The sequence below is a fragment of the Vidua chalybeata genome, chromosome 24 (assembly GCF_026979565.1).
Source record: "Vidua chalybeata isolate OUT-0048 chromosome 24, bVidCha1 merged haplotype, whole genome shotgun sequence".
Lineage (NCBI taxonomy): Eukaryota > Metazoa > Chordata > Aves > Passeriformes > Viduidae > Vidua > Vidua chalybeata.
In genome coordinates, this window is record NC_071553.1 from 3,183,302 (window position 1) to 3,245,028 (window position 61,727).

Consider the following 61,727-nt stretch of genomic DNA (forward strand, 5'->3'; position numbering starts at 1 on the left):
TCCCATCCATCCCTGCCCTCTGGCAGTTTGAAGCCATCAGCACACGTTGGACCAAACCCAGATGGAAGCAAATTCCCGCAGCGTGGATCTCCCCAGGCTTTCATCAACCCGCCAGCTCCAGCAGCATGAAAACACCCTCAATAAAACAGCAACTCATCCCTCTTTTGCTCTGGGAAGGAAGAGGGAAAGAAGGAACAGGGATTTCTGAAACTCGGCAGTGTGACGCTGCAGATGAGCTCAGTAAAATGGGAAGTGATTCCCGCAGGCACTGCGGGCACAGTTAAACCTTTGGGGCACTGCAGCGCTGGGAATGGGGCAGGGAAGGCGCTCCTCTCCCCAGGAACGCTTCCAGCTCCTCCCTCGGGGTTTTATGGCAGGCACGTTGTGACAGGGCACTCCAAGGCTAGTGATGGCCCAACTAACAAGCGAAGGCAGCAGAGAGGGTTGTGAGCCAGCTGCCCTGGTGCTCGGGAATTAAACCTCAGCCCTGGGTGTCATTAACTCATCGGAGAAATCACCTACGCAAAGTCCGCGGCGAGCAGCGCATCCCACATCACACAGGCACAGAAAGGGCTGAGTCAGGACCAGGGAGGGAATATCCCCAGAGCAGCTGGAGAATAACGCTGGGAGGAAGGAAGGAGCCTTTGGAGCTCGCTGTGTCCCCACAGCGCCGCGGGGACGATGCTCAGCCCTGCCCGGCACCGCTGTCACCGTCACTGCTGCGGTGACAAAACATCTCCAGGGCGGCAGAAAGCACCAGGCTGCGGCAGACACAGGGCTTGGGGCAGTGACTAACACAGGACACGGTCCTGGAGAGCCCTGGAGCGTGACAGGGACCAGACACTCGGAGGGGACAAGGCACTGACTCACCCCCGGCTGGTTACGCTGGGAAACTCAGCCCTGCTCCGTCCCCTGTGGTGCTGCTGGGAGTAACTGCACTCCTGAGCCTGCCCTCACCCAGCTTAATTAATGCCCAATAATTCATTTCAAATCATTCATTTCATCCTAAAAAAAAAAAAATCCTTCAAGAAACTGCCATCGAGCTGCTCTGATGCGAAGGCGCCCCGCTCTCAAGGGCTGCTCCCAGCTCACATTTAACATCAGGTTTCCAGTAAAGTGTCTGGGGGTGATAAGGCAGTTTCAATAGTGCCTTTCAAGGCACTTTTTGTGCTCTAAGAAGTTCTGATAACACTCAACAGCCCACCTTTGGTTTGACATTCTTTGTCATCGCCCCTATTTCACAGCAGCTTTAGGTAAACCATCATTTCAGATATGAGCCTGATAATGGTTTTTCTCAGGTCCCCAGAGCCAGAGAACATGAGTGAGAGAAATGCTCCTAGAAGTTTTCATCAAGGAAGAACTGAGCCTTAATAACAGCATCCAGCAGCAATATCTGGGCTCAGGAACCCTCCCTGATCTCCTGCAGGAGAAGAGCTGTGAAAACCAACTCAGCCACCTGAAATAAAAATGGTTGTGGGGTGTTACACCTGCCCTGATAATGCTGTAGCTCACCAAAACCCCTGTCAAATTCTGTTTTCAGCAGCAGAAGAAAATGTTTCTGCGTGGTTTTTTTGTTGAGCTGTTTGTCCAACAGTTTTTCTGCACTGGAGTAATTTCTTTGACACCTGAAGTGATGCAATTTTTGAGCCAGCCCTGCCCTCTGCATAGCTGGATGCCAATGAAAATGTGAAATGCAGTTCTCAGCTCCTTAAAAATCAATATTTAATTGTCAAGAAATCCCTGTCCCTCCAATCCAAAGCCAAAACCTCGTCTGAAGGAGTGCTGATCTGGCACTGACCTCCTGAACCAGGCACAGCCTGGACAGCAGCACCCTACAGGTGCCACCCCTGATGTCACCTTTTCCATGAGCTTGGCACTCTCTGTCATGGAAACGCCCTCTGCCAGCCCTGACCATCAGACTGCTCTTCTCTCTCTTAATTAGTGCAGCTCGTTATGGGCAGAAAGCCTGGCCAGGGCCAGCTCCAGCCCTGCCCTCGCCCAGCCCCAGCTCTGCAGTGCTGCTGACAGAAGTAAAAAAAAAAAAAAAAAAAAAAAATTGTTTTTCTCGGTAAACTCGACAAATGAGTCAGAAAACACTCAGAGAGGAGGTTCTGCCAGAGAGGAGAGAGGTACATCGTGTTCCCTCTCCTCAGTCACGTTTTGAGCCTCAACCCCTTGAATAATTCTGAAAATCAAACGCTGGCGCTGCCTCGTAGGGAGCAACAGGCTGAGCGTGGCTTAGGGAAATGAGGATTTATTCAGCCAAGCTCCAAGAGACATCCAGAGCAAAGGTTCAGCTGCTTTCCAGGGTTCCTCCCGAGAGGTTCACACTGCCCAGGGCTCCTTTCCCAGCTCTGGGGGCTCAGGGACCTTTGGAGAGCCTGGGACAGTGTCCCTCACCCCAAAACAATGTCCCTCATCCAGGGCAATGTCCCTCATCCAGGGCAATGTCCCTCATCCAGGGCAGTGTCCCTCACCCCAAAACAATGTCCCTTATCCAGGGCAATGTCCCTCACCCCAAAACAATGTCCCTCACCCCAAAACAATGTCCCTCATCCAGGGCAATGTCCCTCATCCAGGGCAATGTCCCTCACCCCAAAACAATGTCCCTCACCCCAAAACAATGTCCCTCACCCCAAGACAATGTCCCTCACCCCAAAACAATGTCCTTCACTCCAAGAAAATGTCCCTCACCCCAAAACAATGTCCCTCATCCAGGGCAATGTCCCTCACCCCAAAACAATGTCCTTCACCCCAAGACAATGTCCCTCATCCAAGACAATGTCCCTCACCCCAAAACAATGTCCCTCATCCAGGGCAATGTCCCTCATCCAAGACAGTGTCCTTCATCCAGGGCAATGTCCCTCATCCAGGGCAATGTCCCTCATCCAGGGCAATGTCCCTCACCCCAAGACAATGTCCCTCATCCAGGACAATGTCCCTCATCCAGGACAATGTCCCTCACCCCAAGACAATGTCCCTCATCCAAGACAATGTCCCTCATCCAGGGCAATGTCCCTCATCCAGAACAATGTCCCTCATCCAGGACAATGTCCCTCATCCAGTGTCCAACTCCTCCTGATTTAGGGCATCACCCATGGTTGTCCCTCTGGGGCTCTTCCTGCCATCGTCAGACACCAACAGCCCAGGCCAGGGTGTCCCCAGTGCAGCAGGAAGGGGACAGTGCCACGTCCCCCAGGGAGCATCACCCCAGTGCTGGGGTGACCCTGGGCTCCCCCTGTCCTGGCTGGACATCCTTGGTGTCCCAGCAGTGCCACCACCTGTGCCACCTCCTGCCCAGCACAGATGTGACACTTGCCCAGTGACTCACCGAGGGCACTGCCGCTGCTGCTGAGGCAGGATTTCACCCTGAAAGCGGAAAGAAATTGCAAAAAAAAAAAAATTATTAAAAATAAAAGGAAATGTTCTTTTTTTTTTTTTCCCTCCTCTTCTAAGATTCACCTTTGAGGAAGAGGAAAAGCGTGGTGGAGGATCTCGAGCATCAACAGCTGTTCTGCAGAAAATTCATTTAGTCACCAGGGTGGGGGGTGTGGAAGGTTAGATAATTGTTTCCCCTGCTCTGGCAAAACGTGAGCTCATATTTTGGTTATCATAAATGGCATCTTCCCCACAGGGAAATGCATATTTCATGCTTTTAGAGTTAAATAACTCAGCTCAAAAAGCTTTTTTTTTTTTTTTTTCAACTATCCAGCACTTGGGTTTCAGCTGCCACCTCTGTGTCCATGTGAGTCCACCCAAAGTGCCCCTGTGCCCAAAGCCAGGCTGTTCATTCTCCCCGAGGTGCCAAGGACCAGCCCATGGGAGCCCAGCTCACCCCTGCCCAGCTCAGGCACCCACTGGAGAATCAAATTACCCTTGGGAAATTCTCAACCCAAAACTGCAACAGCTCAGGAGTTGCCCAAAAAGGGGAGGGAATCATCCATCACATTCCAAGAGCGGTGCCACCAGCAGCACCAACACCACTGGGACCAGCACTGGGCTCTGGGCCAGGGTCTGCTGGGATTCCCAAACCCATCTCCAGCTCTCTTGTTCCCCAAACCCAGCTCTCCTATTCCTCCCATCCTTATTCCTGGAGAACTAAAAGCTGCTGTGACAGCAGAAGTCACACGGGGCACTTCACAGAAATGCAGAATCACCCAGGCTGGAGGAGGCTTTCGAGATCATCTAGTCCAACAGTCAACCCCAGCACCCCCATAACCACCCCTAAAGCATATTCCCAAAAGTGTCTTTTGATGGAAAACCAGGTTTGGCAGCGTGGAGCAGCCAATGGACCCGACAGTCCCACACAGCCCCCGGGTTTGCCCCGAGGGTGAAATGTGCTGACAGTGCAGGGAATAAATGACACCTAATAAAGGAGAAACTGAGAGCTGGCTGCTATCAGCTCCGTTTTTGAACAATCCAGGGAGCAAATGAATCACTCCAATAGCCAGCCAGGTTCAGCTTTCACCAAAACTGAAAGCTGTGTTTCAGTAAATTCGCTGTTGGCTCTGTACGCAAGCGGCTCGCGGCGCCGGGTTTCGGTTCTGGGTTAATATTGCCCCTCTCAATTTCACAACCCCGAGCAGCCAAGGCTGGTTTTGGGATGGATGCACGTGAGCCTGGGGAGTTCTGCTCCAGCTCTGGCCCCAGGGCACAGAGATGGCAGTCAGGGACAAGCAGGGAAGGCTGGCACGTCACAGCCGCTGGGCTCCACCGAATTATATAACTCTCTTCCTGCCCGATTTGATAAAAAAAAACAGAAAAGTTGGGCACTGTTTGTTTGCCTCTAGGTGTAAATTCCTGGAAAATCATGTTCTGGCACAAGGTTGATTTTTCCAGAAGATTCTCCAATTCCCCTGGATAGCTCTGCCTGATCCTGGCACACATGGGGAGACCAGCTTGGCCTTCTGTCCCCTGACCTCGGAGGACACTGAAAGCTCTGGAAAATCCAGAGCATTTCCTCCCTGCACAACCCCTTTTAGCCATCAATATAAATCCGGGGCACTGTGAGGATTTTGGCTCTTCATTTGACTTTGTATTTTCAGCAGACACTGCTGGACACTGCTGAGGAGTGGGGATGAAGTTCCCTCCTTTCCCAACAGCAGAGGAACTTTGCTTCAGATCTTGTTCTTTCTTCTTTTTTTTTTTTTTTTTTTTTTTGTCTTCTTATTTTTAAACAGTGAGAGGGGTTTTCCACCATTCAACTTCATCTTCCACTTCCTAGTTACAGTCCTCAAAAGCCACAGGGAGAGCAATAACCAAACAGAGACAAAAATGCCTGATGCTGTTAAATGGAGTAAATCTTCCTCAGGCTTCCCCAGAAAGATAAATCCCAGGGAAAATGTTGAAGAAGCTCGAGGAGAGAAGCTCTGAGCAGGAGTGGAGCTGACACCAGAGCTCCCATGGGGAGCAGCAGGATTTCAGTTGAACTTTTACAGCTTCTGCCCCCATGGCAGGGGCTTGGAAATAAATGAACTTCACAGTCCTTTCCAACTCACAGCACTCCAGGATTCCATGATTTTCTTTGGGTCTCCATATTAAGATATCTGTCAGGAGAAGGAGGTTGGGTCACCTGTTCCCTCTGTAAAAAAAAAAAAAAGACAAAACAGAAGGGGGATTTGAACGCTTTAAAAGCCTCTGAAACCTCCAAAAAGCTCATCTGGTGGATCTTTTTTTAATCAAAAAACCACACCAAAGCTTTTGGAGAAGAAAGACACAGGGGGAGCACATGGAAAATCCCCTGGCAGCTCTGGGGATGCTGCAGCATCCCTCGAGCTCCGAGATTGAGCCACCATCCCCACCCCGGCCAGAGCTGATCCGCACTTTGTGGGGTGACAGAGAAAACCCAGGATTTCCAAACCTTCTCCGTGATCACCACACAAAAACCACCCCAAAACCCCACGGTGGGGGTTGCCAGGCCAGTGTTGGCTGCAGGGCCTGGTGCTGCTGTGGAAAGTGAGTGAAGCTGGCTCTGAAATTCACCCTGGAGCTTCCGAGCAGCAGCTTGGGCTGATCTGATTTCTCAAACCGTGATAAAGAGTTTCTGTCTTATGACCCCTCAGCGCTATAAATAGGCTGGGCTTGTGTTATTGGTCAGAGTTTTGGTGATAAATCGTGACAAAGTCAATATTCTCCAGAAGATCCACACGTTCCTCCCCTCGCCCCCACCCAAGTAATACCAGAACTAGAAAAAAGAAACTCAAAGCAGCACTTGTGCAATGAGCTGCTCAGGGCAGGAGTTGCTCGAAATTGCTTCTGTAGAAGGATCAAAAAAAGGCAGTGCAAGTGATGTTTGAGCCAATGGATTATATATTAAGTTTGTTTTGGTTTGGTTGGTTTGTTTGTTTGTTTGTTTTTGCATACTTTTACACTTTTTAGTTGTCTGTAAAGAAACTCATTTGAAACCTCACTTGGAGCACACAGTCCCCACTCCTCAGACTCCAGTGCCAAGATCCTGTTGGTTTCTCTAAGGACAGTGCTTTGAGCATCATAAAATTCCTGTCGGCAGCTGATTTCAGGGGAAATAAAAGAGAGAAAAATGTAACAACACCTCTGTTTTCTTTGTGGAGTAGGAAAAGCCCCATGGGGATGATGGCAGCATCACTGACCTCACCCATGATTCCTCACACACCTCAGAGAAGGGCTCAAAGTGGCAAAACCCATGGAAAATAGGGAATAAAGCACAGCTCACTCCTCCAGGTTGGCAGAGGGCACCCTGGAATTCCAGGGGGGATATTAAATTTGGATATTATTCAATCTCTGCCTTAGGCTGCAACAGAATTGCAAATACTGGGAGGTTTATGTGTGCGATTAAAAAGTACAAATATTTCTCAGTTAAGTTTATCACCAAAACTGCATCTGCAGAGGGGAGAAAGTCTCCATCACTTGACTCTTTCATGTGGCAATTCCAGACACTTCCAGCTTAATTTAGATCACGTGGAAGTTCTGGACCTTCTAAGAACTTCTTATGTAACGTTCTCTCTGTGTCACATTAGAAGTCACATCAAAGTCCAGTGATACTAATTCATGATTAATAACCCATTTCTGGACAAGATAAACCAGTGACATTGGTTAAATTTCCAAAGAGCAATTTGGGATTTACCTGTTGAGGTCGACGTGAGTCACGAGGTCTGACCAGGTTTCCACATTTGACATATCCAACGTCACGCCTCGCCAGCAGGAAAAAAATCTTGAAAAAAACACAAAGCAGAGCACTTGGTGCTTCACCAGGAACTGTTAGTCATCAGCACTGGGCTGCTGAAAGAGCAGTGCCATCGCTTCAAACACGGGGTGAAGGAAAGGCCACCATGTCCCTGCTTCCCCCACGAGCGTCACCAGCAGCGGATCGTCCAGATCTGCAGGGATGAGAAATGAGGAATTTCTGAAAAGGAAAGAAAGAGCAACGCCACTGTGACAGCCTTGAAATGGAGGGGATACTCCAAGTTATGCCTAGAATAGACAGTGCAGAAAATCACAGAATGACAAATCACTGAGGCTCTGAGATCATTGAGTCCAACCTGTGACTCATCCCTGCCTTGTCACCAGACCAGAGCACGGAATGCCACGTCCAGGCATTCCTTGGACACCTCCAGGGATGGTGAAACCCCTTCAGGGATGGTGAAAGCCCTCCAGGGATGGTGAAACCCCTCCAGGGATGGTGAAACCCCTCCAGGGATGGTGCTACACCACGTCCTTCTGTCTAAAAGCAATGGAGAAACCAAGAGGGCAAAAAACAGGTAAAAATTTGTGGCATCAAACCTTGTCAAGATAAGAAAAGGCCCTTCAATTCTCAGGGTGAGGAGGAGCCACCCTGCTCCAGTGGTGGACCCTGAGGACATCAGACCCCAAACCCTGCCCAGACCATGTCTGGGACCAACCTTTCCTCTTGGCACATGGTGGGAGAACGCGTTTGCCCACGGGCCTGTGTTCCAGTGCAGAAGCAGCGTTTGCTGCCCCGCTGTTTCTTGTGAACCTGCCGCTGGCAGAGGTTTGGGGGAGGTGGGGTAAAAGCACACGAATGGCTTTTGAGGAACGCGCTCTCCTTCCTGAAGCGATTCTCTTGGCAAAGAAGAAAGCTGTTTCCTAAAGGTTCAGCGCTACACCCACGGCCCCCGGACACTCTTTAGGAAAAGGTGTTTTCTTCATTCATGAAGCTCGCTGTAGTAGTGCAGCCACCGCCTTTCCACAGCGCTCAGCAGGGCTGAGTCACAGCGAAACTGCACCGTCAAGATCTCTGACGAGGCAGAGGAAACGCAGGTAAACACAGCAGAGAATCGCCCTGCGCACGCCAGAGTTTCCTCTGCGGAACGGGCACGGCTGCCTGACGCTGCTGCCAGCCCCAAAACACAGCCCAGGCTTCCACAACGGGCTGGAGGGAATTGCACAAGAGCCAGAGCACGCTCGGGATGTCAGATGTGACTTCATGGAGAGCCAGGGTGGCTCGAAACAAGAGAAGTTTGGAAATGAGAGCTCAGCTGCTGGGCAGGGCGGAAGGAGGCTCCCAATGCCGTGGGGCTGCTCCATCTCCTGTTGCTGCCTAGGCTGGATGTTAAGAAAAAGGTTTTATTGAAAGAGTGATAAAGTTCTGGAATGGTCTGCCCGGGGAGGTGGTGGAGTCACCACCCCTGGGTGTGTTTAACAAAGCCTGGATGTGGCACTGGGTGCCAGGGTTTAGTTGAGGTGTTGGGGCTGGGCTGGACTCGATTATTTTAAAGGTCCCTTCCAACCTGGTGATTCTTCTCTTCTCTTCTCTTCTCTTCTCTTCTCTTCTCTTCTCTTCTCTTCTCTTCTCTTCTCTTCTCTTCTCTTCTCTTCTCTTCTCTAAGTCCCTCTGCCATGTACCCCATAAAAGCACCGGCTCCTAAACCCACAGCTGAGGCTGAGCAGCCCTTCCACTGCAGGGGAGAGCCTGGGGCTGCATCCTTCCCCGAAGGGATTGGGATTAGCTCCAGGATTTGAGGATCCAGGAGTACATGAACCAACCTCACACATCAGCTTCCATGCCCTGGTGAAGCCTCAGCAGCCTTCCAGGTCTTGGCACTGAAGATGCATTGACCCCTGGCAGGTTCAAATTAATGCAAAAGAAGCAAAAAAAGTGTGTGGGATCCCAGGGAAAGGTGGGATCCTGCCTGTGGGAACTGAGTTTAAGACTAATTTGGTCCGAGCTTTCAGCCCTTCTCCTTTCAGATGGATTCTGCTGACAGTCAAGGGAAAAAGCCCCACAGCTGATTTAGAGCAGGGGAACAAAAATGGGTCACCAAAAACATGACCCAGGCCATGACTCAGCTGCACTGATTCCCCAGGAGCAGCTTCCCCATCACCGCTGGAAGAGGCAACATCAACAGAAAAAAGGAAAACAAATCACAAAATCCCACACTTTCCCTGCCTCAGGCTCTCCAGTTGCTGATGTTTCCTCCCCTTTGCTCTTATGGTGCATGCCAACCATCCCTCTCTCCTGCTCCTAAAAATAAAGTGGGAAAACTCTCAGTATGCAGGAACAAACAACACTTTGCATTTTTCCAGTGTTTTTCCAGCAAAAAATTCCCCTCTCAGAGGTTCACAAATTCAACTTCAAAGAAGATCAGTGTGATGAAGGAGATGAGAATTTAAGGGATTTGTTCCTTCATGGAGGAAGGCTTCCCTACTGGGAAGAATGAACTCTTTTAAAATAACTTGAGGGATTTCAAAGAAAATCCCCTGATTTCCAAAAAGCCAAATTTATCTCTGCTCTCACTTTCTTGGATGCCAAATTCCTGAATAAATAAGTGAAATCTTTATCCCAAGGAAGCAGGGGGCTTGGGCTAAAATAGATATAGAAAGAGAGGAGAAAAGAGAGGGAAACGGAAAATGGGGAAACGTCACAGGAATTCTCTGTGGCTCCAAAGGGACAATTTTATCACAGCTGGGACAATAAGTCCCAGCTAAGACAGGACATGCTGCTGCTTGGATGGGGCTGCTGTCCATTTATAGGAAACAAAATAAGATTTAAAAGCCTGGAAAATGAATTTTTATCACCCGCTCATGCATTTTAACACCAGGCATCGAAGTAGTGGCACAAATCCTGATCCTGCCCTGGAGGATCCACAAGGGACCAGAGCAGGGCTGGGATCCTCTCCTGGGATCCACTTGGCATCCAGCTGATATTTGGGAGCACAAACTGAGCTTGCTGAGCAGTGAAAATTCACATTGGCTTCAGCTGGCATGTGCAGTAACTGGAAAAAAAAAAAAAAAAAAAAAAAAAAGAAAAAACCCAATGAATGAAAAATGAAGACTTCAGGTGATGATGTGTGTTTGCAGATTAGAATGCCAAAGGAAGAGACAGAGAATTTGTACAATTCATGAAAAGCAATTCTGCTGAGTGATGCTCTCTGCAGGTTTGATACTGAGATTTAAAGGTAGCAACACTTTTTTTTTCCCCCCCCTAACAATACAACATTGATCTAAAAATAAAAAATGGAACTGTGAGAATAAATCCACATCACGCAGCACCTTGGCTTCTTTGTGTGTCTCTGCAGCTTTCCTCCTCAGCCACAGATAAATTTACAAGAAACAAGCAATGTAAAAAAAAAATGCAGAGTCTAAGCACAAAAAAATTGATGGGGTGTGAGGAGAGGACAGGAAACCCAAGTTGACGGGAAACCCAAGTGACATTTGGGCTTAATACTGACTTAAAACCCCAATATTGCTCGTCAGGAAATGGGGAGAGGAAATGGAGTGATGTATAAATTAGGGGCTCCATCAAGGTGAAAGCTGCAGATCTGCTTTGGACCCTCCCGTGGGATCCACCCGAGAGCTGCAGCACAGGGGAGCAGCCCTGCCCCACAGCATGAGGACCTGCCCCAGGGGCACAGCCGTGCCCATCCTGCTCCTGCTGCTGCTGGGCACCGCGCCCGCCCGCGCCCAGCCCTCCTGCCTGCACTTCCCCGAGCTCCTGCCCGCCAAGCTCAAAGAGCTGAGGATCAAGTTTGAGGAAATTAAGGATTATTTTGTAAGTATCGTTGTTTTGTCTTCTGGTTTTTACCTTTCCTGCAAGGCTCTGGGATCTGGAGGAGGGGGAAGAGTTTCCTCAAAGCAGAAATGATTTGGCTGTGTTGCGTTAAGGGCAGCTCAGTTTCGTTGCTCACTGAGAGAAAATCTGTCAGGCTTTTCTTCCTATTTTTTTTCATTAACAATGAACTCGAGGTTTCATAATGAACCTCTGCAAACCTTTCTAGCCAAGCTTCCCCCGAAATATTGCAAACCAAGTTAATCACTGAATTAATAGGAAGGAAATAGTTTTTTCTTCAGGGCAACCAGGTCCAGCCCTGCTGAAGTCAGTGCCAGGTGAAAAGGGAAATCTATTGCTGCAGATTTTTTTTTCTTTGAAAGATCCACAAAACCTGCACAAGATGTTTTATCAGGGGAGCAGCACAACCCCTGCACTGGTGCCTGTGCAGGGTCCCTGCCCTGCATCTCAGGAGCCTCAGGGCTGCTGAGCAGACAGCACACGATGCCCTCAGAGCATCTGCCGTGGCTGACAGAGGTGCTTGCTCACAGCCCTGTTGCTGTTTTAGCCCATGTCAATGTGTTTTAGCAATAAAACAAGGTAATTCTCCAGCTCAAATCTCAAGCTAATGTCACGGCTCGTGTTTGTCATCAAACGAACACAGGCAAGATTTTAGATGTTCAGCTGGCTGGGAATCTCCCAGATAATGCTGGGGAGGAATAATTTTAACCTCTCAGGACAGCTTTTAAGGCTTTGGGTGGTGCCAGCCCACCCCACTGCAGCCGGTGCCACAGAGGCACCACAAGAACAAACCCCCCTTTTCCCCATCAACAGGAGGCTCACAGGGGTGCCCAAAGCAGGGGGATTGAACCCTCCTGCCCTGGCAGAGAGGCTGGGCTGGCTCCCAGGGGCTGCCAGGGCTCTGACACCTCTGGAGAGCTTTGCTGTGTGCAGCAGCACCCTCAGACAGCACCGCCCCGCGCAGCTGAGGAGAGAGAGCGGCTCCAGCTCAGCCCGGGGAGTTTCACATTGACAAATTCAGTGGCACCAAAGGCTGTGATTTCATTTTCTTGCTGGCCTGACCCGACAGTCCTTGTGCTGCCAGGCTGAGGAGCAGAGTGACCCCTCTGCCTGGTGTCACTGTGCTCTGCTCACACGAGCACTGGGTGCCCTCTGCCTCTGCTGCAGGGAAACCCTAAATGCAAACAAGGGAAGGATCATTTGTCAGGGCAAATGGGAAGAGTTGACCGCCTGCCTGAAAAAGCTCATTTTTCCATTCCACCCTCCGCTAGCAATCCAAAGATGACGACCTCAGCATCCAACTGCTCAGCTCTGACCTGCTGGAGGAAATCAAGGTAAGAATCTCATTCCCTTGCGTGTGGCTGTGGCGGGGCTGGCACGAGGTTGCCCCGTGGCCAGCGTGGCTCCCAGCCCAGCTCTGGTTTGTAGAAGCCCAGCCCCGGTGCTGGTGGCCATCCCCAAGCAGGCTTCCCCCTCGTGTCCCCCAGGGGAGGCTCGGCTGCCAGTCGGTGTCGGAGATGATGGGCTTCTACATGGAGGAGGTGCTGCCCCGCGCCATGAGGACCAGCGCTGAGCACCAGCACAGCATGGGCGACCTGGGCAACCTCCTGCTGAGCCTGAGAGCCATGATGAGGCGCTGTGTGAGTGGCGTTCAGCGGCTCGGGGACGCTGCCCGGGAGCAGGGCAGGTCTGGGGGGTGGGATGGGGTGGGGGAGCAGGGGTCCAGGCAGGCAGGGTTTGTGGGGTCCGGGGATCCAGGATGGGGTTTGTGCTCACAGCAGCTCAGGGATGATGGTGCAGGAGTGCTTGGTGCAGCCAGCCCTGCAAACCAGAGCCTGGCAGGAGAGACAAAGGGCGGGCAGGAGGGGATCTGTCCCTTACCTGGATGCGGGAGCTGCTGGAATCACACCTGGCGTGGCCGCGAGCCCACCACTGGGGTCAGGTGCGACCATCCCTGTCCCACACAGGGAGCTGCTGTCCCCAGGGACTGGCAGCAGGGACACGGGGCTGGGGACAGGCTGGGAGCCCGGGCTGGGCTCACTGCGGGCTCCTTCCAGCAGGGCACGGTGCAAACCGGCTGGAATTGCTGCGGGGGCACGGGGAAGGTGGGGAGCAGCAGTGACGAGGGACAGGAGGGGGGGACAGCCACCCCCAGAGCCCTGGGGAGGACTCCCCGGGGCTGAGGCCGTGCCGGTGTCCCTCTGCAGCACAGATTCTTCACCTGTGAGGAGAGGAGCAGGAGCATGGAGCACATCAAGGAGACCTTCAGCAGGGTAAGGCCATGCCCGGGCTGGGCTGGGCTGGGAGGAACCTGCTGCCACGGCAGGGCAGGCAGCTTCGAGGGGAGAACAGAGTCCAGAAAAGGCTTTAATCACACAAATTCTTGCAGCAGAGGAATCCAGAGAGCGATGATTGAAGGGTGGGAATTCTGGAATTCCCAGGGGATTGGGCAGAGGAGCTGGAGGTGGCCGTGGGAGGAGAATTTGTGCAGGCATTGTACATCACATGTCTGTGACAGCCACACTAAACACACCTGGCTTTCTCCTGCAGATGGACAAGAACGGAATCTACAAGGCCATGGGAGAGTTTGACATCTTCATCAACTACATTGAAAAATACTTAACAATGAAGAGAAGGAACTGAGAGCACCCCTGAGTCTGCACACCCCTGAGTCTGATTTTCCACACGTGTTTAAAAATCACTTTGGGCTGCAAGAGCTCAAATTAAGTTATCTCAAGGTTCAGGTTAAGGGTTACAATAACTTCCAGCTTAATATTGTATTTAAGAGCTGGTTTTTTTTAAGAGTTGAATTTATTATTTATTACTTCTAATACCTCAGTGTTGATGTTTACAGTATGTTTTGAAGAAAGGAGTGATGAGCTTGTAAATTACTATTTATTGGTTAATATTTTAATATTGTTTATTGTAGTGCTATTTTATTCATAGCTTCAAAACGTCCAAAGCAGTGTTTTTCTGGAGGGCAGACAATAAGCTGAGCTTATCCTGAGTGAATTAGGAGCAAGGCCAGCTCTGAGTTCAACAAATTTAATTTTAGGCAAATGACCCTCTCCTCATATACTATATCTCTATTTATTTATGCAATCAGGTGGTTTTATGTTTAGGAGGAGAAAAAGCCACAGCAACAGCTTGGCTGACTCCACTTTAGACTTCAGCCTGGAGATTAGTCCAGACTAAATTTTAAAAAATTAGGAATAGGAATTAAATGTTTGGTTCTAATAGAACTTGACTTAAATATTGCTCAGTATCTGCCCTCCAGAGCTGCTGGATCAGCCACCCTGCACTTTCCAAAGTTAACCTTACTATTTCCCAGTCTCTGACTGGGTTTTACTCACTGTTTTACTGCTGTTCATTTTCTTTTAGAAGTTAGAGGGTGTTTAATTAACCACCATTTTAAGGTGGCTTGGGTAATTTGCATTCAAATCCGTGGGGCTGCTCCCAGCACTGCCAGTGGTGGGATTGGATTTTTAATCCCCATGAGCAGTGGGAGCAGCTTCAGTGCCCCCAGAAGTGGCTGATTTTAGGGCTCAGCTTCCTCCTCACCCCAGTGGACCCTGAGCCAGAGGAAAATGCCACAACCCCAAGAGAGGCTTTTACTTCTAATATTTAGAAGTTTAAGGGCCCCCAGCTGATGAAACACTGCCGGTTTGGTGTTTGCTGTGCAAGTCCCAGCTGAGGAGAGGTTATTTATGCCGGATTTATTCTTTGTGGATGTTTCTGGTGGCAGCAGGGGATTCCTGCTGGCAGCCTGCCCACAAGGGAATTGGATATTCCAGAGCAGGGCAGGAATGCTGCTCCATGGGTCGCTCCTCCTGCTGAAAGCTCAGGCTCAAGGGCAGCCAAAGACTGTAAAACTTAAATTAAGCTTCTTACAAAGCACATTAAGCTCCCGCTGAGCCAATTCTGAGCTTGTTTATCCCTCCAAACACCTTCGATGCTGTGGGAGAAGCAAGGACAGCCCTGGAGGCAAGGACAACATCAGCACGGCTTCTGTCACTGGGTGAACTTTCACCTATTTATCTGAAATGATATGACGAGAAATCCTTTATTTTTGCTAATAAAGAGTCCCTGATGAATGCAGCCTCTGTCCTGTTCTTGCGGGCTGTTAGCAGGGCTGTAAATCAGCTCCAGCCGTGGATGCTGTGCCCGGTGTCCCCGGGCTGGGAGAGAGCCCAGCGGGCACAGAGCCAGCTGGGAAGGACCCCCAGGGACACCCCGCTCGTGTTGACGACCAGGGAAGCCAGAAAACCTGAGCTCGTCACATTTAAAAGCGAATTTCTCACCGAGTACCTGGCACTGATCCCTCAGAGCAGGGGAGGAGCAGGGATCATGCACACCGTGTGCTCCAGCAGCGTTTTGCCATTGCTGGAGCTCTGTCCACAGCAGGGCCAGGGTGCACTGCTTAAAAGTAACAGGGAGAACACCCAGACGGCAGCCTGGAGAGCTGGCAGAGCCAGGGCACCATCACAAGTCATGCAGGTGACCTAATTCCAGCCAGAATCCTGGCAGCAGCATCACCCAGTGTCCCTCCAGGCTGCACCCTGACCTGTGCTGGCTGTGGGCAGCGGCTCTGCAGATCCCCCAGGTCCCAGCATCAGCCCAAAATATCAGTCTTTGGGGGAAAAAACCACCACAACCCCCAGCCTTTTGCTCCTCCTGCCTCCCCAAAAGCTGCTGTGAGCCCCGGCAGGGCTCCTTAGCCCCAGTGCTGATGTAGTTCCTGCCAATCTCAGTGGCAGTCTGGGTGTTACAGTAAGAGCACGAAGCCGTGGCAGAGATCAAAGGTGGTGGTTTCTGGTTTTGTTATCCCACAGAAGTTGGGTTTCCTTGCTGGGTATCCTCCCCCTGAGAGCGCTGCCTGCTCAGCAGCCCCAGTCCTGAGAACCTAAATCACCTCCAGACCTGCTCCTGCCCTGCCCCAGGGCTGAGCTTTCCCCCAGTCCAAATTCTGCATCTCCACCTGGTGCTGCCTCGGAGCTTTATGCTGCCTGGGGGGAGCTGCTGCTTCTGCTTTTGCTTTTTCTCTCTTTAGAAACTTTCCTTAAAGCCATAAGCAGCCGGTGCTGTACTTGCTGTCAGGGAAGTAATTAACTTTCTTCATCATCTCCTGTTGGCCAACATGAGGAGGGCAAATCCCAGCTGAACACCAGAGTGGAAGTGTCTCCTGAACACAGCAGGACAGACAGACAGACAGACACCTCCTGTCATGTGCTGGGACTGAGGAACCAAACCTCACTGGTCTCTTTCTTGGGGCAGGAAAAAATTTGTCTCTTGTCACGAGGAAGATGAGCACCTCCTCCATGACCCTTCAGCCTCCCAGGGTGCCACAAAGACCAGGGACAAGCACAAAAGGGGTAAAATTAAAAGAAATAAACTCTGCTGTAGCTCCATTTGCATTGCAGAAGCTTTCAGAACTTTCCTCATTTTGTTGTGGTTGCAGTTAACACTTGTTATTTAACTCGAACTGGCTGCACCACTCAGGCCCACGCAACTCCTGCCTCTCTGTGTCCTAGATTTTGGCAGCACGTGACTGAAATTGGGGCTTTTGCCGTGAAAGAGGCCAGGGGGAGCAACAAAAACAGGGCTGAGAAGCCCAGCTGGGCACGTAGATCACGGAGGGGAGCGGAGGGCACAGCCCTGACTTTGCAGAGCTGCCAATTCCTTCGCTCAAGAGGTGAGAGGCTGAGTCATCACCAGAGCTGGGGATTGCTAAAGGTGCCACAGCTAAAGATGCCTCAGCTGCAGTGATGCTCACCTCCACCCCCAGGGCCAGCATCACCTCCACCCCCAGGGCCAGCATCACCTCCACCCCCAGGGCCAGCATCACCTCCACCCCCAGGGCCAGCAGCCCTCGGGGCCAGCAGCCCGGAGCGGGGCTCTGCAGCCACCCAGCTGCTGCTCCAGGGCCATGGAGAGGGGCAGCTGGAGCTGAGCAGCCCTGGGACTGCACCCAGAGCTCCCCGGGGGCTGCACCCCCAGTTCCCCATCACCAAAACCCCCGGGATCCCCCGCCGGCAGTGGGGGTTCATCCCAGCAGGAGCATCCCAGGGAGGAAAGGGATTCAGCCCTGCCACACCAACGTGGCAGAAGCCTGGCCCCATCCCAGAGCCTGTTCAGAGCAGAAAGAGAGCGGATGAATGGTGGCTACGGGGCAAGCAAAGCCACACAGCCCTGGGGGCTGGCTCGCACACGGGGCAGGGGCTCTGCGGGGCCGTTCCCACCAGGTTCCCAGCAAGGTGCAGGTTCTCAGCAGGTTCTCAGCAGGTTCTCATCAGGTTCTCAGCAACGTGCAGGTCCTCACCAGGTCCTCACCAGGTTCTCAGCAAGGTGCAGGTTCTCAGCAGGTCCTCACCAGGTTCTCAGCAAGGTGCCAGGTTCTCAGCAGGTTCTCAGAAGGTTCTCAGAAAGGTGCCAGGTTCCCAGCAGGTTCTCACCAGGTTCCCTGTAGTTCCCATCAGGTTCTCTGCAGGTTCTCACCAGGTTCTCAGCAGATTCCCTGCAGGTTTGCAGCAGGTTCCCAGCAGGTTCTCAGCAAGGCACCAGGTTCCCAGAAGGTTCTCAGCACATTCCCTGCAGGTTCTCAGCAGGTTCCCAGCAGATTCCCTGCAGGTTCCCAGCAGGTTCCCAGCAAGCCACCAGGTTCTCTCCAGGTTCTCAGCAGGTTCTCAACAGATTCCCAGCAGGTTCTCAGCAGGTTCTCAGCAGGTTCTCAGTGGGTTCTCAGCAGGTTCTCAGCAGGTTCTCAGTGGGTTCTCAGCAGGTTCTCACCAGGTTCTCAGTGGGTTCTCAGCAGGTTCCCTTCAGGTTCTCACCAGGTTCTCACCAGGTTCTCAGTGGGTTCTCAGCAGGTTCTCAGTGGGTTCTCAGCAGGTTCTCAGCAGGTTCTCACCAGGTTCTCAGTGGGTTCTCAGCAGGTTCCCTGCAGGTTCTCAGCAGGTTCTCAGCAGGTTCTCACCAGGTTCTCAGCAGGTTCTCAGTGGGTTCTCAGCAAGGTGCAGGTTCTCAGCAGGTTCTCAGCAGGTTCTCAGCAGGTTCTCAGTGGGTTCTCAGCAGGTTCCCTTCAGGTTCTCAGCAGGTTCTCAGCAGGTTCTCAGCAGGTTCTCAGTGGGTTCGCACCAGGTTCTCAGCAGGTTCCCACCAGGTTCCCAGCAAGGTGCCAGGTTTTGGCAAAGCTCCATTCACACGGGGCCGGGCCGTGCTGCGGCCGAGCCCCCGGCAGCCCTGGCAGCCCCGGAGCTGGGGTTTCACAGTGACTCAGGGCTGAGAGAAGAGGAGCCCGGGCAGGCTGGGAGAGCAGCACCCACGGGAGCAGGCACCGCTGGCTGTCCCTCTGTGCTGAATCGCTGTGTCCTCACACAGCCTGGGGCTCTGCAGAGGACTCAGATCCAACACTGAACCCCAGGGAGGCTCCTGATCACAGAATGGATCGGGTTGGAAGGGACTTTATTGATCATATTGTTCCCATCTCGTGCCGTGGGCCGGGACACCTTCCACTACCCCAGATTGTTCCAAGCCACATCCAACCTGGCCTGGAATGTTTCCAGAGACAGGGCAGCCACCACCTCTCCCAGCAGCCTATTTCAGTGGTTTACCACCTTCCTTTTGAAAAGTTTCTCCCTTGTATCTAGTCTAAATCTATCCTATTTTAATTAAAAACCATTCCCCCCAGTCATGTCACAGCAAGCTCCTCTGAGATGTTCATCCCCAGCTTGATTAAAAGCCCCCTTCAGGTGCCCAAAGCCCACACAGCAGCAGTGACAAGGCGAGGGCACCCTGTGACATTTCTGAGTGCCATCCCAGCCAGCAGTGCATTCATGTGTGGCATTAATTAACGTGTGACACACACTGATGTGGGACACAGGGACTCTGGGGCTGTTGGGTGGTGGTGCAGGGCGAGGAAGGGAATGGAACTGCTCCCCATCCCTGCCAGACCTTCAGGGGCTTCAATCAGAGACTCCTCTGGGCTTTCCAATGGAAAAGGAGCTGGAGATCCCAGCCCACGGTGCAGGGAGAACACCTCAGCTGCTCAGGGGTGGCAGTTCAGAGGTTTAACACCAGCAGTTCTCATTTTCTGCCTTGTGACCTGGTGCCTTTGGCCTCTTGACAGGGTCTCTCCACCATTTCATCACACCCTGAAGCAACCAAACCATCTCCTTTGCTCCAGAGCTGGACTACAAAGTTCCTTTCCTGGCAGCAGCACCAAATTTACTTTTTTTCTGAGCTGAAACTTGGTTTCCTGACTCTTTTGCAATGCTGAGCCCAGCTGCTGTGACTGGCACATCTCACACACCCTCTCCACAACCTGCTGGGGCTGATTTTCAGAGCACTGAGGAACAGCTTTGCCTTTCCTGGTTGGAAAAAGAGCTGCAAAAGCCTAGAGCAGGATTGCTGTGGGCCTGTTACACTCTGGTGGTGCAATTTCTGAAGAGAACCTTACTCTGAGCAAAAATCACATCTCCTTCTGCTTTGCAGCCAGATTTCCATCACCACCTGTCCTTTTCCAGCCAGCCCTCAGCAGGATCCCTGCAGCCCCAGGTCTGAGCAAGCTGATGCCAGTGGAGCTCTCAGAAATCCAGCATTTTCTGAGCATTAAGCAATTTAGCCATGTGCAGGCCAAGCCTCACACCAGGAAACCCTGACAGTCCCCTGATGTGCCTGGTCTGATCCTTAGAAAAACACAACCATCAGCTGATTTTGCACAGAATTTTTACCTTTTTGAGTTGTCCAGCTCACCAGGAGGCATTCCCAGGGTCCAAACCAACCAAGCCAAAGCCTCCTTGGCCAACAGAAGGAGGCAGGTGGCTGCAGAGCAGCTCTGCAAGTCCTGAGAGCCCAGGCATGGGAAAACAAAAAACAACCACTCTCAGTGGTAAATTAGGGCAACAAACAGTGAATAATCCCCATCATCACAAACCAAAGGGCAGCAGTGAAACAGCAACCAGCTGAGGGCTCCTCGGTGCCATTGCACAACGCTCCTTCCTCCTGCACATCCACACGAGCCACAGGACGTTTTGTCCTCCTGGGGCTGTCCAGAGTTGACCAACACCATGGGAGCACAGCAAAGCACGGCTGGGGGAAGGGGCTTCACCTCCATCCTTGCAAGAGCAGCAGACACTTCTCGTGTTGACAGATAAGAGCAGAGATCTTCGTGATTCATCCCTCCCCAGTGATCGACCTGGAGCAGAGCCAGACTTTTGATCAAAATCACCTCAAAAGCAAGAAATATATTTTTTAAAATTTTTCTTTCCTTAGCAGGAAGCTTGCTGCTAAAAATAAAGCAGGTGGGGTGAGGAGAGAGGGGTTATTTTGCTACTAACTACTAAAAAATTCAAATGTTGCGCTGAATCTTTCACAAATTCCTTTGGAGTCAGCAGGTCACAGGTCCCCCCAGGTTTCCATGCTCTGCTCCCACTGCAGCAAATAATTGTGGCCACCACCTCCCACAGGTCCCAGCACCTCAATCCAAGGTTTTCTATCCTGGCTGCCCTTGGGTTGTTTTTCCCAAAGGTGATGGAACCCCAGAATGATTCTGGAAGGGACCTTGAATCTCATCTCCTTCCAGCCGTGATGTGTGAATCCATCTCACCTTCCCCAACACAAAACTGGATTCCTTCCTGCTGCTTTTCCCATCCTTACCTGATCCCAGAGTCACAGAGCCGCCAGAATTCTGGCACCTCTCCTCTGCCCTCTCTGCTGCTCTCCAGCCAATTTATTTACAGCACCTTGTGGGCAGATCTGCCCCAAAATTCGGGTTTCAAATCTAAAAGCAGCAAAACACGGCCCCGTGTGAGCAAGTTCGTTCTCACCCCCACCCACACTGCCCCAACTATTCCTTTTAGTATCAACAGCTTCACAGAAAACAGCCCTGGGTTTCATCCACCCAGGCACTGAAAGCAGTGACAGAAAGAAAGAGCCTGGGTGCTGCAGCCAGGCCAAAGCCCCAGAGAGGGACAGTTCTGCTGGGGAGGGAGGGAAAGTGGAGGGTGGAGGGGGTGACACCATGGGCAGCCTTCTTCTCCAGGGGCTGGGATGTTCAGGAAAGCCTGGGAAGTTTCAGGGCCACCCTGGGAAGCATCAGGACCACCCTGGGAGACCTGCTGTCCCCTGCCGGCTCCAATCCCCGTGCCCAGCTGAAGGAATGGAGGGGGGGAATCAGCCAGGGGTGCCCGCTCTGCTCTCCCCTCCCCAAACACGCACAGAAAACATCTCAAGCCGCAGATCTTCCCACCGGGGTTGAGGTTTGTGTCAGTGAGCACCGTAATTTCCAGAACAGGATCTCTGTAACAAAAGAAACCTGAACCTCATCCCGCCCGAGGCAAGCTCGGGGTTCATTGCCGGGGTTTACGTTTGTTTGGAGAATCTTTTGGTTTTTTTCCAAAACGTGGAACCTGCGCAAGGCCGCGAGAGCTCGGGGGATGGAAACTCTGCCCGTGCCTCACACCTCTGCGTGTCTCACACCTCTGTGTGCAGCATCCACATTTCCTCTCCTGAGGACAGCGGGCATCGAGCACAGCCCCGGGCAGTGCCAGGGAGCAGCTCCCTCTGGGGAGCCCAAGGCTGGAGGAGGCGGCTGGAGCTCCTCTGGCCGTTCCCAGCTCCCATCTCGCAGGATCTTTGTGGGATTTGACCCCCTGCAGCCCCTCTTCTGCTTAGGAACACAGGCACAGCCTGGTTTGGGTGGGAAGGGTCTTTAAAGACACCCAGTGCCACCCCTGCCATGGCAGGGACACTTCCCATTGTCCCAGGCTGCTCCAAACCCCGTCCAGCCTGGCCTTGGGCACTGCCAGGGATCCAGGGGCAGCCACAGCTGCTCTGGGCACCCTGTGCCAGGTCATCCCCACCCTCAGAGGAAAGGATTTCTGCCCGGCATCCCGTCTAACCCTGCTCTTTTCCAGAACGGAGCCGCGGCTCCTGCTCTGCTACACAGCAGGAGAGGAGAGGAGAGGAGAGGAGAGGAGAGGAGAGGAGAGGAGAGGAGAGGAGAGGAGAGGAGAGGAGAGGAGAGGAGAGGAGAGGAGAGGAGAGGAGAGGAGAGGAGAGGAGAGGAGAGGAGAGGAGAGGAGAGGAGAGGAGAGGAGAGGAGAGGAGAGGAGAGGAGAGGAGAGGAGAGGAGAGGAGAGGAGAGGAGAGAGGAGAGGAGAGGAGAGGAGAGGAGAGGAGAGGAGAGGAGAGGAGAGGAGAGGAGAGGAGAGGAGAGGAGAGGAGAGGAGAGGAGAGGAGAGGAGAGGAGAGGAGAGGAGAGGAGAGGAGAGGAGAGGAGAGGAGAGGAGAGGAGAGGAGAGGAGAGGAGAGGAGAGGAGAGGAGAGGAGAGGAGAGGAGAGGAGAGGAGAGGAGAGGAGAGGAGAGGAGAGGAGAGGAGAGGAGAGGAGAGGAGAGGAGAGGAGAGGAGGGCACGAGAGGATCTCACCACTTCCTCCTCTCCTGCAGCAGCAGCAGCGCCCGCAGCCCTGGCCCCGGCGGTGACAGCGGGGAGCGAGGACGGCCCCACAGCCCGACACCGGCGGGCAGCGTCTGTCTGCCTGTCTCTCTGTCTGTCTGTCTGCCTCTCTGTCTGTCTGCCTGCCTGTCTGTCTGTCTGCCTGTCTCTCTGTCTGTCTGTCTGCCTCTCTGTCTGTCTGCCTGCCTGTCTGTCTGTCTGCCTGCCTGTCTGTCTCTCTGCCTGTCTGTCTGTCCCCTGCTGGCACCTGGGCACGGCACCGGCAGCCCTGTGTGCCACAGCATCATCCACATCATCCACATCACCCACAGCATCCTACAGCATCCTACAGCATCCTACAGCATCCTACAGCATCCTACAGCATCCACATCACCCCACAGCATCCACAGCATCACCCACAGCATCCACAGCACCCACAGCATGATCCACAGCACCCCACATCAATCCATAGCATCACCCACAGCACCCACAGCATCCTATAGCACCCCACATCATCCACAGCATCACCCACAGCATCCACAGCACCCCACATCACCCCACAACACCCCACATCACCCACAGCATCATCCACAGCACCCACAGCATTATCCACATCACCCCACAGCACCCAGAGCCCCAGAGCCCCAGGCCAGGGGGACACACGTGCTGGGGAGGGAAGTCTCTGTGCAGGCACCAGAGCTCGAGCAGCTGTCCCCAAGCAAAGGGATGTTGTGTCCCCAGGAACATCCAGGGGAGCTCAGCCTTTCTGGTGGAAAAAAGAGCAATTTTAGGACACAGGGAGAGCAGCTGGAGCACTGGGGGGTTCTTGAGTGCCACAGAAGCAACAGGAGAGACTGGGTGACTCTTTAAGTGTCTTTAATCCAAAGGACTGAAGAGCAGACTGGGAAGATTAGTATAAGCCAACAGACAAAAATAATTAAAAAAAATTAAAAAAAAAAAAGGGGGGGATAAAAACCAGTTTTCAAAACAAATTAAAATTCCGTACAGTGTCTAAAAAGATCACCTAAAAACTAAACATTGCCTTAAAAAATTGTTTTTCTCCATTCAAACACATTTAACGAAGCGAAACATCGTGACAAATAATAATAATAACAATAATAATAATAATAATCCATGGACTAAAGACTTCAGAGCAGCTGCAGGAGCCACACTGGGGGGACAGCAGCACCCCCAGCCCCGGCCAGGGAGGGGTCAGTGCTGCCATCCTGGCTCAAGCTGTGCCACCTCCACCCCTGCCCTGCCACCCCCTGTCCCCAGGGACCCCCCAGGGCAGCACCTCGCTGGGGACGGGGTGGGGGGGACACATCCCTGCAGAGCTGGGGGGACAGGACAGCCCCCTGCCCCCCCCTGCCCCCCCTGAGGTCAGAGCTGCATTCCAGGCCACGCAGGGGGAGCCAGAGCAGCTGCAGGCCCACGGACAGACACACACCCCACACGGACAGACAGACGGTGCTGCCAGGCAGACCCCCAGGGAGGGCTGGGGCGCTGCTTTTTGGCTCCTGGGCTTGATTTGGTGGCCACAGGGACCCCCCCCCCAGGGCAGCAGGACAGGGGGGAGGGCAGCTCTCCTTCCCTGGAGCCCGTCTCTAGCCAGCATCCACACAGGGAACACGCTGTCTGGGTTTCAGCTCTACAGTAGTTTTTAAAAAATATTTATATGTTATATACCCTAAAAAGGTCACCACAGGAGTTTCCATGTCTTTGGAAGGAAGGAAGAGGAAAAGAAAAAAAAATATATATATATAAATCAAAACTGTTTCACAAAAGAAAAATAAAAATCCAATTATTGGCGGCGTTCACCTACAGGACAAAAAAATCCCTGGCTGCAGGTGTGGATCTGAGGGGGGATCTCAGCACCTGCTCCAGAAAGGTCAGAAACACAGGTGAGTAGCTAAAAATAACTAGTCTGGTATAAATGTCTGAATTCCATGCGCTCGATAGAACAGTCTTGTTTCTTTTTGTCTTTTTTTTTCTTAAAAAATATATATATATATATAGTTATTGCTTTCTGGAGGGCCGGCGGGCGGGGCCCTCAGTGGGGCAGCGCGGCGGGCTCGGGGGGGTTGGCTTTCTTCCTCCTCTTCATCAGCAGAGGGTTCGAGGAATCCTCGATTTTCTTGATCTTGATTTGTTCGTAGTCCACTCGCATGGTGGCCAGGGCACTGGTCATCTCCTCCTGCGGGTGAAACACCAACTTTAAGGGATTTAGAGATTTTAGAGGAGCTAAGATTTTAGTTAGAGGTAAGCCTTACTAGAGTTAATTAAAATAAATGAGTAGGCCTTGACGAAGTTAAGAGTTAGTAATTAACTAATAATTGATTGCTTGTCAGCACAATGTTTTTAATGAGGAATTAAATTAAATTTTAATGAGGAATTAAAATGGGTTTGTAATGAGGAATACAGAAACTGACAAACAGCTTTTAGGAACATGAGACAATTGTGGGCCTCCTCTGCTCTGAAACCAATTGAAGACAGGGAATGGGAGTTCTACCAAGGTTCATTTGTATATTTGCATTGAAAAGGTAGAAAGGTCAGAATGAGGAAGACTTCATTTACTTCCTCATTTTTGGACCCCTCCCCATGAAAGGTGTGGCAATTCTCAGCTCAGTCAGAGAGAAAGAGAAGTTTTCTAACCAGGCAAGAGCCTGGGAAACAGTTGGGAAAGAATGTAAATAATTCTCTAATCTATCTTGTTGTTCACATTGATTATAGATAGGTTCTGCTACCGTGTGTCATTCACTGCACACCAGTGGTGTGGGATGTTTTTACTCTAAGACCAATAAAATGAGTCTTCTCCATGTTCTCTATATATAGAGTGGTACATTTGAAATAAATCAGAGCTCATTTTCTTTGCCTTCTGATCTGGAGTTCTCTGTTCCTGTCCTGCTCAACAGCATCAAAAGGGACACCGACCCATCTCAAGGAACAAACTACGCATGTTTAATAGCTTTGGGAATGATTAGCACAGGAAGCGAGGAATGGGATGTACTAAATGATGAATATGTATTTGTGTTTTGGGTATTCAATTCTGGTGTGGATAAAAGGACTCTGTAATCATTGGGAAGGTGCAGTGTGCATTTGGGAGCTGTCCCACACGCTGCCTGGTGTCACAATAAACAAACACTTTCTAACTTTAAAACTGTTGGAGAGTTTTTGTCCGTCACAGCTGGACATCGGTACTAGATCAATATCCAGATTTCTTTAATAAATCACGGGCAGGGGGCACAGAGCCATCAGCAAAGCCCCCCCAGGGTCCCCAGAGCAGCTGGGAATAAATCGCAGCGGGGCCTGAGTGTCCCACTGCCCAATGTTCCAGCTCGCTCCCAAGCACAGATCCCAGAGCCAGCACGCCCACACCTAACTGGAACCATGGAATTGTTCAGGCTGGAAAAGCTCTCCAAGGTGATTGAGGCCAACCATGCTGTGCCCTGTGAGGGTGGGGAGGGCCTGGGTGGGATTCCCATCCCCACAGAGCAGCTGTGGCTGCCCCATCCCTGGCAGTGCCAAGGCCAGGCTGGCTTGGAGCAGCCTGGGGCACTGGAAGGTGTCCCTGCCCCGGCATTTGAGGTCCCTTCCAAGCCAAACCATTCTATGATTCCATGGCTAACCCAACACAGCCACTCCACACTCCATCATGTCCCCAAGTGCCACATCCATGCAGTTTTTGAACACTTCCAGGGACAGTGAACGAGCCTGGTCTGCAATGCCACAGGAGAGGACATTCCCCACATGACAGAGAGGGGCCGAGCTTGGCAGACAGGGACAGAGAGAGGTTTTACCTTCACATCCTCCCACAGGTCCTTCTCCTCCTTCAGCACACGGCTGGTGTGCAGCGGGGTCTGGGGCACCTGCATGGATTGCTGCCAGGAGAGGGGAGGAGTGTGAGCTGGGAGCCACAGGCATCCATCCCATCCCATGCCATGGATCCCATCCCATCCCATCCCATCCCATCCCATGGATCCCATCCCATCCCATCCCATCCCATCCCATCCATCCCATCCCATCCCATCCCATCCCATGGATCCCATCCCATCCCATCCCATCCCATCCCATCCCATCCCATCCCATCCCATCCCATCCTATCCCATCCCATCCCATCCCATGGATCCCATCCCATCCCATCCCATCCCATGCCTTGGATCCCATCCCATCCCATCCCATCCCATCCCATCCCATCCCATCCCATCCCATGCCATGGATCCCATCCCATCCCATCCCATGGATCCCATCCCATCCCATGGATCCCATCCCATCTCATTATCCCATTATCCAATGCTATGGAACCCATCCCATCCCATGCCATGGATCCCATCCCATGCCATGGATCCCATCCCATGCCATGGATCCCATTATCCCACCCCCCCTCACTGTCCCCACTCACCATGATCCAGGGGTGGTTCATGAACTCCGTTATTGTCATGCGCTGGGTCGGGTCTGTCTTCAGCAGGTTTCGGATCAGCTGCTTCACTGCAGGGGTTGGGGCAGCCTCAGGGGCCAGCAGCTCCCAGGGGGGCTCTCCTGAGCTCCAACCCCAGCCCCAAAACCCCAGAGTGCTCTCCTGAGTGCCCCGTGTGCCCTTCTGAGTGCTCTCCTGATTGACCTCCTGAGTGCCCTCCTGAGTGCCCTCCTGAGTGCCCTGAGTGCCCTTCTGAGTGCTCTCCTGATTGACCTCCTGAGTGCCCTCCTGAGTGCCCTCCTGAGTGCCCTCCTGAGTGCTCTCCTGAGTGCCCTGAGTGCCCTCCTGAGTGCTCTCCTGAGTGCCCTGAGTGCCCTCCTGAGTGCTCTCCTGATTGCCCTCCTGAGTGCCCTCCTGAGTGCTCTCCTGATTGCTCTCCTGAGTGCCCTGTGTGCCCTCCTGAGTGCTCTCCTGTGTGCCCTGAGTGCTCTCCTGTGTGTCCTCCTGAGTGCTGAGTGCCCTCCTGAGTGCTCTCCTGATTGACCTCCTGAGTGCCCTCCTGTGAGCCCTGTGTGCCCTCCTGAGTGCCCTGTGTGCCCTCCTGAGTGTGCCCTGAGTGCCCTCCTGTGAGCCCTCCTGAGTGCCCTGTGTGCCCTCCTGAGTGTGCCCTGAATGCCCTCCTGTGAGCCCTCCTGAGTGCCCTGAGTGCCCTCCTGAGTGCCCTTGTGTGTGCCCTGTGTACCCTCCTGAGTGCCCTCCTGTGTGCTCTGAGTGCCCTCCTGAGTGCTCTCCTGAGTACCCTCCTCTGTGCCCTCCTCTGTGCCCTGTGTGCCCTCCTGAGTGCTCTCCTGAGTACCCTCCTGTGTGCCCTCCTCTGTGCCCTGTGTGCCCTCCTGTGTGCCCTGAGTGCCCTCCTGTGAGCCCTGAGTGCCCTCCTGAGTGTGCCCTCCTGAGTGCCCTGTGTGCTGTCCTGAGTGTTCCCTGTGTGCCCTGAGTGTGCCCTCTGTGCCCTGAGTGCCCTCCTGAGTGCCCTGTGTGCCCTCCTGTGAGCCCTGAGTGCCCTCCTGTGTGCCCTGTGTGCTCTCCTGAGTGTGCCCTGTGTGCCCTCCTGAGTGCCCTCCTCTGTGTCCTGTGTGCCCTCCTGAGTGCCCTGAGTGCCCTCCTGTGTGCCCTCCTGAGTGCCCTGTGTGCCCTCCTGTGAGCCCTGTGTGCCTGCCTGAGTGCCCTGTGTGCTGTCCTGAGTGTGCCCTGTGTGCCCTGAGTGCCCTCCTGAGTGCCCTGTGTGCCCTCCTGTGAGCCCTGGGTGCCCTCCTGAGTGTGCCCTGTGTGCCCTGTGTGCCCTCCTGTGTGCCCTGAGTGCCCTCCTGTGTGCCCTGTGTGCTCTCCTGAGTGTGCCCTGTGTGCCCTGAGTGCCCTCCTCTGTGTCCTGTGTGCCCTCCTGAGTGCCCTGAGTGCCCTCCTGTGTGCCCTCCTGTGCCACACTCCTGGCCCTGCACAAACCCCCCGGCAAAAGCCCATCCAGCAGAGGTGAAGGTGCTGAGAGGTGAGCCCTGACACAGCCCTGGAAAGGAGACGCCAGCCTGGGGACAGCCAGCGCAGGGAGCACCTTTACCTTCCTCCGACACCTCGGACCACTCGGGGTTGGGAAACTCGTACTGGCCCATTCGGATTCGCTTCTTCATGCCAGGGGAGATGGCCAGGCCGTGGTTGGAGTAGAAGGGGGGGTACCCGCACAGCCTGCACCAGGAGGGGGAACAGAGTCAATGTGCCACCCCAAAAACCTCCCCAGGAGCACCTAGAGGGCACAGGGCAGTGCCAGGAGCAGGAGCTGGGCCCGGCAGGAGGGAGAGGAACCCTCAGACTTACAGAATATACATGATGACACCGAGGGACCACATGTCACAGGACTTGTCGTACTTCTCTGGGCCCAGCACTTCTGGGGCTGGTAAAGACAGAAAGAAAATCCTAAATCCGAGTGTCAGCACAGGGTGAGAGGGCTCTGACACCCCATGGAGACACCAAAGAAGCACCTGCAGCTCCCACCAGGCACTGTGGGAAGCACTGCCTGGTGTTGCCCTGAATTTTAAAAGTGTTAAGTTTTCTTTTATAGTTGTTTTGAAAGTTTTAAAGTTCTTTTAAAAGTTTTCTATGCCTTCTGGTGTTTACATATTTCTACTGGAGTTCTCACCCACCATTCATGTAAATAATGATTGTTTTGCATTCTTCTTTGTAGAAAGAGAGAATTGATGGACTGTTGGTTTAACCAGTGTGGTTGGAGCGGTGGCAATCCCATCCTCCAACCCACTGTCACTTTTGGAATACTATATATTGCAAAGTCAGAAATAAAATTAGCTCTTTTTCTCTTTTGAACTTACCTCACTTCTGTGTACTCATTTTGTGTCCCAATAGCGACAGCCTGGAGCAGCCCCCAGCTCCCTGCTGCAGCTCAGCAATCCAGGCTGGATGCAGAGGTGATGAGCTGCACGTGGCACCCTCCAAACCCCCCCAGCTCTGCCCCCCCAGCCCTGCAAACCCCCAAGCCCAGCCCCCCAGGCACTCACCCACGTAGTAGGGCGTGTAGCACGGCGTGGCCAGCGAGTTGTGCGTGGTGGTTTCCTTGGCGAAGCCGAAGTCGGTGAGTTTGAGCACGGCGTTGGGCCTTTTGGAGGTGTACAGGAGGTTCTCCGGCTGGCAACACGCAGGGGGCAAGCAGTGAGCAGCAGGGCCGGGCCAGCCTGGCCCTGGCACTGCCCAGGAGGGCTCAGCACCGCCAGGGGAGGGCTCAGGGTGGTACCTTCACGTCCCGGTGCGCGATGTTGATCGAGTGCAGGTACTGGATGGCTTCCCCAATGCTCTTCATGATCTCCGAAGCCTCTGAAGCAGCAAAGAAACCACCAGAAGGAAGTTAAAAAGGGCACTGCTCCCTGGGGAACTCTACAAACCAGGAGTCAAAGAACCTGGCTGAGGTCAAAGGGGTTTTCCCTGCTTGAAGTCCCCCTTTCCATGGAGTCTCTGCCACTGCCCATCCCTGGGTATGGAGCCTGAAGCTCCCAGAAACTCCAGGGGAAGGGATGGGGCAGAGTCCAGCCCCTGGCCCTAACACCAAGGAGGGGCTTGCACCGTTTAGGACACCCAAGCAGCAAGGAATCCAGCTGGGAAAGGTTTCCCCTTAGGATGGGAAGTCAAGGGGGCAAGGGGCTCAGAGTTTGGGTTGTGTGGTTGCTTTTCCTGCCCAGAGGAGTAGAGGGAATAAGATTAACGAGATCTAGGAGAATCACAGCCCATGGACTTAGTTTTTTGAGAAAGGTGGGTGTTTCTGACAGGAGTGGGATGGACAGAGTGTGGGAGCAGCTGAGAAAATACCCCCTAACCCTATTCTCAAGTAAACATGAAAAGCAGGGCCCCTTGCACCCACATCCCTCACTCCCTGAGTGCAGAACTCTGCTGGGGATTCAGAAGAGTCATTGAGGGGAGGGACTGGCCTGAAAGCCCAGCAGGGCGTGGGCTCCATACCCCGTTCTGTGAAGGCCTGGTCTCCCCTGTCCTGAATGCGGCTGAAGAGCTCCCCGCCATCCAAGCTGGAAGAGAAGCAGCTGCTGTTACACGCCGTGGGTCCACCTCACACTGCCACAGGCAGCACCAAACCCTCTGCTGCTGAGCAGGAAACAATCCCCTTCTCCATCCCAGTCCTTGGGTTGGTGCTTCTGGGGCGTTTCCTTCCCGAAACGAGCAGGGCAGAGGCTCTGTGCTGGCAGAGGCACAGGCAGGCGTGGTCACCCCAGCAGCCCACAGAAACACATTTACAGTAAAGGCAGCAAATGTGGCTTGAAGTTGGTGAGAGCACTCCCAGCACACGTGGCCTCCTTTTGCTCACAAGCCAACTGCCTCAGCAGCACCATGACCCAGCACAGAAGTGCTGAGCAAAGCTCAGGGCACAGGTGAGACATCAGCAGTGTCACAATGGGCTCCCCAAGCTGGGACACAGAGGCTGGACCCCACTGCAGCACAGCCAGCTCCCATGGGAGGTGTTGGAGAACCATTGGTGGGGTTCCCTCCCCAGGACTCCCCAGGTTCCCTGTGTTTCCCAGGGAAAACACAGCTCCCACAGAGATCAGGACTGAGGTATGGGAGAAATCTCCATGAGAGCAGGGATAATGGCACTTCCTGCCCCTGCCTTATCTGCCTGAAGCAGGAACAGTTTGGTTTTCCCAGTGCTGATAGCATCTCCTTGACATGCAATGACATCTGCAGCAGCAATAGCCTGCAGCCCTTGGGGCCCTCTGCTGCACAGAGCCTGGGAGGAGGGAACCAGAGCCTGTCAGGAGGGATCCAGAGCCTGGGAGGAGGGAACCAGAGCCTGTCAGGAGGGATCCAGAGCCTGTCAGGAGGGATCCAGAGCCTGGGAGGAGGGATCCAGAGCCTGGGAGGAGGGAACCAGAGCCTGTCAGGAGGGATCCAGAGCCTGTCAGGAGGGATCCAGAGCCTGGGAGGAGGGATCCAGAGCCTGGGAGGAGGGAACCAGAGCCTGTCAGGAGGGATCCAGAGCCTGTCAGGAGGGATCCAGAGCCTGGGAGGAGGGATCCAGAGCCTGGGAGGAGGGAACCAGAGCCTGTCAGGAGGGATCCAGAGCCTGTCAGGAGGGATCCAGAGCCTGGGAGGAGGGAACCAGAGCCTGTCAGGAGGGATCCAGAGCCTGGGAGGAGGGATCCAGAGCCTGCTCCTGCTGGAAGTCAAATCCTGCCTTGTGATGGGCGTTACCCCCAGAGCATCCCTCGGTCACATAGAACAGTCCTGGGGACTCTCCTCCTACCCCTCAGCCATTCTCTTTTTCCCCACTGCCACTCCTTCCCCACCCCTGGCTGCCCAGAGTGCCAGGGTGGTTCTCAGGCGCCTGCTTCCCCAAAGGAGCTGCTCTGGGGGCTGCTGTGCCACGTGCCCTGGCACCGCTCCTGCACCCGCTGCCCCCCCGGGCGATCTACCAGCTTGCCAGAGGAGAGGTTTTGGCAAGGAAGCTGCATCAAATCACAGCTGCGGTTGGGATGTGGTTTCAATACTTTCCCCTTCATCCCTCCTCCTCGTCCCCAGGTTAATACCAAGCTCCTACCCAAACCAGAGCAGCTCAGCTGCTGCTGCAGGCGGTGCCAGGGCAGTACCCGCGGTGCCAGCTCGGCTTGCTCGCTGCCCCACCGCAGGCTGCCGGGAACCTGCTGCCTACCCCGGCTTTTGATGGCCAAAGGCAGTTTGGTTATGACCCACCTGCGAGAACCACAGGCCCCGAGCTGAGCGTGTTTTCAGGATGACTCAGAGCCAGCAGCCCTCGCTGTCCCCAAAGTCCCTCCAACGCCAGCGGTGCCGCTCCGCTGCCCGGGCTGCCATCCCTGCAGCTCACGGGCTGCATCCCCCCGGTGTCCCCAGGGCTGGAAGGTGCCCACCCCCCTTTTGGCACCACCCCACACCCTGCAGTGCCCCTGGGCCGGGCGCTCACCACTCCATGACGATGAGCAGACACTTCCTCCCCTGGTAGAGGTTCTCGTAGACGTCCATGATGCGCACGATGTGCGCGCACTGCGACGCTCGCCAGTGCAGCTCCACTTCCCTGCGGGCCTTGGGGCAGTCCTGCAGCATCTGCGGGAGAAGGGACAGCCCGTCAGCCCCGAGACACCCCCGGGGAGCTGGGTCATGACCCCCGGCTGGCACCGTGGCCACCAGAGAGGACGCGGGGGCGAGGGCCGGCTGCTCCCTGCGGGCGCAGAGAGCGCTCTGACAATGCCTCCATCCCCATCTAGTGGGAACACTAAGAAGCCGTTTGCCCTGGGCTTGCCCTTCCTCCTGAGGCTCACAAAAGCTTATTCGGGCTGCCTGCCACCTCCCAGTGCCCCACCAGCAAGATCTACTGCATTTAGGAGCCAACTTCTGCACCTTGATACCTCCACTGCTGCACCCCTGGGTGCCACCGAGCATCCTCACTCTCACCTTTGCTTTGCTGTCCCCCATCATTTCCCATCCATCAGCCTGCTGCTCCATGGGGCCCTCCTGACCACAAAAGCTCCCTCACCACAAATTCAGAGCCCACCAGCACCCGTGCCTGGGGAGGGGACAAAGCAAACATCCAGATGTTCCCTAAATTACAGCTCTTTAATGAGCCCCCTGCCCTTCCCAAAGACAACTCAGAGTTCCCAGGTGCAGGAAGGATTTGCTTGTCTGCCCTAGACTATTAGCTATGATGTTTGTCAGGATAAACAACCAGCCTTAATTATTGTGTTCCTAAATATAGAACAACAAACGTGTCTATCTTGAGCACAGTTCATTTTCCTTCCTGTCTCCAGCAGCCTTTGGGGCCGGGCTCGGCCTCTGGAGCAGCTCTGCCCCTTGGAGCAGCAGTGAGCAGGGGGATGTGGAAACACACCCCCACCCTGCAGGAAACAGCAGGTTTGCCCATTTCACCCAGATTTAGACAGAAAACTCCTTCTGACCGCTCTGAGCTCTCCCTGACGCGCTCCAGGAGCAGAGGAGCATCAGCCCTGGGATGCTCTGCAGGGCCCAGGGTGGTTCTCAGCGCAGCTGGGATCTCACAGGAACAAGGATTAACTCCCAAAATCCACACAGTGCCCGTTTCCAGATGCAGCACTCACTGATGGTGCTGCCCTGGCAGGGTAACCCTGGCCATCTGCATTCCTGCCCAGAACAGCACAGAAAGGCACAGACAGCATGTGCCCTTCAGCACCCACCCGAAACACCATCCCAGCTCTGGTCACACCTCTCCCACCTCCTCAGCTCTCCTGCTTCCCCAGGCAGAGGAAACCTGTGGGAACCTGTGGGAGGCTGCTGGCAGCAAACCATCAGAAGCTCTGCAAGGACCAAAGTGGCCAAAGCCACTTTTGTTTGCACAACTCCTGGACATCGCTCACACCGGCAGCCTCAGGGCAAAAGGAAGGCAGGGCAGGAGGTGGCACAGCCCCTCCTTGCTCCTCTGTTGCTTAATTACCCTAAAAACTGCACCCTGCAGAAGCCAAAACCATAAGCAAGAGTAACACCAGCCCCCCGAGGAGCCATGCAGAGGGGACTGCAGAAAAGCCTGGCTATTTGCAGCCCTGCTCTGAAGAGCCTGGCGCGGGGAGCCAGGAAGCTGAAGAGAAAAGAGAAAAACAAAACAATTTGTAATTATGCGCTGGGAAAATGGACCAGCAGGAAGCAGCTAGTTAACATCATTCTGCACAAGACAAACAGCAGAGGTACAGCAAAATACATCCCATTTTTAGAGGTCACTCTGAGTGCTTTTATAGGAGATTAATTGGATTTCTAATGAAGTAGGAGGCAGCAGCTTCCATTACCTGCACCAGCAGGGCCCTGACGTTTGTTTTTGTACCCAGACAAGCTCCGGGAGCAAACAGCTGCCCCGGTGCTCTCGGAACACCCAGCTGTGCTCCAGCTGCTCCCTCTGCTCCCCTGCTGGCTTTGCACGGACAGGTGATGGAGAGGCTTAGAGAGGAGCAGATTAGTCCCCATTAAGGCAATGATTTGGTTAATTTAGGAAATGTTCCCATGAGGGGGGAGCTGAAGGCCAGATGCACTCCCCACTGCTGCTGCAGGAAGGACGTGAAAAGTATATTTGACTCTTGTGACCTGACACCGTCAGATTGTAAGAATATTTCCTCTATGATTTTAATGAGCTCTCAGTGTATTTTATGATATTAAGAAAGCTGATAGGCCAAGAAACACTTACATTGTATTGTAATCAGGAAATAGTTGGCTTCTGATTGTGATGGTGTGAATTATAACATTGTCTCACCCTTCAAATGAGACTGAAAATGGAATAAAAGTTTTTAAAACACCTCTCAGTTGCCCCATCTCTGGCAAGGAAAAGATCATAATCCAACAGGCAAGCCATGGCAGGGGCAGCCCACAGCCCCAGCAGCACCTGCTGCACCCCAAAACTCCTGCCCTCAGCACAGGCTCTGGCTCCCTGTGCCCTGGGACACCGGGAATGTGCCAAGCGTGGCACAGCGGTGGGGCAGGAGCAGCACTGCCACCAGTCTGTCCTCCTCAGGTGGGAGCCAGCAGCTCCCACAGCTGCCAACCTTCCCTCCCATTCCCCAGCCAGCAGTGAAACCTGGGGTGGGTGATGTCCAACGCATTTGGGGGTGTGACAACACTGCCCAGCCCCTAATTCAGCTCCGGTGCCCAGGGCAGCCTGTGGCCGTGGCAGGATTTGTATTTCTTGGCTCCCAACAAGGAGGCTGCGATGGGAAAATCACCTCGTGTTTCCCCTGAGGTTTAGCAAGGATGAATGCCCCCATCCCACCCCAGCTGATTTTGCAAGCCAGTAATGTGGAACACAACCAGGGTTAACCCTTCGATGGCAGCAGCCGGGACACGCTGCCGAACTCCCCACAGCTGCTCTCAGTTCAGCTTTCCCAGCTCTTCTCTCCTGTTCCCCTTCCAAAGAAGGGCTCCTTGGAGATCAAACTCTTCATTATTTCAGACGGAAAACGCTGCACTTCCTGCCTGCCCCTGCTGGAGAGGAGGGCAGTAACCGGATCCCCGCGTTACACAAGTGTCCCCGGGCAGGGCACAAGGGCAGCGCTGCGAGGAAGCTCTGCCACCACCTCGGAGCAAATCCGGGCAGGAGTCAGACAGGAGGAGCTGCAGGGCTTCAGGTTTGCAGCCTCTGCACATCTCCAGACATCAGCTCATCACCACAGAGCACCCCAGCGTCCCTTCAGCATCGCAGGGGACAGCCAGGAGAGCTGTGCCAGCCCAGAGCTCTGCCCCATCCCACTGGGGCACCTCCCTGCAGGAAAGGAGGGAGAGCAGGGAAAGAGCCACTCCACCCTGCTGGCAATTAGGGAGGAAATTCAGCTTTCAGCCGCATTCCAGCTCCCCTCCCAGCAGCCTGACACCTCTGAGATTTGGGCAGACAGTGTTTGCTGCCATCCTGTGCCTTGGCTCGGCCCAGCTCCCCCAGGAGCCTTTCCATGCTGCGAGAGAAATTAGTTCTGTGTTCCTCTAAGCACCCTCATTAGGGTCATTAGAGCCCTCAAGCCCAGAGCTGCCACACTGCTGCCATCAGAGGATGGCACAGCCCAGCCTGATGTGCTCAGGCCCCCGAGAGCAGCAAAGGCTCCTCACGAGCTCCAGCAGCACCTCTGGGCTTTTCGCCACCTTGGAAAGACAAACCCTGGAAGCAGCTCATGAAAACAAAAACAGCTCATCAGGGCTTCTGCAGGAGAACAGCACCTCTCTGAGCAAACCCAAACCCAGGCTCCTGCAGGCATCAAACATGAGCTTCAGCTCCAGGGAAGAGCTCAGCACCACCTGGAGCTGAATTCCCCCCCATCACCTCAGGACAAGCACAGCATGGGAGGGAGGGAGGGAGGAAGGGAAGGGAAGGGAAGGGAAGGGAAGGGAAGGGAAGGGAAGGGAAGGGAAGGGAAGGGAAGGGAAGGGAAGGGAAGGGAAGGGAAGGGAAGGGAAGGGAAGGGAAGGGAAGGGAAGGGAAGGGAAGGGAAGGGAAGGGAAGGGAAGGGAAGGGAAGGGAAGGGAAGGGAAGGGAAGGGAAGGGAAGGGAAGGGAAGGGAAGGGAAGGGAAGGGAAGGGAAGGGAAGGGAAGGGAAGGGAAGGGAAGGGAAGGGAAGGGAAGGGAAGGGAAGGGAAGGGAAGGGAAGGAAGGAAGGAAGGAAGGAAGGAAGGAAGGAAGGAAGGAAGGAAGGAAGGAAGGAAGGCTCTGGAGCAAAGCAGGGGGCTGGAGCTGCCCACGCTCACGTTCCCTCTCCCAGCGTGTCCTCAGTCACCACTGATTCAGTCTCGCCGCCTCCTCCTGGGATGATGTTCCATGAGTCACGACAGGTTGGAAAAGGAAGCTCCCTCCTCTCCTCCCCTGGCACGGCAGGAGGTCGCTGAGGACACTGTCCCACTGTCCCTCCTGTCCCACTGTCCCTCCTCGCTGTGGGTGCCACCACAGCCCCAAATGCTGCTGCCCCTCGGAGAGCCAAGCACACTCAGATGGGCAAGACATCCCTGTCCAAGAGGAACAACTCACCTGCCACGGGCAATTTCCATGGAAAGTGAGGATCAGGCTCACACGGGGGTGTTGAGCTGTCCATTTTCCAGGGCTGCCCCACGCTCACCCCGGGCTCTGCAGCTGCTCTTGCAGGCAGGGTGGTTTTATTTCCGTGTGCATTTTGATCCCACCCGATTCTCCTCGGTCCCCAGCAGAACAGCACAGGCCATGCAGCACCCACCCCTCTAACAGGGTGTTGTACCCAGGCCCCAAACCACCGCCAGGAGCTCCCCTCAGGACCTGTCTGCACCACAGGGGTTAAAATAAACTCTTCTTGAGTTGCAGTAAGAATAAACCTACAGCGAGGAGAGGCAGGCTGTCATCCCCCAAATTATCAGCAGGGAAGCAAAGCAGAGCTTCCCCCTGCCTGGATCACACACGCAGGCTTTGGATTCCCCTGACCCGGCTAGCACAGGGCAAGGAGCATTTTTTCCTAATAAAGCAAAAGGGTTTCTCTTCAAAGGATTTTCCTCTTCTAATCTTCCCCTGCAAACTCGCTGCCAACTGGCGTCAGCTGCTTTACACATTTGTAGGGCCAGTGCTGGAAGCTTTGCACAGGCTGTTCCCACCTCTCCCTGCACTGAGCTGAGCCTGTAATGCCAGAATATTTGGGGAGCCCACAGGTAATGAACCCAAAGCCCCCCCAGTCCCTGCCAGATACAGCTTGGAGGGAGAGGGCAGCAGAAGGACGTGGAAGCAGCAAAGCTTGGTTCCGCTTTTGGTGTTCATGAGCTACAAAAGAGAAATAAAATCACGAGTCCCAGAGCCCCTGAGAGGAATTGTGTTACCAAACAGAGGGAAATTCATGGTTGAACCACAAGGCAGTAACAATTAAAGGTGCAGCTCAGGAAGCCTCCCCCACATCACCGTGGCTCTTACATAAATCTTTACATTAACCCCATCCCCGCTGCTTACACCCACCACAACCTGCCCTGCTGCCCTGGTGACGGGACTTTCCCAAGCTGGGGCTCATTTCTGCTCTGCCCACGCCCAGAGAGCCACAGAAAGAGTTTGAAGCCCCAAGAGAAGAGGTGAAAGCCTCATCCTCACGTTCGTTTTGCCCGGGGAAAGCCAGAGAGCAGAGGTGACGCGTCCGGAGGAGGAGCCGCGCCTGGGTCCGGCAGCATCCTGCCCGCAGCGTGCCCCGTCCTGCCGGCCCGGCGCGGCTGCTCGGAGGGCTGGCTCTGCTCCCTGGCGGAGGTGGCTTCACCCAAGGCGGTTCCCGGCATCAGCTGCCCACCCTGCAGAGGGATGGGGCAGTGCCACCAGAGCCGGGTGGACACCGAGGCTCCGAGCCACACGAGCACAAAGCGGCTCCATCCTCCACGTTCTCCCGCCTCGGGGAGAACGGAAAGGCTGGAGAAAGGATCCCAGCCAGAGAGGATGGTTTAGATTAGAAAGAGCAAGGCAGGAGAGGCAAGCGAGGCCGAGCAAACGCGAGCTGACACACACACACACACAAACACACACAAACACACGCTCGAGCTGCTCGGCCGCATTCTCCCGGCCTGAATGATCGCAGCGCTCCGAGGAACACCCGGAGCCACCCGAGCTGAGGAGAGCCTCCCGACTGCACAGCCCGAGCCGAGCAGCCAGCCAGGCATGAAGAGGCTGCGAGAGGCAGGGGAGAGCTAAAAGCCCCGGCAGGAGCAGCGCGGAGGGAGGCAGATGTCGCGGCGGGGGCAGATGTCGCAGCGCGCTCGTGGCCGCTCCTGCGGGCGGTGTCGCAACGGGGCGGAGGATGGAGATGGGGCGAGGAAGAGGCAGCTCTTACACGGTGCTTTCACAAGGGGCCTCGCTCGCCCGCCGGCGTTGCACAAGCCCCGGGTCCCCTGTGCTCCCCTGCTCGTGGGGGTCCCTGCCCGGTGGGCGATGCTCGGGACCCCCCGCCCCGCAGCCCCCCCACCTGCCCGGGGCATCTGCTGAGCATTTCTCTCCCCCTGCGACAGATGCAGCAGCCATTCAGCCTTTTCAGGCGGCAACAAAAGCCTCTCGAGGCACACAAAGGCGAGGAGCAGAAGAGAGGCCTGGGTTTAAATAAGAGCCACCTGCCAGGGGCCCGTGTCCCCCGTGCTGCAGAGCCCATTTCCCAGCAGCACAAACGTTCTTGGCACATCCTGGAGATGAAGTGTCCAAGTGGCTATCCAGGAGCAGCACCCTGGATGCTGAGGGAAGGGTCCCAGCGTGGCGGAGGCTTTGGGGATGAGGCTGGAGGGAGGAGATGGAGGTGGGTGGCAAGGGGCTGTAAAACTCACAGGAAAAAAGTCAGAGCAGGTAAATGGCAACAAGGCAGCAGCACGAAGCATCCCCGCTGACTCACACCCAGCAACAGGCTGGGGCTGGTGTTGAAAGGAGACAAATAAAGAGCGTTGGCTTCATTTATCTGAGAAAAACAAAATTAGGGGCCTATTCAGTCCCATGTTTTTGTTTTGGGAGCCTCCTCTTCCTTCCAGCCCCCAGCAGCAGCCAGTGCTGGGTTTGGCTGACTCACCTGACTCTCATCTCTCCAGGAGGCTCCGGGTGAGGAGCAGGAGCAGCCCAGGCACGAGCCACAGTCACGAGGTCCCATGTCCTGCTGTGCCACATCTGGCTGGAGTGACAGAGCCACCACGCTGCCAGGACCTCCCCGCGAATCCCACAGGGACAAACAGGGTCACAACGGCCGAAACGCTCCGACCCAGCCCATCCCACCCCTGTCTAGAGACATCCAAGATGTCTCTGCCCACCAGGAGCCACCACAGCACTGGGCTTGAGCAGGGAAGGGACCCATTGCCTTGGGGCCAGAAGAAGCCACAGCCCAGCTCTGCATGGAGCCATTCTGGGCAGGGATGCTCAGATGCTCTCTGCAAACCAAACCCCAGATCCCACACACCTCTTCTGCCTCTGCCGGGGCCTTGCATCCACAAACACAAAGTGAAAGGGGAAATAAGGAGCCATGGGAAGGGCAGAGATCTTCCCAGCCTCACACAACACCTTCACCTTCCACGTCTTTGCAGAGCTGAGGGCCGGGTTCAGCTCCTCCTCCTCAGCCCTCTCCTTGCCAGATTTGCTATCGGAGCTGACAACGGAACGGAAAAGCACACATGTGCTTTCATGATAGGAAGTGGTTGATATTTGCAGGTGTGATTAATACCGAAGTAAACACTGACGTAAACCATTAACTCAGGGCTGACCTATGGCCTTTGTGCTTCCCTCCCACAGGCAGAGCTTGAAAAAACCCCTTACGACCAGCACTGCACGGTGCTGCCTCCAGCAGCCCTGTACCCACAGCCAGGGGCTCCCCCTCAGCGTCAGAGGGACCCCAGAGCACCCAGAGCATCTCTCTGGGTCCTGGCTCCACCAGCCCTGGGGACAACCCTGCCTGATCTTCCCGCTACCTCTGATCCCAGGGGCAGCTCTGGATCCCCCACACCTACATCCCAGAACTGCCTTTATTTTTGGACGTGTCCACCCATTCCCTAAACGTTTCAGCTGGAAGTGATTTTGGGGAGAGGCCCAGACCCACGCCTGCGAGCAGAGCAGCCGTGAGGCCCTGCCAGAAGAAGCCCCACGACACTCACTGCTTCCCAGCAGCTCCTGGGCTTGAGCTCTGCCCAAAAATGAAATTTCTCAGGGCTGAGCCCATGGGCAGGACAGAAGAGGCTGCCACCCTCCCCCCCAGCACAGGGATCCCGCCTGTGGCCTCTCAACACAGATCTTAGAGCAGCATAAATAAATGCACGTATATTTAAAAAAAGGAAAAAAACCAAACAGAAACACAAAGCTGCATCAAGGCCAGCCCCTCCTGAAGTGCCACTCGCCCCTGGCACTGGGAGCAGGATGGCCTGGGGATGTGTTTCCTGCACCCGTGCCAAGCCTGAGGAGGGTTTCATTTACGCACCCCCGAAGCTCGGTGACGACAGCCCCGTTTTGCATCATCCTATCTTCCTCAGCTGTTTGTTTAACACGGTCTCACCCCTGCCACGGGCTTTGTCAACACCAGGGCACAGCAAACACCTTGCTGAGATAAGCCAGGTTTGTGCAGCCCAGCTCTGCAGGGATGGCTGCTGGGACCCCCGGGGCCCAGCACCCACCTTGGCAGCACCCACCAGTGCCAGGGGGGCTGGAGCCACAGAGAGCCCACAGCAGGCACGGTGCCCACACCAGCCTGAGGCTGCCAGCGTGCTGGGGGCAGGAAAAGGCCAGGCCAGGAGCAGCTCAGGGGTTTCATAACTGGGCTTTGTCTGCGCAGGTGCTCAGAGAGGCAGGGGCCCCACGGCCCCCAACAGCCCTCCTCCTCCTCCTCCTCCTCCTCTCCTCCTCTCCTCCTCCTCCTCCTCCTCTCACATGGCACAGCAAACATGAACCTCTGTCACCACCAGCTCCAGGGCAGGGAGAGGGGCGGCCGCGTGTGTGAGGGGATGGCAATGAAGGGGCAGAGGGACAAGAGGGGACTGCACCCCGCTGGGTGATCCTGAGCTGCTCAGGGACACACATCCCCCACCAGCCTCTCCTTTGCCATCTCCCCAGACAGCCCCAAAGCTCTCAGTGCAGTCTCCAGGCTGTCCCTGCCCCACAGGCCTCCCTCCTCATCCTCCCATCACAGGGAGGCTGTACAAGCCCAGCACCCAGCAGGAGCTGCAGAAGGGCTGGTGGAAACCCCCGTTTGCCACGAACCCACGTGGGTGAAGAGCCAAGCAACACCCCAGACTCGAGACCCAGCACTACCTAAGGCTGGGCACTTCCACTTTACCTGGAGCAGCCAGGGTTTTAGGGGAAATCCTGGGCTCTGAAGCAATGCAGTGAAAACCTGAGAGCCTCCTGCCCACCCAGGAGCCAAGCAGGGCCCTCCTCCTCCAGCAGCCACCCCGAGACTCCTTCAGCCAGCAGGAAAACACAGTTCTGTTTCTATTTAAAAAAAAAAAACCCTTCTCTGCATCCTGCTGGCACCACATTAAAGCTCTCAGGACATGGTGGCTATTCTCAGCTCCCTGCAGGCTTTTGGCAGCCCCAGGAGCCTTCACAGCACCTGTTGGCAGCAGCAGCCGTGTGGCCCCGGAGCTGGGGAGGTTTGGTGGAGCTGGGACAGAGCCCAGACCAGCAGTGTCTCAGTCAGCACCATCACCTCAAAACACCTCGGCTAACAAGTGTGCAAAACTCACCTCCAAGTGCCTGGGTGCACAAACTTCCAAAAATAACAGAGGGGGAAATTTCCCCCCTGTTGGTGTTACCAAGGCTGGGCTCAAGACAGAGCAAGGAGTCACTGAACCATGGAGTGGTTTGGGTTAAAAGGAACCCTAAAGAACATCTCATTCCAACTCCTGCCATGGGCAGCAACACCTTCCACCCAACCAGGCTGCTCAGAGCCCCATCGAACCTGATCCAGTTTTGTACTCTTACATCTTTTCAATACACAGCAAAAACACGTGTGGAAAACTCACAGGAAAGATCCAGTTTTGTACTCTTACAGTTTTGTACTCTTACATCTTTTCAATACACAGCAAAAACACGTGTGGAAAACTCACAGGAAGGAGTCACTGACCCTCCCATGGATGCTCAGTACCCCACTGCTTGACAGTGTTTACCAGCAGGCTACTTGATTTCTTACCAAATCCCACAGGCACCAAGTGGTTTGGACTCATTTTGTCTGCTAGATTAAAACGGAGATGGGATAAAAGGATAAATGCACGGATATTTAAACAAACCAACAGAAAAAATCTCCTCCTGCAGCTACTGCTGCTCCCTTGGCAAACAGCCTGGTCTCCTTGGGCATTCCCATAGCCAGCTTTTAAAAAGAAACCTCTCCCCTCAGCCAGCCTTACACACACCCTCATCCCAGGGCAGCGTTACCCGGGACCCCGGGTGCGGGGTGAGCAGGGGGCAGCTGCTCCCTCCGGGTCAGCCGGGGGCTCCTGGGCCCTGCTTTGTATGAATTTAAGCTTTTTCAATCCCACTTATTCACGAGAAGAGCTCAGGGCTGGGAGAAGCCAAAGAGCAGACAGGGCAGCCTTTGTGTGGCTCTGCAGCCCCCACGTCCCCCACACGAGCCCTGCAGCAGAGCCTGGGGCACTGCGGGGAGCAGCGGGGCTGGCACGGCCCCACAGAGCCTGGAGCAGCACCTCGAGTGAGCAGAGCCTCATTTCCTCAGCAAAATGAAGCCCTGAAGAGCCCCCACCTCTCACACAGGGCAAGGTTTTAAAAAACCCAAGCCTGGATGTGGCACTGGGTGCCAGGGTTTAGTTGAGGCGCTGGGGCTGGGTTGGACTTGGATGATCCTGAAGGTCTCTTCCAACCTGGTGATTCTGTGAATTCTTTCTGCAGGGCTGCTGGGGGGTTGTGTTCGAGGTGGGTACAGGACCCAGATGCCCAGTGATGGTCAGCAGTTCAGTCACTGAAACCCTGCAAGCATCAGCACCACGGCCCAGGCCAACCCTGCTGCAGTGACATCTGCCTGGTTGTTTCAGGGCAATCTTTGAGGAGAAGGAAACATGAAAGGAATGTTTTGGTTAAAACCAGAGGTGCCTGACCTGCTAAGAACACACTGCCCTTACTGCCAGAGCCTGGCAAAACTGAGGGAACAGGATGCCCTGAGCTTCCTAAACCCTCTCCTTGCTCTCATTTGCTGGACCCACAGGGCCATGCCTGACCTGCAGCCCCTCCAGGCGAGGCCCAGAAGTGGGACTATCGCCCCAAAGCACTGCACTGAGGCACACAAACACCATCTTCCACAGCCCCCCCAGACTGTGGCAGAGGCAGAACCTCAAACCTGCTCCACAGCTCCCAGGAAAAAGCAGCTCTGGCTCCCACCCAGCCTGAGCTGCTGCTCAGTGGCACCCAACCCATTCAGAACCTCCTCATCATCTTCCTCACCCAGCTTTTCATCAGCCCAGCATCGCAGGGCTGGCTGTCTCCTCCAGCAGCTGGGGAATGGGACCACCAGGACACCTCCAGAAACTCCCAGGGACCTGGAGCTGAATCCCACCACCCACGGAACATCTCATGTCCTGGCAGAGCTGTTCTCTACAGCAACTCTTCCTTACCACAAGAGATTGGGAGTCTGAGCTCCGAGGTGGAATAAGCAGGGTGGGAGGGGATGGAGAGGAGGTGCCAGTGTGCTGCTCCACCAGAACTGCACAGCCCCTCACACCAGGAGCAGGGCAATTCCTCGTGGGAAACACTGAGGACAAAAGCAAAAGGCTTCCCAAGCCTCCTCCAAGCTCCTGGGCCAGCAAGGGGAAGATGTTCTCTCCAGGAGCCTGGGCAGGCGCCCAGCAAGGGCTGCAACACCTCCAGGCTCCCCAAAACAGCCCTGTCCCCGGGCCAGCACTGCTCTGACGGAGGTAGCCAGCTAAAAATGCCAAATTCACAGCTCTGATGACTTCAGGAGATAACCCGAGTTTAAACTTGCTGGCAAGCCCGCCCTTCCCAGCACCCCAGAGCCTCTTGCGCAAGAACCGCCCGCCCGGGGCTCCTTCAGCAAATCTGCCCAGCACTGCCAGGTTGGGCAATGGCCCAAGAGGAAGAGAGAGCCACACCAGAGCCCGAGGGGACCCGGCGGCCGGGGGACACTGCTACAGGTGACAGTGGCTCCTTCAGCCCGGCTCTGGGAGTCCCACTGAGTCCCAGAGCTGTGGTGACAGCTCAGTGACAGCCACAGTGGCCTGCTCACTAAAACGAGTGGGAATAGAACACGTCTGAGCTGTTCCTACACTGAGCTGGGAGATGCCATAAGGCTCATTGCTGCTGGAATTCAAAACCATCCCTGCTACCACACACCTCCCCTGCTCTCCGTTTTATTTACTGCTTTTGTTAGACTAAGCTGAGCACAACACGCACACTTTGGGGTTTGTTTGGACCTGATTGCACCTACTTTTCCCCCAGCCCGGTGGAGAGCCCCAGGATTCCAGCCCCATTCCCTTGGAGCCGGCTCCCGCCCGCACCCACGGGCGCGGGAGGTGATGAGCCGCCGCTACTGGAACTGCAGCCCGAAGGGGACACACAGCCAAATTTCCACAGCAGCCCCGGCTCGTGTTCCAGCCACATTTCCCTGAAAACACACACTTGGCAGGACATGCAAGGAGCCTTTGGAGAGGCTGCCCCGGCTCGGTGCAGCGCAGCAGGGCCGGAGGACAGCGGGCAGGGAGAGCGGCCGCTCCAGCCCTGGGAGCTCAGAAGATGCTCCCACGCCAGGAGGTGCTGCAGCCCCTGGGAAAGGGACAGCACCGAGTCCCAGCCTGCTGTGACACAGGTTTAGACTGACTCAGAGTGTGAGGCACACAATGACCCCAAACCTGCCTGACCCCCATCTTCTGGGGCCAGCAGAGCTGGAAAGGTTGAGCTCGAAACGGGCACCCACCTGCAGCCAAGGGCACAAAGCAGCAAACTTAATTATGGTGACAAAGGAAATGAATCCATGCCTCCCCTGATCCCCAGTCTATGGGCCACACCGGATAAGGACACCAAGAGCAGAGCAGCAAAGCCCCAGCCTGGCTGGGCGCCCCAGGAACATTCAGATCTGGGTTTGCATTTTGGACTTTATCTCTGGTTTAGGCTACAGCTCGCAGGGCAGCCGGGCACGGAACCACGTGCGGCCCTGACGCCTGTGGCCTGAATAATCTCATTACATATGACGGCAAAGGCTGTGCCAGCTGCACAACTCCTGAGCCAGAGAGCTCACCTGCCCTCCCCGCTGGGACAGGGCACTTTGGCACAGCACTGAGGGAAGGCCCTTATCCACACGAAGATGCCACCATCCTCCTCGGCAGCACCAGAGTGAAGCTGGAGCCACAGGGGAGCTCCCAGAGTAGATCCTGTGTCCCCCTCCCAGTGACGCTTTCCACGGGACATTTTTGTGGCTCACAGCACCTCCAGCAGAACTTTTTGTTTCAGGTCATCTCAGGTCCAGCAGCACTCAGGGACTGGGGCCGTTAGTCCCCTCCCCAGGCCACAAAGGAGCAGCGACTTAATGCAACCATTAAACCTGCCAGCCGCTGTAATCCCACCTCAAACCGGTAGGATCTTAAAAGGCTGAAATCTTTGAAATCACTCAGCCACGGGGTACAAAGGAAGAACAGTTTAAAAGGCTGCTAAAGCTCTCTGCATTCAGACCTGCTCTTGCTCCAAGCCCTGCACTCTGCTCCCCATCCATCTCCTTTGGGGAAGCGGCCACAGAGCTGAGAGCCCTCCCCAAAATGAGCCCCCAGGGCACGCTCACAGCCCTCTGCCAGCCAGAGCTGAAAGGAGAGGAGAATTTCAGAGAGCAAGAGAGTCACGAAGTGGTTTGGTTGGAAGGGACCTTGAGGGTCATCTCCTTGCAACCCCCCTGCCGTGGGCAGGGACACCTTCCACCAGACCTGGCTGGTTTTTTCATCTTGCAGCAATGAGGATGGGACCCACTTTCAGGGGGACACAGATCTCAGGGGTATGTTAAATTCAACACTGTCACCCCCAGATATGACCACGATGCTGACTCAGTGTGACTGCCCAGGCTCCAAACTGGTTTTCTGGGGAGTGGTCAGGCCAAGCTGCATTCCCATGCCAGCCTCTGGAGCTGGTGGAGGGATCACCCTGGTCCTGCTTGAAACTCTCCCCCCTCCAAAATCGGCCTGCAAGATCAGCCAGGTCCTGAAGACCCTCTGCCAGCTGCTGCCTCACATCTGCACAGAGGAGCTGAGCAGCCTGGGGTGGGCACGGGGCTACCTGGGACACCTGGCACAAGCCAGAGCCCTGGAGCTGGCCCATGCCAGGCTGTGGCAGCCGCCCTGGCCCCGCAGCCAGCCCCAGCACGGCACAGGGGAGGCAGCAGGGGAGGCAGCACGTTATTCTTGGAAACCAGGAGGTGAGGTCATGCTGCCTGAATGCTGCAACTTGAGGCCAGACGAGCGGGGCCAGTTGTGCTTGGAGAGGAGCCTGACTTCTGCAGCGAGGGCCGTCTGCAGGTCGGGAGGCTGCCTGTGCCCCGAGCAGGAGGAAAGGGTTTCTGAAGGAAGGAGGGCTCTTCCCGCTCAGTTTCTCAGCAGACAGCAAAACCACAGCAAAAGGATGGGTTTGAAAAGAGCCAAGCCCTTGGAGCACCCTGGTGTGGGGCACAGGAGCCCAGCAGGAAGGCTGAGAAGATGGCAGATCCTAAACCTGGAGTGAAGCTGCTCCTGTGCCACAGATCAGCCCAAGGGCCGCTTCCGAGCCGGCCGCTCCTCTGGATGCCTCCCACGTCCCTGCACCACCCTGCAACCCAGCAAGAGCTCTTCCATCTCAGCAGACACCACAGCACATCCCAGAGCTGTCTGCGAAGAGACAAGTCACCAACTTGATCCTTCAGGCTTCCCCAGCAGGAACCTCCTGGGAGTTTTCATCACCTGTGCCCACCCGTCGTGTTCCAAACGTGCCAGGAGACCTGGCTCCCAGGCTGCACAGCTTCAGTGATTGTTTCAGTTACTATTTACACGTTGTTTTGGCTGTTTCACAGCATGTGTCTGGCAAAGCCCAGCCTCTGCTCTGAATCACTCACTACCCGAGGCACAGCCATCACCTCCACAGCCCCGTGAACCAGCACTGCCCTGCAACGAGGCTTTCCTGCTGTGTCTGTGGAAGTGATGGCACAGACAGCACTAATCTTGCCAAAGGCCAGCAGGGCTCGGTGTGAATGGCAAAATCATGGTTTTACCTGGTGGTATTTGGCTATTAAATCACACATCCAGGGGCTGTTTTCATCCTGTGTGCCACAGGCAGCTCAGCTCCTCAGCCCAGTGCTGCCTCTGACGTTCAGTAAATCACTGCATCTCAGTTCTGAAAACATGGGAAACGTCTTTTGCAAGACCCATGGCTGATGGCATTAGATCATTACGGAGAGGAAGAGCCCCGCCACTTCCTGAGCACATACCAAAGAGAAAACCCCTGCTCCCGGCCTTATCAGTCCATCACAGTCGTAGCTCTGACTGCTCAGAACATGTGAAGTGTTTAACAGAGATTATGGCAAATCCTAAATCGCTTAAACAAACTCAAACCCCAAGTCAGTAGACTCCTTTGGTCAATGAGATAATAAACCACAGCTTTGGAAAAGTCAGTGATGTCACTGCAGTTTCCACAGCTTTTCAACCACATCTTGCACAGAAGGCCACAGCAAAGAAATTTCTGATTATATAAAATACATGGCAGAACTAATTAAAAAAACATCTCTCCACTGAGAGAGGGCCAGAAGAACAGCAGACACAGCAAGCTGTTTCCCATGAGCACGAGCCCAGCATCTCCGTTCACTCCCTCACTTGAGGGATGTTTTCCCAGATGGATTTTTGGAGGGACACAGCATTTGCTGCGGGACACGGGGTGCTGCGGGACACGGGGTGCTTTGGCTGCACGAACTCACTCGTCCACAGAGCTGCTCAGCCATCAGCTCTGAGCTGCCTGCCCTAATTCCACAGCAGGCACCATCCCAGAACAGCAAACCACAAGCACCATCCTCCTTCCTCCTTCTCCATCAGGGGAGCCATCACTCATGGGTTATCAGATGAGGCCAAGAGCGAGACTGAGAGTTTCGCAAACACGCCCCAAAGCACCAAGGATGCTCCAGAAACAGGAGCAGCCTCCACGGCCCTGAGCTCCTCCAGCCCTTCCAAAGCTCACCAGTCCAGGTAAGGATCTCCTGCTTTGAAGCTGTAATCAGCAGCGAGGTTTGTTCACTTATTTTAGAGGAAACCTGCTCCACAAAGAGCTCCATCATGCAATGCATACAACAGAGAAAAACTCATCACCTGTAACACCAGTCCCCACTCTCCAGCCTGGCTTAGCTGCCCTTTCCTCGTGGAATTAAGGCAGCCAGCCCAAAGATTAGTCTTAAAAGTGGAATTTGCAGCAGGCAAAGAGCCCTCGCTCCCAGCCCCACCACTGCAGCCTGACCACAGCCAACCCTGCCAAGTCAGGCCAGCAGTGACCTACATACAGCAGCCTCCACAGAAATTACAAGGCTAATTTTGCCTAATAATAAATCACGCCAAGGTACAAGGAAGAACGGGGTAAGGAACCAGGCGTTTCAGCTCCATTCATCACCTCTCCCAAGGCTTTCTGTTCCCACCCTGCAGCAGCTCATCGTGCTTCAAACAGGGTCAGGTCACGGGTGGCTGGGACCATCCGTGGCTGCTTCACACCAGGTAATTCAGGGATGCCACACTTCAGGTACCAAAAAAATACAATAAAATTGGGGGTGGGAAACAGAAAGATGAACAAGAATCTATAAGAAAAGTAGAGGAATCTCTTGTTTTCACCCAGGTACTACACAGCAAGCAGAACTACCACCCATTAACTCTCACACAGCATCATTTTATTTAATGATGTGTCTCTGCCATGGACTATTGCTCTGGAACGAGGAGAAAATTTGCCTTAATGTTTTCACTGCTGCTAGAACACTTTCCCCAAGCTCAAGCTCTCCTGGAGCACTGAAAAGTTCTCTTCAGCAAAGTGACTCCCAGCAAAACCCTTACCAAAGCCATCTCTTGATTTGGGAGGAAGAGCTTTAACAGCACAAGAGTTGCTCGTGACCCAAGAGGAAGCACAACATGACCAGAAGACACCGTTCACATCAGGGAGGGACACAACTGCGTCTCATCCCCCAGTGAAGGATTGCATCATTATACAAGATTTTGGAACAGCAAACCTAAAGAATGACACTCCAAATGGAAAGGTTCACTGCACAACCAAAGCAGGCAGCAGACAGATTTCAGCTGTGGCTCCTGGCAATGGGCCATCAGGATTCTTTTAAGCATCATCTGAAACATGACAACTCGATGCAATCACTTCTGTGGATCCTGCTTTAGGTCATCTTTCCACTCTGCTGCAGCCCATGAGTAATTTGGACCCAAATACCTCTCCACAGGTCTCTAGCAGAGACGTCAGCCCGGCTGCGTACCCGAGGAGGGCATGAAGTCAGCACACATCATGTCTAGGGCAGTCACCCACACCAAGTTTGGGCTCTGCAGCTCTGCCCAAATATCCCAATGCAGTAAGCCAAGCCTGTAGCTCACACTCATGAGGGCAGGACGAGAACCCACGGGCTCGTCCCAGAGCCCAAACTCGCAGCGTAGCAGTTGGGAAGGTGCTGGAGGGAATCACTTACAGTAGCAGCTGTGCTGCTCTTTGAGAAGCCAGGGACATGTCCAACCACTCAGCTGAACTCGTCCCTCCCCGTCAGGGACGCCAGGAGAGGCCAGGACAGGGGACAGGCAAGACAATCCCTTTTCCTAAAAGAGATTCAGGGTCGAATATTCCTCACCCCGCAAGAGCCACACAGACACTCTGCGTCACCCTCCTACATCCCAGCCCTGCACTCCAGGAGTGTTTCAACAAGCCAAGGGACCCGTGTGACACGTGACACAAACCCTGACCCCTCGCTCTGGCACGGGCAGCGTGACAGCACCAGTCCTGTGCCCCAACCACGGCGGGCAGAGGAACCTCCGGCCTCAGCCTCCTCCATCCTTCCCCTTTCAGGGCTGCGAGAGGGAAGTGCTGGGATCTGTGCTTTAAATATGTGACTCAACTTCAGAGGCGAGGAGCCCGTCTGTCAAAACAGAAAAGGATTTCGCTAATTTTCAACCCAATGAGATGACAACACAATGTCACCCCGGAGTACAACGCGGGGCGGCTCACGAGCAATGTCTCTGGCATTTCTGAAGGAAAAGCCAAACTTCCATCACCCAACTGACCCCACTTGCTTAACCACAGACATTCAGCACTGTACCTTGCCCACCCCACCACCTCTGCAGCACAACCTGTACCCCCAAAGCCCCACGCTCGTTCCCTCACTCGGGTCAGGAACCCCAGACACCAACAGAGGGGCAACTCTAAACACAAAAGAAGAGGGGTTACGGGTTTAGGTGGAGTTACATCTTTAGGTGAGGGTTATGGGTTTAGGTGGGGTGTTTTTAGCCTTCCCAGTTCTCGGGGTAACGCCAAGGATTGGAACAGCTCATGTGTGGGCGCAAATTGCACGGATGCTGGAGAACACGGCGCTCCCACCGAGCAGCCAGCCTTGCTCCCGCATCACCCGGCGTGTCAGGAACCATTCAAACTTCCCCAAGCCTGGCTGGCAGGGAGACACGCTCCCCTCTCTGCTCGTTTGAAAACAAGGAGAAGGGCCGCATCACCTAGAGCGTGTGCTCAAACACACCGTGCAGCCACTGTTTATCCACGCCTGTCAAAGAGAAGCAAGTTAGGGACAAGGGGTAACATCGTAACGCTGAAATATTCCCGGTGGGAAGCGGGGGAGGACAGCCGCTCGGTGTTGGAGCCGGGAGGGGACATGGCACGGGGACAGCGAGCAGCTGCCCGTGCGTACAGCACACACCACGAACGCCCCACGGAGGAAACCCCACGTTCCGCGCTGTGTCCCCCACGCTCGGGGATGCGTTCCAAGGTGTGCATCCCCCGGGGGGGATCCCAGCCAGGCCACGGTCTCCTCTCCACTCCTGCCCACCCCCCCCAACCCCCCCTCGGGCTACGAAGATGTCATTTCGCTTCGTTTCCCACTACAAAGCTGGAAAGCCGCGTCTCGCTGCTCGTAATGGGGGGGGGGGAAAGACGAGATTAAAGCGCGGCCGGAGGGGCGGGCGGCAGCTCATTGTCCGGCCGGCCCCGCTGCCGCCGATGGCCCCCCCGGGACCCCCTTCCCCCCGCAGCAGACACCTTCCATCACTGTCAGCAGCGCCGCTGCCGCTCCCGGGCCCCTCCCGGCCGAGCGCCCGCGCGGTCCCCGCGTCCCCCCCGGTCCCCGGCGCGGGGTCCCCGCGCACCTTGAGCGCGAACTTCTCGCCGCTCTTCTTGCTGAAGATCTCCAAAACTTTCCCGTTGATGCCGAGCCCCAGCACTTGCGTGGTGACCTTGTAGTCGTCCGTGATGGCATTCTTCCGGATCTGCAGGCCGCCCTTCCCCGGGAACGGCGGCGGCCCGTGCGGGGGAGCGGCGGGCGGCGGCGGCGGCGGCGGCTGCGGCGGCGGCGGGCTGGGGAAGCCGGCGGGCGGCGGCGGCGCCCCGGAGAGCATGGCGGGCACCGGGTGGGCTCCGGGCGGGCTCGGGGAGGGCTCCGGGAAGGCTCCGGGCGGGCGGGAGGGCGGCGGAGCCCCGCGGGCCGCGCGGGATGGGCCGGGGGTGCGGGGGGTGAAGCAGCAGCGCCGCCGCCGCCGCCCCCCGCCGGTGCGCCCCGGCCCCGACAAGAGCGATGGCTCCGGTGCGGCGGCGGCTCCTCCTCCTCCTCCTCCTCCTCCTCCCGCCGGCCCGGCTCTGATGTCAGCGCCCCGGCCGCCGGGGGAGGGACGGGGCGGGGCGGCCCCGGGGCTGAGCCTGCGCCCGCCGGACCGGCCCCGCCGCTGCCCGAGGGGCGCCGGGGGGGCTCGGTCCCCCAGGGGTACGGGAGACCCCCGGCCCCGCCATGGCCTGTGTCCCCGGTCCCCCGGAGCCGGCGGTGGGATGGCAACAGGTCGCGGTGTTCCCAGTGTCCCTCCCGTGAGAACAGGAAAGACTGCTGGCAAAAGCGTGGAGCGACAGGACAGGGGGGAATGGGCTCAGGTTCAAAGAGAGAAGGTTTAGGCTGGATACTAAGAAAAAAAATCTTCCCTGTGAGGGTGAGGAAACCCTGGCAGAGAGTGTCCAGAGCAGCTGTGGCTGCCCCATCCCTGGAAGTGTCCAAGGCCAGGCTGGAGCAGCCTGGGACAGTGGAAGGTGTCCCTGCCCACGGCAGGGATGGAATGAGATGATCTTCCACGTCCCCTCCAACCCAAAGCATTCTGTGATTGCACGATTGAACCAGTAACAGCGTCCCACCCACGCCTGGCGTCTCCTCACTGCCCCGAGAGCATCCTGGGGTGACAAAGGCTGCTCTGAGCACGGCTGGTGGTGCTGCTGGTGCCCAGCACCTCATCCACCATCGCTCCTTCTACAACCACGTCCCAGGAAGACAAGAGGTGTAACCAGCACCGCAGCACAGAGAGCGTCAGGGGATGAGAAGCAAGTCCAAAAACAGTGAAGCCTGTCTTGATGAAAACAAATTAACTCCCATGTCCGTGTTCATCCCAGAATCCAACAAAGATGAGGCTAAAAGAGAAGAGATCCACACTGAGGTGCAACCTGCCCTTGAACATCCAGTAAAATCCCGTGAGCATTCCTTCTGCTAGAGTGCCACAGGAAATCAAGGTATTTCATTTATGGATGTAAAAGGCACACTGATAACCCCTGTTTTCTTAGTAAAGAATGTTTTTTTTTGACATCCATCCCTCTTGCCCAGCTGTCCCACAAAAGGCAGGGAGTGTGCCCTGGGGAAGGGATGAAGGAACATCATGGTACACAGGATGTACACCACGTCCTCCACAAGCAGCTGCCACCACAAGAAAGAAGAATCCTAAAAAGGTCCTAAAAGGTCCTAAAAAGGGACAGGACAGTGAAGGGCAGGACAGGGAAGGGCACGCTATGGCCTCTGTGTGTGCCTACACAAAGGCAAGGCCACCCCACAGCAGGAGCCATCTGCTCCACCTCCGCCACCTCAGCACCTCTGAGATCAATAAAATCCTCTCAGGTTTTTTAATCAAGCCAATAAAAGTGCTCCCAGTTTTCCAGAGGCAGTTCTTACCCCGTGGCTGATCAATAGCTGGGCGAAGCAGCGGATCCAGCTAATCAAAGCACGTCATTAGCAGCAAGAGACTGAGCGTCTGTCAGGAGGTGGCAGTGACAGTCACCAGATGGGAGAGTGAGTAAACCTACACCAGCGCTGGCAGCTTTATAAATAAAACTCTTGTCGAGCTCCCCGTGCCTCTCACTGAGTCCTGAGTTTCCCTGAGAAAGCTGGAGAGCAGCAGAGGCCTTCCCCCGCTCCTGGCTAAGCGTTGGCTGTGAGATTTCCCACTTGGAAAACGGATTCATTCAGCATCTCCCAGAATCTGATCCTGCACCCTTCACCCCAGCTAACAAGGGGTTTCGGGGGTGGCAGTTAAATCCAACAGGCCCTGTAAGCACAGATCAAAGCTGCTTCAAAGCTGCTGCTCTCTGGGGTTTTCCCAGCTTTGGCGTCCCCTTGCTTGGGCTCGTCTCAGCACGTCTGGGGAAAGGAGCCTTTTAAGCCAAATTCTTCTCCACAGAGGAATCTGGTCAAAGGAAAATGACTGACCCATTTCGTCGCTCCGTTTCCTCTAGTTTCATTCATATTTGCTTTGTAACCCGAGCCTTCAGCTATTTCAAAGATAAACACCAGTCCAGAGGAGGCACAGTTTGGGAGCCTCGGGTCCTGGGTTTCCCATGGAGTCCTCCTTGGTTACTCACCCGAGGCGAGGGCTGGGCTGGCTCCTCCTCACAGCCTGGGCCCCCTGGAGCTGGGACAGCAGAGCCCCACTTCCCTCTGCCCGCAGGCTTGGGGGGGTCAGGAAACCACATCATTTAATCACAGAATCGTGGCAAGGTTTGCCTTGGAGGGGACTTTAAAGCTCATCCAGTCCCACCCCTGCCATGGCAGGGACACCTTCCTCTATCCCAGGTGGCTCCAGCCTGGCCTGGGACACTCTTAGGGATGGGGCAGCCACAGCTGCTCTGTGCCAGGGCCTCCCCACCCTCACAGAGAAGAATTTCTTCCCAATACCCAATCTAAACATCACATCTTTTAGTTTAAAACCATTCCCCTTCTCCTGTCACCAAGCCTCTTCAGCACCTTTTAGTTTACCTTAATTTCTAAGGTAAATCTGATGCTTGCAGGGAGATTGTCCTTGCTCTGTTTCAAGTCGTGCTTGCTGATAAATTTAAGCTTTCTCCTACAAAATTCCTGTCATGGGGGCAGATGTTTCTCTCCATCATTACACCTTCCACAAGGTAATTGCAATGACAATCTTCTGCTGGAGCCAGTGGGAAGCAATGAGCCCTTCGGTGGGAATTTATTAAGAAATAAAGAATTTATTAAAGAAATAACCGTGGAGGGGCAGGCAAGAGAAGGCCCAGTGTGACCATAAATATTTGATTTGCAGTTCTGTGCCCCTCACAGCAAAGCTGAGCAGTGAAAGCTCACTGAGCAGTGGAGCCTCGGTGAGGCAGAATTAGAGAGATTCCCCCAAAATGATCCAATCTGTCCTACAGACGGGACAGAGGGGTGCCAGGTCCCTGTTCCGGGGTGTCGGGGACTCCCTGCCCGGCTCGCAGCTCATCGCCACCAGCCGCCACGAGGTGGCCCCCGGGCCCCGCCGGGCCCCGCTCCGCCGGTGGCCGCGGGACGGGAGCGGCGCGGAGGCTCCGGGGTCCCCAGCCCTGCTCAGGGTGGGACCCTGATGTGCCACCTCTCCCCTGGCTCAGAGAGAACCGTCCCGGCTCGCCCCACAGCACGCATTCCCGAGGGAGCTGGGTCAGAGGAGGGCTGGGCTCAACCTTCTGAACCTTCTGGATATCAGGAGAAGGTTCTTCCCCCTGAGGGTGGTGGGGGACCACATCCACCCACGCCCTTCCCACACACCCCACAGCTCTGCACAGCAGAGGAAGAACCACCATATGGGGTCCAGCATGGGAACAACCCACCAGATTTTGCTCCCTTTTGCTTCCCTTTTGCTCCCAAAAAGCAAGCAAACAAACAAACAAAAAAACCCCCACCAAACAAACCAACTCAAAAAACCCTCTATGAACACCAAACCCAGCAGCAGTGACCTCCAGTTCTCAGCCAAGAGAAGAATCATCCAGGTGAGAATGGAAACTGATTTTTCCCTCCTTCCACCCCCATTTCCACTAGGGAACAATCACTGGCTGGCAGCAGGCTCAGCCTTTATGTGACAGAAGTGGCTGATCCATGAACGTGCTCTCCATGGCAAGTGATAAACCAGATTGTTATTTGATTTTAGCAGAGTTACCAGGAAAAAATAGACCACGAAGATGAGGGTAATGATCATCAAGGCTCTGTGCATCCTGTTCTTCTCCCTGGGTGGATCTGTGGGAGCACAAGGCCAGTGAAAAGCTATCCCACCTAAAAAATGATAATTCCTTTAAATAATCTTTTTAGGAGAGAGGTAATAGAGTTGAAAAGATGTTGTTAATCACCATTACAACTATCAGTGCCACTTGTAAAGCAACGGAAAGAGTGAAATAAGCACAGGAGGTAGCACTGAAGTTGCACCATGGTTTTTCCCAGCGTTCCCGGAGCTCCAGCTCAGCTCCCGGCAGCTGCTCCGCTCTCCCAGGAAGCGGCTGCATCCCAGTGCCTGGAAGTGATCCTTGTGCATGGCTTGCAAGTCTATTTATAAAGCACTGTTGGATCCTTCAGGATGAAAGGAGCTATTCTAACTCGCGTTTATCTCCCAAAAATGCAACCACAAACTTTCTCACGCTGCTCCACTCAGGACGAGCCTGAGAAATGGCATTTTTATGGAGTCCCTCTCTCCCAGCCGTGCCGGAGCACGGGGTGGGGCTGGCTGGCAGCACCAGCGCCTTGCCAGGGATATTTACCACGGGCACCACCCTTCTGCGGCAGCAGGAGATGGAGCGATGCCCCTTGGCACACGGTGGGAAGAGGCAGCAGCTCCAGGGCCGGGATTCCCGTCGGGGATTATCACCCGCGGGCCCCGGCGTTGCTGACATTCCCGAGCGGGATGGCTCCCCAGACCCTTCCCGCTGGGCATTCCCGAGCTGAGCCCATGATTGCGAGACATGTCAGGAAATACTGCTCAGGATTAGAGCTGTCTGCCTGCCGGGAGTGAGGATTTTCCTGCCCCTTTCCCGGCCAGCTGGGTGCCGGGCACAGGGCAGGGGACACAGCACGGTCCCTGGACCCAGCAAGGGGACAAACCAGCGTGTCCTGGGTGACCACCTCAACCAGTGACCCCCATCCAGGGAGGCTTCAGCACAAGGCAGGACAACACTAAAAGCACACAAATTCCCCCAGCACTGACCCCTTACTCTGCTTTTCCCAACACAAGGATTTTTCCGCCTGGAAACCGGATCCTGATTCATTGCCCAGCAGATGATGCCAAATGTACTTCCTCAAGTCACAGTCACAAAACCCGCCACGCACAAATACAGAAATGTACAGGCCCTGAAATAATCGGCTTTTAAAGGGGTGGAGCCCAGCTGCCAGGTGAAAGCACAGATCTCACGCCAGGAAAAACCCAAGGCACAGGCTGGGGCAAAGGGACCTGGTTTTAAGGCCAGCACCGCTGTCCCTGGATGGCAGAGGGGTGACAAGGTGAGACCCTGGAGCAGGAGGAGGCTCTTCCCACCAGCTGAACCCAGCCTGGCACGGCCCCATGAGCCCTGCATGGCCGTGCCACCTCCCAGAGCCCTTCCATCTGCTGGCATCCACACATAACCCAAATCCCCCTGCTCTGCCAGCAGAGAGGAGGCATTTGTGTGACAAGATTATGGAGATTAGCCCCATTAGCATAAGCAGCTCCTGGGCTGGCCCTAATCCAGAGGGACATATGCAGCCCACGCTGCTGCTGCTGCCCTGCCTGTCCCGAAGGACCTGTGGCAGCTGGGGGACACGACTGTCACCCATGTCCCCGTGTCAGGGTGGGCACCGTGCGCCAGCAGGGATCCACAGATCCTCCCAGCTGAGCCCAGCCCCTGCAGAGGGCTGGCCACAATGAGGCAGGGCTTGGGGACAATCCGAGGGTGGCAGTGACTCCACCCCACCAACACAGCCCTGGGACGGGGGATGGGGACAATCCCAGGTTGGGGACAATCCGAAGGTGGCAGTGACCCACCCCGCCAGCACAGCCCTGGGTCGGGGTTTGGGGACAATCCCAGAGGTGGCAGTGACCCCACCCCAGCAGGACACCCCTGGGTGAGGGGCTGGGGACAATCCCAGGTTGGGGACAATACCAGGGGTGGCAGTGACTCCACCCCAACAGCACAGCCCTGAGACAGGGGTTTGGGGACAATCCCAGGCTGGGGACAATCCCAGGTTGGGGACAATCCCAGGTTGGGGACAATACCAGGGGTGGCAGTGACTCCACCGCACCAGCACAGCCCTGAGACAGGGGTTGGGGACGATCCCAGGTTGGGGACAATACCAGGTTGGGGACAATCCCAGGTTGGGGACAATCTCAGGCTGGGGACAATCCCAGAGGTGGCAGTGACCCCACCCCAGCTGTGCAGCCCTGGATGAGGGGTTGGGGACAATCTCAGGCTGGGGACAATCCCAGAGGTGGCAGTGACCCCACCCCAGCTGTGCAGCCCTGGATGAGGGGTTGGGGACAATCCCAGGCTGGGGACAATCCGAGGGTGGCAGTGACCCCACCCCAGCAGCGCAGCCCTCCCGCCCCGCACAGGCGCTGCGGGCAGCGGGGCTGGCAGGGCTCTCTCGGCCCTTCTGCGCAGGGTGGAAAAACACTTGGGCCACCGAGCGCGAGGCTAAAAGTGGCCGGGGTCAGGGCGAGCAGCTGCCGGGGCCGTGCTGGAAGGGCCGAGCCCCGCAGGGGCCGGAGCCGCCCCGGCTGCTGGGCCGGGATTGCGTTGCAGAGCCCCGCGCTGGCATGCGGAGCGGCCAGAAATAAACCTGTTTGTGTAGCAACTGCAAACACAGCAACGGCAGCGAGGTGAGATGGATGGGACTCTCTTCTTTGGGTGTTTGTTCGGGGTTTTTTTGATTTTTGTTTTTTTGTTTGTTTGTTTGTTTTTTGGGGGGGGAGTGGAGACATTTGTTGTAAAGAGGTTTTTGCTTGGGATGTGAGCTCCCCGGAGCATCCACGGGCTGCAGGTGGCAGCAGGATGGCTCCGTGGAGGTCTGGGGCTCCCAGCAGCATCCTCACTGCCCTTTCAGGTACCACAGGCTTTGGGATGCTGGGGTGTGTGGAGAAATGCTGGACACAGCACAAAGCAGAGGCAGCAGAATGCAGGGGCAGGCTGGAACCAGGTGTATCCCAGTATTTGGGAGACATCACTGTGTTCTAGTCCCTTTCCAGCTGTTATTGCACCTTGTGGACAAGGAAAGGGAGTCAGGAATGATTTGGGCTGCTTGAGATGGACCCCTCAGGAGCCAGGACCCACAGACCCCTGCAGTGGCAGGAGGACAGAGCAAGCTCCAAGGTCAGCAGACAGAAAACAGGGAAGATGGCCTGACCAAAGTGTCCAAACGAGTTCTGTATAAAATATCCATCCTGCAAGCACGGGATGAGGCACAAGGTCACCCCGTGGCTAGGACAGAGCAGTGACAAAGCTCCCACCTCCCACACCTGCCAGCCCTGCTGCTGGTGGCACTTAATCCCCTGGCAGTGCCATGTGGGACGAGCGCTGCAAATGGCATCAGGGAGGGTGGAGGCAGGGAAAGGAGTGAAATTGGGCCCACCAAAAGCTGCATTTGTTGTGGCCTCGTGGGAAGGTGAAACATCTTTCTGTAATGCTGCCAGAAAGGGCCGTGGAACGAGACCAGAACCTGGGAAAGCAGCTCATAAAGGCCAATTTCTCCACGGTGTGTAACTAGACCCAGCAGTAGGTGATGCATGAAGCTCTGGGTTTAGCTTAATAGGGGGAAAAAAATCATCAAAGACTATTTAGAAAGGTTTGTGTCACCCTGGTGCATTTCCCATCACATGGGGATGTGTCAAAGGACCACACTGAGTCCTGCCAGTGCTGAAGAGGGGCCTGGAAATGGTTATAGCAAAGCATGTGATCCATTAGACAGGGGAAAAGAAGAAGAAAATCCAGCTTGGACATTCTGGCTCTCTCTTACCTCTCCTGTCACTTTACTGTTCCTCCTGGAAGCACAGCCAGTGCCCCTGATGAGGAGTGAGATGGCCAGGGAGGTGAAACACTGCGGCCGGGCCGTGTCACCAAGGCCTCGGCAGCTCAGCCCCACGCAGCTGGCACTGCTGAAACCTCCTGAATCAGCACCAGCTGGCTGGAAAATGAAAGCTGGGCTGTTTGCTCCCCTCTTGCACCTCCCAAAATAACCAGCAGCTTCCCTCTCCTCGCCCCCTCCGACCACACACACCCCCAGCTCCCCCAGCAATCAGCTGGCACTGCCAGCGTGTCTGGCCCCCTGCTCCCTGTGCCCCACCAGGACCTCGTTAAGTGGGCATTTTTGAAGATCACCAGGCTGCAAATGTCTGAGAAGTGTTGGAGAACACAGCTCTGCCCTCCCAGTGCCCAGGGTCCCGTGTGGAGGTCGTGAGGTGCTGTGGGGCACGTCCAGCAAGGAGGAAAATCAGCTCAAACCACCCTCATTGCTTCCACTTTTATCTCATCCAAAGAAGAAACAGAGCATAAAAAGGTGGGCAGCACATTTCTCCAGGCTCCTTCAGGAGTTTGAGGAGCTGCAGGAGCTGCCCAGCTCCAGCCTCTTCCTGTCCTGGGTCAGACAGGACTCGACAGCATCCAGCCCAAACCATGCCAGAGGCTGAGCTCCACACGGGAAAACAGCAACGAAGGGAATTGTGCAGGGGATCTGCGGGGGATCTGCAGCTCCTGTCTCAGAGAGTCAGCCTCAGACAAAAAAAAAATCATCCCTCTCTGCGTGCTTGCCTGTATTCATTCGTGCTTGAGGCTTTGGGAGCAGAGGAGCTCTGGTGTAAATTACTTGCACGACCTTTCCTGTTTGATGACTTTACAGCTGGCTGCTCACACCTCACATATAATTCCATTTATGCCATCCATCATTAGCACCTGCTGGAGAGCCTGGCAGCTCCTGTGGCTGGTGCTGCTGTCACCGGGGGCTGTGGCAGTGGCAGGACACAGGACGGGGTCACAGGGAGGTGGCACTGCCCTGCAGAGCCCCGGGCAGGGCAGGACATGGCCAAGGACCTCGGGCATTCTTGGTCAGACCTGGCACAGGATTGAGTTAAATCCTTTTTTTGTCTTCTCCTTATTTTCCACCCACTTTGAGCTCTGAGGCTCCTGCTGAGTGTGGCAGGGTAGAATCAATTTTCCCAATTCTTTTCCCTGCCCTACAAGATCATCCTCACGTGGGTGCCCACCACAAAGCCCTTGAAGGCCGCAGCAGCTGAACTCCACTCTGCCAGCAGCTTCTTGGTTATGAGCTCTTGCATTTCCATGGCCTCACAGCCAAAGAACCACCCAGGGCAAGACCTGGCTGTGTCATTTCTCATCTGGAGAGCCCCTCGCTCACATCCCCCCGCCCAACACACTGCAGGTGAGGTGTTCCCACAATTAGACCGGAAGAAATTCCTATTAAATCCAGCCCGCTTTGTGTCAGCGCTCCGTACCTCCAGCAGTCCCTTCTGGGGGCTAATCAGACATGTGCTTTATTGCTCTCAATCCCTTCTCGGCTATGCTTAATTACACTTAATTATTGTAACCCCGGTCTCTGCCTTCCTACCTCCAACCCACTAGCCCAGCAGATACTGCTGTGCTTGTAGAGCCGAATTCCAGAGCTGCCGAGGAAGGAATGCAAACCCTTACATGGCTCTGCTCCTCTGCCAGCGGCTGGGGCTGCCTCTCCCTCGGCTTTAGAAAGCTCCTCTCAGCGTTTAAGAATGGACAGACTTAATTCGGGCAGCTATTCCATCCGCGCAGACAAAGGAAACAAGCCGGAGCACACTTAAGGAGCAATTATTTAAATCCCCCTGTCTGCGAGAGGCGGGGGAAAGACGCTCGTGCCAACAATCCCCTCTCCCTGCCACATCCCAAACTCTCCTGCCACTCCTTATAAGTTCAGCTTTCCCCAGATGTCTCTGTCTGCATCTGCACCCAGGAAATCACATTTATCATTCCCCTATAAACTCTGCAGACCACAGGAAAAAATCTGGTCAAGAATACGTGTTCATTCCTGGGTTTTACACCCAAAATCCAAGTGAAGAGAGCAGTCTTCAGCGGGGAAGGCGTTTCTGAGCATCTGTGCACGTGGCGGTCCCAAAAAGTGTTTGCAAAGCTCATTAG

At 55.1% G+C, this 61,727-nt stretch overlaps 2 protein-coding genes across 2 annotated transcripts; one reads left to right on the forward strand and one right to left on the reverse strand.

Annotated features, from left to right (window-relative positions):
* Window positions 1-10,825: 10,825 nt before the first annotated feature.
* On the forward strand, window positions 10,826-13,648 carry IL10 (interleukin 10). The gene is made up of 5 exons (XM_053964073.1): window positions 10,826-10,987; window positions 12,277-12,339; window positions 12,493-12,645; window positions 13,213-13,278; window positions 13,556-13,648. Exons 1-5 carry the CDS (start codon window positions 10,826-10,828, stop codon window positions 13,646-13,648), a joined length of 537 nt encoding a protein of 178 aa, XP_053820048.1.
* A 9,651-nt stretch (window positions 13,649-23,299) lies between these two features.
* On the reverse strand, window positions 23,300-52,066 carry MAPKAPK2 (MAPK activated protein kinase 2). The gene is made up of 10 exons (XM_053964232.1): window positions 51,674-52,066; window positions 32,343-32,482; window positions 30,371-30,435; window positions 29,652-29,731; window positions 29,419-29,545; window positions 28,724-28,799; window positions 28,470-28,594; window positions 26,843-26,928; window positions 26,241-26,321; window positions 23,300-24,637 (listed from the first exon to the last, which is right to left on the reverse strand). The coding sequence occupies exons 1-10, from the start codon at window positions 51,920-51,922 to the stop codon at window positions 24,494-24,496; spliced, it is 1,173 nt and encodes a 390-aa protein (XP_053820207.1). The 5' UTR covers window positions 51,923-52,066; the 3' UTR covers window positions 23,300-24,493.
* Window positions 52,067-61,727: the final 9,661 nt, after the last annotated feature.

What these genes read in the sequence shown, in the direction of transcription:
- IL10 (XM_053964073.1), top strand. Translation starts at nt 10,826, where the DNA reads ATGAGGACCTGCCCCAGGGGCACAGCCGTGCCCATCCTGCTCCTGCTG. An exon ending in GAGCCATGATGAGGCGCTGT is followed by an intron (nt 12,646 to 13,212) that starts GTGAGTGGCGTT and finishes GTCCCTCTGCAG; the next exon opens with CACAGATTCTTCACCTGTGA. An exon ending in TCAAGGAGACCTTCAGCAGG is followed by an intron (nt 13,279 to 13,555) that starts GTAAGGCCATGC and finishes TTTCTCCTGCAG; the next exon opens with ATGGACAAGAACGGAATCTA.
- MAPKAPK2 (XM_053964232.1), bottom strand. Translation starts at nt 51,922, where the DNA reads ATGCTCTCCGGGGCGCCGCCGCCGCCCGCCGGCTTCCCCAGCCCGCCG. An exon ending in CCAGGCCTTCACAGAACGGG is followed by an intron (nt 29,732 to 30,370) that starts GTATGGAGCCCA and finishes TTGCTGCTTCAG; the next exon opens with AGGCTTCGGAGATCATGAAG. An exon ending in GGTGTCATCATGTATATTCT is followed by an intron (nt 28,595 to 28,723) that starts GTAAGTCTGAGG and finishes CTCCTGGTGCAG; the next exon opens with GCTGTGCGGGTACCCCCCCT.